Source organism: Oncorhynchus tshawytscha, linkage group LG07 (assembly GCF_018296145.1).
Source record: "Oncorhynchus tshawytscha isolate Ot180627B linkage group LG07, Otsh_v2.0, whole genome shotgun sequence".
NCBI classification, from domain to species: Eukaryota; Metazoa; Chordata; class Actinopteri; order Salmoniformes; family Salmonidae; genus Oncorhynchus; species Oncorhynchus tshawytscha.
In genome coordinates, this window is record NC_056435.1 from 63,929,930 (window position 1) to 64,002,018 (window position 72,089).

Consider the following 72,089-nt stretch of genomic DNA (forward strand, 5'->3'; position numbering starts at 1 on the left):
GCCAGTCTGCAAGGAGCCGCCAGAGCCGCCAGTCTGCAGGGAGCCGCCAGAGCCGCCAGTCTGCAGCCGCCAGAGCCGCCAGTCTGCAGGGAGCCGCCAGCCAGTCTGCAGGGAGCCGCCAGAGCCGCCAGTCTGCAGGGAGCCGCCAGAGCCGCCAGTCTGCAGGGAGCCGCCAGAGCCGCCAGTCTGCAGGGAGCCGCCAGAGCCGCCAGTCTGCAGGGAGCCGCCAGAGCCGCCAGTCTGCAGGGAGCCGCCAGAGCCGCCAGTCTGCAGGGAGTCTGCCGGGATCCGCCAGAGCCGCCAGTCTGCAGGATCCGCCAGAGTCGCCAGTCAGCCGGGATCCGCCAGAGTCGCCAGTCAGCCGGGATCCGCCAGAGCCGCCAGTCAGCCGGGATCCGCCAGAGTCGCCAGGATCCGCCAGAGTCGCCAGTCAGCCAGGATCCAGCCAGAGTCGCCAGTCAGCCAGAGGAGTCAGCCAGAGTCGCCAGTCAGCCAGAGGATCCGCCAGAGTCGCCAGTCAGAGCCAGTCAGGATCAGTCAGCCAGAGTCGCCAGTCAGCCAGAGGATCAGTCAGCCAGAGTCGCCAGTCAGCCAGCAGTCAGGAGTCAGCCAGAGTCGCCAGTCAGCCAGAGTCAGCCGCCAGTCAGCCAGGATCCGCCAGAGTCGCCAGTCAGCCAGGATCCGCCAGAGTCGCCAGTCAGCCAGGATCCGCCAGAGTCGCCAGTCAGCCAGGATCCGCCAGAGTCGCCAGTCAGCCAGGATCCGCCAGAGTCGCCAGTCAGCCAGGATCCGCCAGAGTCGCCAGTCAGCCAGGATCCGCCGCGCCAGTCAGCCAGGATCCGCCAGAGTCGCCAGTCAGCCAGGATCCGCCAGAGTCGCCAGTCAGCCAGGATCCGCCAGAGTCGCCAGTCAGCCAGGATCCGCCAGAGTCGCCAGTCAGCCAGTCAGCCAGGATCCGCCAGAGTCGCCAGTCAGCCAGGATCCGCCAGAGTCGCCAGTCAGCCAGGATCCGCCAGAGTCAGCCAGTCAGCCAGGATCCGCCAGAGTCGCCAGTCAGCCAGGATCCGCCAGAGTCGCCAGTCAGCCAGGAGTCGCCAGTCTGCCAGGATCCGCCAGAGTCGCCAGTCAGCCAGGATCCGCCAGAGTCGCCAGTCAGCCAGGATCCGCCATAGCTGTCAGTCAGCCAGGATCCGCCAGAGTCGCCAGTCAGCCAGGATCCGCCATAGCTGTCAGTCAGCTAGGAGCTGCCAGAGCCGTCAGTCAGCCAGGAGCTGCCAGAGCCGTCAACCAGCCTGAGCTATTTCTCAGTCCTGTCACGTTCTGACCAGAGTTCTTTTGTGTTTTCTTTGTTTTAGTGTTGGTCAGGACGTGTTTCTATGTTGGGTTTGTTGTTTGGCCTGCTATGGTTCTCAATCAGAGGCAGGTGTTTGTCATTGTCTCTGAATGGGAACCATATTTAGGTAGCCTTTTGGGTGGTTGTCTTTGTGTCTATGCACCAGATAGGTCTGTTTCGGTTTTTCCACATTTGTTGTTTTGTATTTTGTAGTGTTCACGTTTATTGTCTTTATTAAACATGTTGAACACTACCCACGCTGTGCTTTGGTCCTCCTCTCCTTCAACGGAAGAAAACCGTTACAGGGTGAGTCAGCATATTTTTCTACTTGCACGATTGCCCACGCACACACACACGCACACACATAGAAATCAGAACCATGAACAGCCACATATTTAGCTTACGTCAATTGGACTAAATCGTTTTTGGTATCTTTTAAATCAATCAATATTTGTTTAGTGATAAGAAAATGTCTGAAACATTAACTTGCTTGACGATGCTGTAGGTCATGAAATTGTTTGTTACATGCAATAAGCTTTTGTTGACTAAACCGGACAGAGGTTGCGTTCCGTTTTTGTGATAAAATAAAGGTGTGGTTGAATGTATTCTTCCACTGTGTCTTCCTATTGTCTCAGCCTTAGGCCCAATTGGCACAGCGGTTTAAGGCACTGCATCACAGTGCTAGAGGGGTCACTACAGACACCCTGGTTTGATTCCAGGCTGTATCACAACCGGCCATGATTGGGCGTCCAGCGTCGTCCGGGTTTGGATGGTGTAGGCCTTCATTGTAAATAAGAATTTGTTTTAAAATGAATTTTCTCGTTAAATAAAGGTTCAATTAAAAAAATATATACAGGTGAAGTCGGAAGTTTACATACACCTGAGCAAAATACATTTAAACTTAGTTTTTCACAATTCCTGACATTTAATCCTAGTAAAAATTCCCTGTCTTAGGTCAGTTAGGATAACCACTTTGTTTTAAGAATGTGAAATGTCAGAATAATAGTAGAGAGAATGATTTATTTCAGCTTTTATTTCTTTCATCACATTCCCAGTGGGTCAGAAGTTGACATACACTCAATTAGTTTATAAGAGCATTGCCTTTAAATGGTTTAACTTGGGTCAAATGTGTTGGGTAGCCTTCCACAAGCTTCCCACAATAAGTTGGGTGAATTTTGGCCCATTCCTCCTGACAGAATCAGATTTGTAGGCCTCCTTGTTTTCACACACATTTTCAGTTCTGCCCTACAAATGTTCTATAGATTTGAGGTCAGGGCTTTGTGATGGCCACTCCAATACCTTGACATTGTTGTCCTTAAGCCATTTTGCCACAACTTTGGAAGTATGCTTGGGGTCATTGTCCATTTGGAAGACCCATTTGCGACCAAGCTGGAACTTCTTGATGACTGATGTCTTGAGATGTAGCTACAATATATCCAATAGTTTTCCTGCCTCATGATGCCATCTATTTTGTGAAGTGCACCAGTCCCTCCTGCAGCAAAGCACCCCCACAACATGATGCTGCCACCCCCGTGCTTCACGGTTAGGATGGTGTTCTTAGGATTGCAAGCCTCCCGTATTCCCTCCAAACATAACAATGGTCATTATGGCCAAACAGTTCTATTTTTGTTTCATCAGACCAGACGACATTTCTCCAAAAAGTATGATCTTTGTCCCCATGTGCAGTTGCAAATCGTTGCCTTGGGTTTATTTATGGCGGTTTTGGAGCAGTGGCTTCTTCCTTGCTGAGCGGCCTTTCAGGTTATGTTGATATAGGACTCTTTTACTGTGGATATAGATACTCTCTACCTGTTTTTTCCAGCATCTTCACAAGGTCCTTTGCTGTTGTTCTGGGATTGATTTGCACTTTTCGCACCAAAGTACGTTCATCTCTAGGAGACAGAACACGTCTCCTTCCTGAGCAGTATGACGGCTGCGTGGTCCCATGGTGTTTATACTTGCGTACTATTGTTTGTACAGATGAACGTGGTACCTTGAGGCGTTTGGAAATTGCTCCTAAGGATGAACCAGACTTGTGGAGGTTTACAATTTTTTTTCTGATGTCTTGGCTGATTTCTTTTGATTTTCCCATGATGCCAAGCAAAGAGGCACTGAATTTGAAGGTAGGCCTTGAAATACATCCACAGGTACACCGCCAATTGACTCAAATTCTGTCAATTAGCCTATCAGAAGCTTCTAAAGCCATGACATAATATTCTGGAATTTTCCAAGCTGTTTAAAGGAACAGTCAATTTAGTGTATGTAAACTCCTGACCCACTGGAATTGTGATACAGTGACTTATACGTGAAATAATCTGTCTGTAAACAATTGTTGGAAAAATGACTTGTGTCATGCACAAAGTAGATGTCCTAACCGACATTCCAAAACTATAGTTTGTAAACAAGAAATTTGTGGAGTGGTTGAAAAACGAGTTTTAATGAGTCCAACCTAAGTGTGTGCAAATTTCCAACTTCAACTGTATATATATCACGGTTGCAAGGCATATGAATTTACATGTTATAGAGCAAACAAATCAATTGTCACAACACATAAGTTGTAATGGCTTTTTTTCTGGCTTCTCAGTGATTTTACCCACTCACTGCTACTGGTAGAGATGAAGATTAATCACCCTCCTCTTCCTCAGCCGCTACAATACATTCCAATCCCCTGCATCATGCTTGGCTGAGAATGGAAAGTGACAGTGTTTGTGAGTGTGTAAGTGTGTATGTGAGAGAGTGCGTGTGTGTGTGTGTGGGGGGTGGTTGAGAGTGTGTGTCTCCTCCGTCTCTTTTCACATGCATGTGTGTTTTAGCTTATATACCGTATACTGGGGTATTTTGGAAATTGCCACGGGTTGTTTGTATATTTGTAGCTACTTTAAGTAAATACCTGCAGTCAACTTGTGCAATACCTTTGGAGATAAAGCAGATCACGTTCTTCGTTTCACCTGTCACATTTTTTTACACTATGAAGCTTATCGTAGTTTCCCAGAACAGTTGAGCCAGTCACGTATTTGTTTGTAAATAACAGGAGAAAGCGGGAGCAAGTGAGTCCAGCAGTGTATTGACACGGATTGCGTTTTATAGTGAAAGTCAATCGTTTATATTTTTGCTTCAGTAGTGTTCAGGGATGTGCAACTATATTTTTTCCTTCACAGAAAATACATTAGTCCAACTCATTCAGTAGAAAATACATTAGTCCAACTCATTCAGTAGAAAATACATTAGTCCAACTCATTCTGTGGAAAATGTATTAGTCCAACTCATTCCGTAGAAAATAGGTTAGTCCAACTCATTCCGTAGAAAATAGATTAATCCAACTCATTCCGTAGAAAATACATTAGTCCAACTCATTCTGTGGAAAATCGACAGTATTAGTCCAACTCATTCCGTAGAAAATAGATTAGTCCAACTCATTCCGTAGAAAATACATTAGTCCAACTCATTCCGTAGAAAATACATTAATCCAACTCATTCCGTAGAAAATACATTAGTCCAACTCATTAGACAGAAAATACATTAGTCCAACTCATTCGACAGAAAATACATTAGTCCAACTCATTCCGTAGTCCAACTCATTCAGAAAATAGATTAGTCCAACTCATTCTGTGGAAAATGTATTAGTCCAACTCATTCTGTAGAAAATACATTAGTCCAACTCATTCCATAGAAAATACATTAGTCCAACTCATTCTGTAGAAAATAGATTAGTCCAACTCATTCCGTAGAAAATACATTAGTCCAACTCATTCAGTAGAAAATACATTAGTCCAACTCATTCTGTAGAAAATACATTAGTCCAACTCATTCTGTAGAAAATATATTAGTCCAACTCATTCCGTAGAAAATAGATTAGTCCAACTCATTCCGTAGAAAATAGATTAGTCCAACTCATTCCGTAGAAAATACATTAGTCCAACTCATTAGACAGAAAATACATTAGTCCAACTCATTCGACAGAAAATACATTAGTCCAACTCATTCGACAGTAAATACATTAGTCCAACTCATTCTGTAGAAAATACATTAGTCCAACTCATTCGACAGTAGAAAATACATTAGTCCAACTCATTCGACAGTAAATACATTAGTCCAACTCATTCTGTAGAAAATACATTAGTCCAACTCATTCCGTAGAAAATAGATTAGTCCAACTCATTCTGTAGAAAATACATTAGTCCAACTCATTCGACAGTAAATACATTAGTCCAACTCATTCGACAGTAAATACATTAGTCCAACTCATTCTGTAGAAAATACATTAGTCCAACTCATTCGACAGAAAATAGATTAGTCCAACTCATTCCGTAGAAAATAGATTAGTCCAACTCATTCTGTAGAAAATAGATTAGTCCAACTCATTAGACAGAAAATAGATTAGTCCAACTCATTCTGTAGAAAATAGATTAGTCCAACTCATTCCGTAGAAAATAGATTAGTCCAACTCATTCCGTAGAAAATACATTAGTCCAACTCATTCTGTAGAAAATACATTAGTCCAACTCATTTGACAGAAAATAGATTAGTCCAACTCATTCGACAGAAAATACATTAGTCCTACTCATTCTGTAGAAAATAGATTAGTCCAACTCATTCTGTAGAAAATACATTAGTCCAACTCATTCGACAGAAAATACATTAGTCCAACTCATTTGGCAGAAAATACATTAGTCCAACTCATTGTAGAAAATACATTAGTCCAACTCATTCGTAGAAAATACATTAAATACATTAGTCCAACTCATTCGGTAGAAAATACATTAGTCCAACTCATTCGACAAAAATAGATTAGTCCAAATCATTAGTCCAACTCATTCAGAAAATACATTAGTCCAACTCATTCCGTAGAAAATACATTAGTCCAACTCATTCGACAGTAAATACATTAGTCCAACTCATTCGACAGTAAATACATTAGTCCAACTCATTCGACAGTAAATACATTAGTCCAACTCATTCGACAGTAAATACATTAGTCCAACTCATTCTGTAGAAAATACATTAGTCCAACTCATTCGACAGAAAATACATTAGTCCAACTCATTCCGTAGAAAATAGATTAGTCCAACTCATTCTGTAGAAAATACATTAGTCCAACTCATTCCGTAGAAAATACATTAGTCCAACTCATTCTGTAGAAAATACATTAGTCCAACTCATTCTGTAGAAAATACATTAGTCCAACTCATTCGGCAGAAAATACATTAGTCCAACTCATTCTGTAGAAAATACATTAGTCCAACTCATTCCGTAGAAAATACATTAGTCCAACTCATTCCGTAGAAAATACATTAGTCCAACTCATTCGACAGAAAATACATTAGTCCAACTCATTCGACAGAAAATACATTAGTCCAACTCATTCGGCAGAAAATAGATTAGTCCAACTCATTCGGCAGAAAATACATTAGTCCAACTCATTCGACAGTAAATACATTAGTCCAACTCATTCTGTAGAAAATACATTAGTCCAACTCATTCGTCAGAAAATACATTAGTCCAACTCATTCGACAGTAAATACATTAGTCCAACTCATTCTGTAGAAAATACATTAGTCCAACTCATTCATTAGTCCAACTCATTCAGAAAATACATTAGTCCAACTCATTCGACAGTCCAACTCATTCGACAGTAAATACATTAGTCCAACTCATTCGACAGAAAATGCATTAGTCCAACTCATTCTGTAGAAAATACATTAGTCCAACTCATTCGACAGAAAATACATTAGTCCAACTCATTCGACAGTAAATACATTAGTCCAACTCATTCTGTAGAAAATACATTAGTCCAACTCATTCGACAGAAAATACATTAGTCCAACTCATTCCATAGAAAATACATTAGTCCAACTCATTCTGTAGAAAATAGATTAGTCCAACTCATTCCGTAGAAAATAGATTAGTCCAACTCATTCCGTAGAAAATACATTAGTCCAACTCATTCTGTAGAAAATACATTAGTCCAACTCATTCGGCAGAAAATACATTAGTCCAACTCATTCTGTAGAAAATACATTAGTCCAACTCATTCCGTAGAAAATACATTAGTCCAACTCATGCCGTAGAAAATACATTAGTCCAACTCATTCGACAAAAAATAGATTAGTCCAACTCATTCGACAGAAAATACATTAGTCCAACTCATTCGACAGAAAATAGATTAGTCCAACTCATTCGACAGAAAATACATTAGTCCAACTCATTCGGCAGAAAATACATTAGTCCAACTCATTCGCAGAAAATACATTAGTCCAACTCATTCTGACAGAAAATACATTAGTCCAACTCATTTCGACAGAAAATACATTAGTCCAACTCATTCCAGAAAATCATTAGTCCAACTCGACAGAAAATACATTAGTCCAACTCATTAGTCCAACTCATTCTGTAGAAAATACATTAGTCCAACTCATTCGTCAGAAAATACATTAGTCCAACTCATTCGACAGTAAATACATTAGTCCAACTCATTCTGTAGAAAATACATTAGTCCAACTCATTCGACAGTAAATACATTAGTCCAACTCATTCGACAGTAAATACATTAGTCCAACTCATTCTGTAGAAAATACATTAGTCCAACTCATTCGACAGAAAATACATTCGTCCAACTCATTCCGTAGAAAATAGATTAGTCCAACTCATTCCGTAGAAAATACATTAGTCCAACTCATTCTGTAGAAAATACATTAGTCCAACTCATTCCGTAGAAAATACATTAGTCCAACTCATTCTGTAGAAAATACATTAGTCCAACTCATTCGTCAGAAAATACATTAGTCCAACTCATTCGACAGAAAATACATTCCAACTCATTCGACAGAAAATACATTAGTCCAACTCATTCGACAGAAAATACATTAGTCCAACTCATTCGACAGAAAATACATTAGTCCAACTCATTATTAGTCCAACTCAGTAGAAAATACATTAGTCCAACTCATTCTGTAGAAAATACATTAGTCCAACTCATTCGTCAGAAAATACATTAGTCCAACTCATTCGACAGAAAATACATTAGTCCAACTCATTCTGTAGAAAATACATTAGTCCAACTCATTCATTAGTCCAACTCATTCTGTAGAAAATACATTAGTCCAACTCATTCTGTAGAAAATACATTAGTCCAACTCATTCCGTAGAAATACATTAGTCCAACTCATTCTGTAGAAAATACATTAGTCCAACTCATTTGACAGAAAATAGATTAGTCCAACTCATTCGACAGAAAATACATTAGTCCAACTCATTCTGTAGAAAATAGATTAGTCCAACTCATTCTGACAGAAAATACATTAGTCCAACTCATTCGACAGTAAATACATTAGTCCAACTCATTTGGCAGAAAATACATTAGTCCAACTCATTCTGTAGAAAATACATTAGTCCAACTCATTCCGTAGAAAATACATTAGTCCAACTCATGCGGTAGAAAATACATTAGTCCAACTCATTCGACAAAAAATAGATTAGTCCAACTCATTCGACAGAAAATACATTAGTCCAACTCATTCGACAGAAAATAGATTAGTCCAACTCATTCGGCAGAAAATAGATTAGTCCAACTCATTCGGCAGAAAATACATTAGTCCAACTCATTCCGTAGAAAATATATTAGTCCAACTCATGCCGTAGAAAATACATTAGTCCAACTCATTCGACAGAAAATAGATTAGTCCAACTCATTCGGCAGAAAATACATTAGTCCAACTCATTCCGTAGAAAATATATTAGTCCAACTCATGCCGTAGAAAATACATTAGTCCAACTCATTCTGTAGAAAATACATTAGTCCAACTCATTCGTCAGAAAATACATTAGTCCAACTCATTCGACAGAAAATACATTAGTCCAACTCATTCTGTAGAAAATACATTAGTCCAACTCATTCGTCAGAAAATACATTAGTCCAACTCATTCGACAGTAAATACATTAGTCCAACTCATTCTGTAGAAAATACATTAGTCCAACTCATTCGACAGTAAATACATTAGTCCAACTCATTCGACAGTAAATACATTAGTCCAACTCATTCTGTAGAAAATACATTAGTCCAACTCATTCGACAGAAAATACATTCGTCCAACTCATTCGTCCAACTCACAGAAAATACATTAGTCCAACTCATTCTGTAGAAAATACATTAGTCCAACTCATTCTTAGAAAATACATTAGTCCAACTCATTCCGTAGAAAATACATTAGTCCAACTCATTCCGTAGAAAATACATTAGTTCAACTCATTCGACAGAAAATGCATTAGTCCAACTCATTCCGTAGAAAATATATTAGTCCAACTCATGCCGTAGAAAATACATTAGTCCAACTCATTCGACAGAAAATAGATTAGTCCAACTCATTCGGCAGAAAATACATTAGTCCAACTCATTCCGTAGAAAATATATTAGTCCAACTCATGCCGTAGAAAATACATTAGTCCAACTCATTCTGTAGAAAATAGATTAGTCCAACTCATTCGTCAGAAAATACATTAGTCCAACTCATTCGACAGAAAATACATTAGTCCAACTCATTCTGTAGAAAATACATTAGTCCAACTCATTCGGCAGAAAATGCATTAGTCCAACTCATTCTGTAGAAAATACATTAGTCCAACTCATTCTGTAGAAAATAGATTAGTCCAACTCATTCCGTAGAAAATACATTAGTCCAACTCATTCTGTAGAAAATACATTAGTCCAACTCATTTGACAGAAAATAGATTAGTCCAACTCATTCGACAGAAAATACATTAGTCCTACTCATTCTGTAGAAAATAGATTAGTCCAACTCATTCTGTGGAAAATACATTAGTCCAACTCATTCGACAGTAAATACATTAGTCCAACTCATTTGGCAGAAAATACATTAGTCCAACTCATTCTGTAGAAAATACATTAGTCCAACTCATTCCGTAGAAAATACATTAGTCCAACTCATGCGGTAGAAAATACATTAGTCCAACTCATTCGACAAAAAATAGATTAGTCCAACTCATTCGACAGAAAATACATTAGTCCAACTCATTCGACAGAAAATAGATTAGTCCAACTCATTCGGCAGAAAATAGATTAGTCCAACTCATTCGGCAGAAAATACATTAGTCCAACTCATTCCGTAGAAAATACATTAGTCCAACTCATGCCGTAGAAAATACATTAGTCCAACTCATTCGACAAAAAATAGATTAGTCCAACTCATTCGACAGAAAATACATTAGTCCAACTCATTCGATAGAAAATAGATTAGTCCAACTCATTCGGCAGAAAATAGATTAGTCCAACTCATTCGGCAGAAAATACATTAGTCCAACTCATTCTGTAGAAAATACATTAGTCCAACTCATTCGTCAGAAAATACATTAGTCCAACTCATTCGACAGTAAATACATTAGTCCAACTCATTCTGTAGAAAATACATTAGTCCAACTCATTCGTCAGAAAATACATTAGTCCAACTCATTCGACAGTAAATACATTAGTCCAACTCATTCGACAGAAAATGCATTAGTCCAACTCGTTCTGTAGAAAATACATTAGTTCAACTCATTCGACAGAAAATACATTCGTCCAACTCATTCCGTAGAAAATAGATTAGTCCAACTCATTCCGTAGAAAATACATTAGTCCAACTCATTCTGTAGAAAATACATTAGTCCAACTCATTCCGTAGAAAATACATTAGTCCAACTCATTCCGTAGAAAATACATTAGTCCAACTCATTCTGTGGAAAATGCATTAGTCCAACTCATTCAGTAGAAAATACATTAGTCCAACTCATTCGACAGAAAATAGATTAGTCCAACTCATTCCGTAGAAAATAGATTAGTCCAACTCATTCCGTAGTTAATAGATTAGTCCAACTCATTCCGTAGAAAATACATTAGTCCAACTCATTAGACAGAAAATACATTAGTCCAACTCATTCGACAGAAAATACATTAGTCCAACTCATTCCGTAGTTAATAGATTAGTCCAACTCATTCCGTAGAAAATACATTAGTCCAACTCATTCGACAGTAAATACATTAGTCAACTCATTCGACAGTAAATACATTAGTCCAACTCATTCGACAGTAAATACATTAGTCCAACTCATTCTGTAGAAAATACATTAGTCCAACTCATTCCGTAGTTAATAGATTAGTCCAACTCATTCCGTAGAAAATACATTAGTCCAACTCATTCGACAGTAAATACATTAGTCCAACTCATTCGACAGTAAATACATTAGTCCAACTCATTCGTCAGAAAATACATTAGTCCAACTCATTCGACAGTAAATACATTAGTCCAACTCATTCGACAGAAAATGCATTAGTCCAACTCGTTCTGTAGAAAATACATTAGTTCAACTCATTCGACAGTAAATACATTAGTCCAACTCATTCGACAGTAAATACATTAGTCCAACTCATTCTGTAGAAAATACATTAGTCCAACTCATTCGACAGTAAATACATTCGTCCAACTCATTCCGTAGAAAATAGATTAGTCCAACTCATTCCGTAGAAAATACATTAGTCCAACTCATTCTGTAGAAAATACATTAGTCCAACTCATTCGACAGAAAATACATTAGTCCAACTCATTCGACAGAAAATACATTAGTCCAACTCATTCGACAGTAAATACATTAGTCCAACTCATTCGACAGTAAATACATTAGTCCAACTCATTCGACAGAAAATACATTAGTCCAACTCATTCGACAGTAAATACATTAGTCCAACTCATTCGACAGAAAATACATTAGTCCAACTCATTCTGTAGAAAATACATTAGTCCAACTCATTCTGTAGAAAATACATTAGTCCAACTCATTCTGTAGAAAATACATTAGTCCAACTCATTCTGCAGAAAATACATTAGTCCAACTCATTCGACAGAAAATACATTAGTCCAACTCATTCGACAGTAAATACATTAGTCCAACTCATTCGACAGAAAATACATTAGTCCAACTCATTCGACAGTAAATACATTAGTCCAACTCATTCTGTAGAAAATACATTAGTCCAACTCATTCTGTAGAAAATACATTAGTCCAACTCATTCGGCAGAAAATGCATTAGTCCAACTCATTCTGTAGAAAATACATTAGTCCAACTCATTCTGTAGAAAATAGATTAGTCCAACTCATTCCGTAGAAAATACATTAGTCCAACTCATTCGACAGAAAATAGCTTCATTTTTATAAGATGACAACAGAAGAACAAAGCCATTTGGCTGGTAGCCAAAAGTAAATGAGCTTACAATGAAATAAACAAGATATTTTTTGAAAAGAATTATGCATGGCCATCCTATTTCTAATGTATATCATAGAAATATTGTAGTCAGCTACATTTCCTGATGTTTTGTTTAAAGTTTGTCTTGAATTTTACCAGAGAAAAGTAGGTTGGCTACACCGAGAAAAGTCCTGGAGAAAAGTAGCTACACATCAGTCAGAGGGCTGTCTGCTGATAGAATGCCAATTAGTAAATTATCGACCAAGCATAGAAGTGAAACTGAAGCACCACATTTTTCAGAAAATTAAAATAAGAAGGATTAAAGATCTGCGTTTATGAAACGCATCAAGATATTTCTTTTGCGTTTTATCTTTGTTTCCAGCGTATAAAATGAAGAATTCTGCGTTAACTCAACCCTATGTTGAATTTGCTAGTTATTTAAGCAATTTACTGAATTAATAAGGTGACGGGGCATCATATTGTGTAAGCTTTCTGACGAGGTTGAGAATTCAAAGCCCTTTGAACGAGTTATCTGTTTAGCTGCCACTGCTATCTTTTCATATCCTTGCCTTTTTTTCTCCTCTCTGTTCTCACCCTGTCTGCTCCGCCCCCATCTTCTCAGAGTAGAGCAGGCAGGCCCTTTGCCCTAGCGACTCCAGGCTCCACACAGACACAGGTTGTATACATGGTGCTCCACAGCCAGTACTTTTCTTTCATTAGACAAGCGTGCATCAAACTTTGTTCATTTGTCTCTTGTTCACATTTGCTTGTAAATGTCCAAACTCACCATTTGGTAGCTCCTACCTATATATGTATAACTTTATGAGCTGGCTTGCTGTTTTTGCGCTTGTTAGCATATTTAAATAGTAGCCTCCATGGAAATTCACTATTTCTTGTGCTAATTGTGTTAGCATTCTGGTAACAGATACCAAATGGTATTTTCTTTGCATTTTTGGCGCCCCCTTGTTTATATGAAAATCTAGAAACTGCCGAATCCTAGTGTTAGTGCTTGAACTCTGTCCCTCTTACTCTTGTTTCTACACCTCATCCCCTTTCTAGCCCGGTCCTACATTCCATCCCTCCATTTCTCCCTGTGGTGTAAACAGTTTTCTTCCAGTCAATCGCTTCCTGAGCCCTCCCTCTCTCTCTTTCTCCACCCCCCTCTCCCTCCATCCCTCCCTCATTAGGAAATGCTTGACACACACACACACACACACACACACACACACACACACACACACACACACACACACACACACACACACACACACACACACATTTGAACTTTCTAGTGTGTGCAAAACATTTGATCCTGTGTTATGAAGTTCTTTGCTAAAACTATATTTGACTAAATAGTAATAATACATGTAATATAAACTGAAATGTAAGAATAATATTTCCAGATATTCCTTTACTGAAACCTAAATCAGCTCAGCAGGACAGAATGGTTTTCAGTTAGAATATATATATACACTGCTCAAAAAAATTAAGGGAACACTTAAACAACACAATTTAACTCCAAGTCAATCACACTTCTGTCAAATCAAACTGTCAAATCAAAATCAAATCAAATGTATTTATATAGCCCTTCGTACATCAGCTGATATCTCAAAGTGCTGTACAGAAACCCAGCCTAAAACCCCAAACAGCAAGCAATGCAGGTGTAGAACCACTTAGGAAGCAACACCGATTGACAATAAATTTCACATGCTGTTGTGCAAATGGAATAGACAACAGGTGGAAATTATAGGCAATTAGCAAGACACCCCCAATAAAGGAGTGGTTCTGTAGGTGGTAACCACAGACCACTTCTCAGTTCCTATGCTTCCTGGCTGATGTTTTGGTCACTTTTGAATGCTGGCGGTGCTTTCACTCTAGTGGTAGCATGAGACGGAGTCTACAACCAACACAAGTGGCTCAGGTAGTGCAGCTCATCCTGGATGGCACATCAATGCGAGCTGTGGCAAGAAGGTTTGCTGTGTCTGTCAGCGTAGTGTCCAGAGCATGGAGGCGCTACCAGGAGACATGGAGGAGGCCGTAGGAGGGCAACAACCCAGCAGCAGGAACTCTACCTCCGCCTTTGTGCAAGGAGGAGCAGGATGAGCACTGCCAGAACCCTGCAAAATGACCTCCAGCAGGCCACAAATGTGCATGTGTCTGCTCAAACGGTCAGAAACAGACTCCATGAGGGTGGTATGAGGGCCCGACGTCCACAGGTGGGGGTTGTGCTTACAGCCCAACACCGTGCAAATTTGATTTCCATTGATAATTTTTGTGTGATTTTGTTGTCAGCACATTCAACTATGTAAAGAAAAAAGTATTTAATAAAAATATTTCATTCATTCAGATCTAGGATGTGTTTTTTAGTGTTCCCTTTATTTTTTTGAGCAGTGTATATTACAAATGTTAGAATTTGTCTTCCACTTCGACATTACAGAGTATTTTTTGTAGATCGTTGACCAAAAAAATACAATTTAATCTATTTTAAATCCATTTGAATGTCACTTAACACAACAAAATGTGGAAAACGTGAAGGGGTGTAAATAGTTTCTGAAGGCACTCTATGTTGATCGGATTTCAGATTCATGAGATATGATATATTTTTTACAGATACAAATGACCTTTATGTTTCTCTCCCTTCTACAAGGGCAAAACAAAACATTCGATTTCTTCCCATGGAATCATGTTCAAACCAAAGGAATCACATCGGTTAACTGATACACATGCGTTCTAAAAGACCACAGTTGATCCACCATGTATCGAGCCACAATGAGAATGCATTCAAATTGGGACTAAAGGATCCTTGATGTGGCAGATAAAACAAAATCTAATCTTAATTACAGAGTTGCCAACATTAGCACAATTACTGTGTTCTCACGTCCCCTGTGGAAGTCCCGTCGGACTAATTTGTTCCTCTTTAAATGGTGAATGATTTTCAGTCAAAAAAAACAAGCGACAAACCGTTTTCAAAAGGAACTGAAAAGACAGGTAGTGATCACTGATTATTTATGTTCAATATATTTTTCAGCTGACATGTCATCGTGTACCAGGGGAGGCTGCTGCGGGGAGAGCGGCTCATGATAATGGCTAGAACGGAGCGAATGGAATGGCATCAAACACATGGAAACCATGGAAACCATGTGTTTGATGTATTTGATACTATTCCACTCCAGTTATTCCAACGAGCCAGTCCTCCCCAATTAAGGTGAAACCAACCTCCTGTGTCGTGCACAGTAGAAGTAAACCGACTTGTAAATGCAGCTGCGTTCCTGTGGGACAAATTTGTGTTTCTTCAGCCTTCATGACGCTTTCACAAACACATGAAATGAAGATTCTTATTCTCTGGCTCTCATGACTGGCTGGGGCTCTGTATACAATGTTATCACAAAAAGGCAGTTGGTTTGTTAAGATATCAACGCTTAATGTGACATTATGCATGCTTGTTGTCACAGGCTACGCAAAGGCTTCGTAAATCAGCAATGTCATGCTTATGAGGGCACCTTGTGACATATTTGGCTCCTCAACGTGCACCACCTGTCGTTAACTAGAACCGAGAAACTGAAAAACAGCTTCTAGTTCAAGACCATCAGACTGTTAAATAGGCCCCACTAACTAGCCTCCTTCCAGTACTCTGCCCTGAACTTTAGTCACTGTCACTAGCCGGCTACCACCCAGTACTCAATCCTGAACTTTAGAGACTGCTGTTCTATGTACATAGACACTGGTCACCTTAATAACGTTTACATACTGTTCTACCCCATTTCATATTTACACTATACTGTATTCTAGTCAAGGCCTATCCTATTTATCTACTGCTGTACATATACTATTCTATCCTAAATATTCTGCAGATATATTCTATATTATATCCATATACTGTCCATAATGTCTATAAATCCCATCATATATATACTGTAAATATATTTACTCTGACACTGCTCATCATTGCTTATCCTAATATTTCTTAATTCCATTCTTTCACTTTTTAAATTTGTGTGCATTATTTTATATTGTTAGATATTACTGCACAGTTGGAGCTAGGAAAACAAGCATTTTGCTACACCCTCAATAACATCTGCTAAATATGTGTGTGCGACCATTGATTTAAATCAATTTTAACTGACTAGACGTGAAATTGGGGAGCACCCTCAACCGTCCACTCGCTAGCTACACACACCCTTGTCTATCCACCCTATTCCTGAGGGAGGAATATTTGAGAAATGATCACAGAGTTAGTCGGATTAGGCATCAATGCGTGGGTGAGAAAGGGTGGATGTTGTGTAAAATGTCAACAGTGTGCGCATTCTCCAATCCACTGAAAATCATATAATCAAATATTTGCTGTAGCAGTGGATTTTTCCTCCTGTGTCAGTTCTAGCCATTAGCTTCTAGTCAATGTCACTGTTAACAGCCTCGGTGAAACTGCACGAATCGCAGAGCCTGTCAGGTGCAGCATACTGACACCTCATGCGGCAAAAAGCCAATCCAAGGCGACAAACGCTCTCACTATACGAGTTTGCCTCTGCATGACCAAGAATCTATCACCGTGTTTGACAACGAGGGCAAAGCAACAAGTACCTGAGCTCGTAAACTTGAAAGTCCCTTGGAAATGAATATATAATGTGTACTGTAGGGCTGTGTTCACTTTAAGATACATAATAGAGGATAAAATATTTATGAGTGAGGAGGTTAGCATTATTGTTTCATGTAGGTGCATTAGAAAGACCCAAAGGCCAATAGCTCGGTGCATAGGGACGATAAACCGTAAAATGCCTCATATTTAGCTAGCTGGTTTCTCTAGATAATAGGTACATATTAGGCCAGCCTCAGTCTCAGCATGGACATATTATGCTAACCCATACTGATAGAGATTTCATTTGATGTATTTTCAGCTGGGGTTGGAACCAAAATTATGATCCTTAAATAGCATTGAAAAAGTTAATCCATTCTTCTGTAATAAAAAATCTCTACCTAATTACTGAATCACGATTGTAACGTCAGTAGGCTACCTGTACTTCAGAGGGGGAGGGGCTACATTAGCCTATGCTTCACAGGGGGAGGGCAGGTAGCCTACACATGCACACACACAGGCAAAGATTTTCAGCTGGCAGGCAGACACTGGAAAAGTTTCTGAGAAGTGACAGAGTGAGAGAACACGAAAGGCGCTTTGTTGCATTTTTTCATGGGTCCCCAAACAATTTGCCGGAACGTATAAGAACGTTATTAACAAGTTCACATGTTTTTTAAATAACGGTTCTGGTTCCAGGACAGTATAGATCACTTTCGTTCCCAATTCTGATTGTGTATCTCATCTTTTTCAAATTATTTTCCCGGGTTTTCGGTTGTGTTCAATGAACTGGTTTCAATCCATGATTTTGAGAGTCAAGTGATCTTTGTTCATCGTTTCTGGTTTGAATGCAACGATGTTAGAAGACCAAATCGTTTACATGTTTTCCCAGCTAGCCTGGATTCAGGACTATATCTCCGTTTAAGTAGTTGGTCTTTGTTTAGTATTGGCAGGAGGGGGTGAGGAGAATGGCTAATCAGGCAGCCATTCCCAAGGAAGCTTTTTCTCTCTCTCTCCCCTGTTCCTCTCTTGCCAAGCTAATTTGAGTCTGGCAGACAATGGTTTGTGAACATTAACAGGTTCCAACCCCCTAGTTAAAGAGAAGGTAGTCAGGGTCTTTGATCGCCGTCGCTGCGTTCTGCACGCCCCCGACATTCCTTTGAAGGGAGTGGCGACCGCAAAGCTCCTTTCAACTACCCAGGATCCCCCTGGCTCTCTCGGCACGCGTTCGGGCTTAGCAGCACACCAGGCTTCTGAGAGAAAAGTGGAAAGTCCTACCCCTGCCATAGCGCACAGGGGGAAAGAGATGTGACGGTTATCGAGCTCCTCAGTTGGTGTTCGAAATTGTGTCGATTGGTGTCAGAAGTTGGTTCATGGTGTTGTGTGAACATTATGACCCTCGTGTTGTGACACTGTTGGACTGCAGTTCCTCCTCGGACCTCATGGTGTTCTACTTTACCTCCTGATGTCCCATGTCACCACAGCAACTATCGTACCTATGATTAATACCTTATTGTCGGCCATGGGGGACTTCATTTTGATAAGGCTAAATCAATTCGTGAGTTGGTAAATAATAAATGAGCTCACAACCCCACAAAAAGCAGGTCCACCTACGAAAGATATACTTCTGAAGAATATATTTCTTAGCATTATACAATAGATAGATGTGGCAATGAGACTTATGCAACTTACAACAAAACACGTCTTTGAATATCTTGGATACGTCTGCAGGTCTCCGAACCCCGGGAAAATATTGAATTCTCTTTCAACATTCCTCTTATCATGCGAGTACTGTGGCTTTCCCTAGGTATAGCCAGTGCCATGTGGCTGGATAAAAGAGAATGGAACTTTTACCCTCTATTTTGCAAAGGCATATTGTGAGCATGAGTGGTGAACTGTGCCATTAACAATGCAGTTACAACCTGAGGGAAATAAACTGGTGAATGACATTGAACTTAAAAGTGTACAGTGAGTTGGCCATCTGCCTATAAATCAGATATCAGAACTCAACTCCCTCCTCTTACATAGATTTGAATAAAAAGCTTTTGTTGGCGCGGCGGCGTCGCTGGCTGTTGTCTGATAGACTATAACATCATTATGATACAGGAGTCAGACACAGGGAAATGTAAACAAAAGCTGCGCCGGTTGGAATTGGTGGTTGTGGTGGTGCATCGATAGTCTGTAAAACTGTGCTTTCTCTCTCACTTGAATAGTAAATCTGCCCGGTAAACTCTTTCGAGATGATGGCATCCACAAAAGGCCTTTCGTGTTCTCTCTGCTATAAAATCTAAGGAGATTAAGCTCAGTGCCGATGCTGACACAAGTGAAATAATATGTGTGTGTGCGTGCATGTGTGTGTGTCTGTGTGTGTGTAGAGTAGCAGTCAGTGTCAAAACCACTCATTGTCCCCCAATAATTCCTTGGGTGTGTAGCTACTTTTGATTCAATAAGTAGCTGTTGGTATTGTCTTGTAGGGCAATTACATTTAAGTGCTGTCTTTTACCAAGTAGCCTACTGAATCATTGTGTTTGAACTGTCTGATTAGTGGGGACTTGTGACAGTCGTTGTGGACTTCAGGCCAATTTGTGTAATAACCCCTGGTAACTGTTGGGTGTTTTAAGAGAGCCTTACCTGGCTCCTTCACTATTTAACAGTAGGCCTACAAGTGTATCACATAAAATCATCAAATAAATTGCATCAATTTTAATCAAAGAACCAGACGAAACAGGACAGATAACCAGAGGATGGAGGGGTTGGGTAGAGGATACAATCCCGGTTTAGGGTTAAAGTGTGGGTGTGGGTTGAGGGGACACATAGGGATGCACAGAGGGAGGGGTAAGACTGAGTCAATCATAGAACACAGGCTATAGATAACAGGCATCCTTGAAGAGGTGTGATGATTTTTAGGAAGACTGTGTCTGCATCTTGTATGTGTGGAGGGAATGCATTCCAGAGCCTGGGTGCAGAGCAGCTGAAAGCCCGGGCACCTCTGGTGGAGAGGTAGAATGGGGGGAGACAAGGAGACCAGCACAGGGGTGGATAGACTGGGAGAAAGTCCGAGAGGTAAGTGGGTTCCAGATTGTGGAGGGCTTTGTAGGTGAGGAGGAGTGTCTTAAAGTTAATAAGGGATTGCATAAGGGAGCCAGTGTAGATTGATGAGGATTGGTGTGATCTGTTCAGTTGATCTGGTACAGGTGAGTATTCTGGCAGCAGAATTCTGGACCAGTTGATTGATGTCTGTTGGTGAGTTTGGTGGGGATACCAGGGATCAGAGTGTTGCAATAGTCCAAACTGAAAATGACCAGGGCATGAATGAGGGTTTATGTGCTGGTGTGTGACAGTGAGGGGCGGAGCCTGGAGATATTACAGAGGTGAAAGAATGCTGTCCTGGTGATGGTTTTTATGTGGGGTTCGAATGAGACGGAACTGTCCAGGGTGACACCCAGGCTTTTGACTGTGTTGACAGAGGGACTGGGGAACCATCTATGGTGATGCTGAGGTTGTGCTGTTTGGAGAGTGCTTTTGGAGCCGAAGAGCATGACCTCTGTCTTGTTGCTGTTAAGCTTTAAGAGGTTCATGGAAGGCTTTGGCTTTATTACATTTTGTCAGCCGGTTATTGTCATGCAAAAGGCTGCTGGTCTCACGGTAATTGACCATGAAATAACATAAACATGTTCAGCATCTCCAGGCCTGCAGGCATACAAGCTGCATAAAAGCCGCTGATGAGCACCTTTAGAACATCTACATTTAAAAAAGTATAATAAATCAATTTAATATACACCATCACAATAAATCCATTATTTATTTTAGTCAAGTCTAAATAAACATTATGATATGAAGAAACTGTATTTCAGAAAAACTGTCACCACTTCTGCCGAGGTCGGTTCCTCTCCTTGTTCGGGCGGTGTTCGGCGGTCGACGTCACCGGTCTTCTAGCCATAGCCGATACATTTTTCATTTTCCATTTGTTTTGTCTTGATTTTCCACACACCTGGTTTTTATTCCCTCATTACGTGTTGTGTATTTAACCCTCTGTTCCCCCCATGTCTTTGTGCGGTATTGTTTGTTTGTAAGTGCTTGTGCACATGTCACGCCCTGACAAGCACGAGCCCTCGGTTCTCTATGGTGTTTAGGTCAGAGCGTGACTAGGGGGGAGTTCTAGTCATTTATTTTCTATGTTGCTGGTTTGTATGGTTCCCAATTAGAGGAAGCTGGTAATCGTTGCCTCTAATTGGGGATCATATTTAGGAAGCCCTTTCTCCCACCTGCTTTGTGGAATATTGTTTGTGTTTGTTGCACCACGTAAGTCGTTGCTTGTTTATTGTTTTGTTGATTGCTGATGTGGGCTCTCTTACTTCACGGTCGTTGTTTGTTTATTGTTTTGTTTAAATTTCACTGATAAAAGATGTGGAACTCGAATCACGCTGCGCCTTGGTCCGTCTATCATAACAACCATGACAGCACATGTAGACTGGTACACGTCGGGTTTTGTACCCATGTTGTATAGTTTCTTGATGCAGTTGATTTTGGTATTAAACTGCTCCTGCTATTATCTAGTTCTGATCTCCTGCATCTGACTTCCCTGCCACCAGTTACGCACCCTTTACAAAAACAGAATATGAGTTGGCCTACTGTATGTTATCTGGCTAGGCTCCATGCCATAGGCTGCAGGCTTGTTCATTTAGCAGACAAGATATGCTTATAAGTCCCATGCCATTATTTTATATTGTATGATTTTATATTAATGAGAATGTAATTGAACTTAGCTTAATAAAATATAAAGGATATTCTTCACATTCAGGAGCGAGAGTGAGCGCATATGAAGTGGCTATGTTGAGCATAAAAGTGATCAATTGAAGCAGGTCCCATATGCCAAATTTAGAGTTATTTGGCAATGTTAGTTTTGTATGATACAAACCTTAGAATGTCTTAGAAAACAAAATATATATGGGCTGCATGATGCGACTACAGGCTATTGATGATTTGAGAAAGTGGCCCAAAAAAGACTGTGCTCTGTTCCTTGCCTCAGGCTGCACACACTGTTCTCTCATCAAGTGATCATATTTTCACCCATCAGACTATTCTCAATTTAATCTTGTCTATACTAATATGTCAAATTTGTTTCGATTTAGAATGAACCTTTATCAAATGGGCAGGAACAGGGAAAATGCATGTAATCTGCACTGGAATAGGGAATGGAGACCACTTTTCATCAGTACATTTTTCACTCATGTCAGGTAGGTTACTTCAGTAATTTCGTTGACCGACAGATGATATTCTGCACAAACTCTGTATGCTATGGGTTCTCCAACCCTGTCTCTGCAGCTACCCAGTGCTTCATTTGGGAAACCAAGTGAAATCTGTTCGGTAACATCGATAGTAACATGTTTTCAAAACAAAACATATTTAATTAAACTGTTGACAGCCCGTCATTCTGCACATTGGAGAAAAAAATGAAGGAGAAAGGGGAGGAGATGTAAACTCGTAGTGGTGAGATATTCTGTAGCTAAAGGTAATGTGTCAGAGATATTCTGTAGCTAAAGGTAATGTGTCAGAGATATTCTGTAGCTAAAGGTAATGTGTCAGAGACATTCTGTAGCTAAAGGTAATGTGTCAGAGATAATCTGTAGATGAAGGTAATGTGTCAGAGATATGCTGTAGCTAAAGGTAATGTGTCAGAGATATTCTGTAGCTAAAGGTAATGTGTCAGAGATATTCTGTAGATGAAGGTAATGTGTCAGAGATATTCTGTAGATGAAGGTAATGTGTCAGAGATATTCTGTAGCTAAAGGTAATGTGTCAGAGATAATCTGTAGATGAAGGTAATGTGTCAGAGATATGCTGTAGCTAAAGGTAATGTGTCAGAGATATTCTGTAGCTAAAGGTAATGTGTCAGAGATATTCTGTAGATGAAGGTAATGTGTCAGAGATATTCTGTAGATGAAGGTAATGTGTCAGAGATATTCTGTAGCTAAAGGTAATGTGTCAGAGATATTCTGTAGATGAAGGTAATGTGTCAGCCTATTAATTATGAAAATATGAAAAATGCCCTATAACTAGCCATAAATGTATTATAAGATTAGGCAAAATCTGATTTAGTTTAATATAGACTAGACCATTTATGTTCCAAAGATATCTTAAATCAGTATTTTTTAAATGTTTTTCTGCCATGTGTAATATCCAGTAGGCTATGTATTGTATAACGGCATACTCATTATTTTAATTCAGGTTTTATTTTCGGACTTGTCCCCATATAGTGCATTCTATCATTTGTAAAAAAAAAAATGTATATAATAAAAAATAAAACACTAGAATACACTATATACAGTGCATTCGAAAAGTATTCAGACCCCTTGACCTTTTACACATTTTGTTACGTTTCAGCCTAATTCTAAAATATTTTTTCCCCTCATCAATCTACACACATTGTCCCAAAATTATAACATGAAAACAGGTTGTTATAAATTTTTGCAAATTTATTAAAAATTAAGAACAGAAATACCTTATTTACAAAAGTATTCAGACCCTTTGCTATGAGACTCGAAATTGAGCTCAGGTGCATCTTGTTTCCATTGATCAGCATTCAGAAGGTTTTACAACTTGATTGGAGTCCACCTTGGGTACATTCAATTGATTGGATATGATTTGGAAAGGCACACACCTGTCTATATAAGGTCCCACATTGACATTGCATGTCAGAGCAAAAACCAAGCCATGATGCCGAAGGAATTGTCCGTAGAGCTCAGAGAAAGGATTGTGTCGAGGCATATATCTGGGGAAGGTTACCAAAAAAATCTGCAGCATTGAAGGTCCCCAAGAAGACAGTGACCTCCATCATTCTTAAATGGAAGAAGTTTGGAAACACCAAGACTCTTCCTAGAGCAGACCGCCCGGTCAAACTGAGCAATCGGGGGAGAAGGGCCTTGGTCAGGGAGGTGACCAAGAACCCGATGGTCACTCTGTAAGAGCTCCAGAATTCCTCTGTGGAGACGGGAGAACCTTCCAGAAGGACAACCATCTCTACAGCTCTCCACCAATCAGGCCTTTATGCTAGTGGCCAGACGGAAGCCACTCCTCAGTAAAAGGCACATAACAGCCCACTTGGAGTTTGCCAAAAGGCACCTAAAGGACTCTCAGACCATGAGAAAGAAGATTCTCTGGTCTAATTAAACCAAAGTTGAACTCCTTGGTCTGAATGCCAAGCGTCACGTCTTGATGAAACCTGTCACCATCCATACGGTGAAGCATGGTGGAGGCAGCATCATGCGTTGAGGATGTTTTTCAGCTGCAGGGACTGGGAGACTTAGAGACCTTAGACTGGAGCAAAGGTTCACCTTCCAACAGGACAATAACCCTAAGCGAACATCTCTGGAGAGACCTGAAAATAGCTGTGCAGCGATGCTCCCCATCCAACCTGACAGAACTTGAGAGGATCTGCAGAGAAGATTGGGAGAAACTCCCCAAATACAAATGTGCCAAGCTTGTAGCATCGTACCAAAGAAGACTCAAGGCTGTAACCGCTGCCAAAGGTGCTTCTACAAAGTACTGAGTAAAGGGTCTGAATAATTGTGATAGTTCCGTTTTTTTACATGTTATACATTTGCTAACATTTATAAAAAACATTTTTTTCTTCATCATTATGGGGTATTGTGTGTAGATTAATGAGTGGAAAAAACAATTGAATCCATTTGACAAAAAGGCTGTAACGTCACAAAATGTGGAAAAAGTCAAGGGGTCTGAATACTTTCCAAGTGCACTGTATATAGGCCTATGCTTATGCATATAAGCTCTAATATGCCTATAAGTGTTTTGAATTAATCATCACCTTAGAAAGCGCTGTCCATTTCATTGTGTTAGTCTTTGAAACAACATCCACAACAACCATGTTTTCCACTCAGTTTGAACCTGTTGTTGAATATCTTTCTTCAAATTGATCAATCAACATGAGGTGGGTTAAAAGCACAATGTTTTGATGATAAGTGTTTGATGTGATTTTCGATGGCATTTGCATTGATGTCATTGTCGTTAGAGGGACAATAGAGCCCTGAGTACCAGGCCATTGGCGACCTGATGGAGGGACAATAGAGCTCTGAGTACCAGGCCATTGGCGACCTGATGGAGGGACAATAGAGCCCACTGTACCAGACCATTAGTGACCTGATGGAGGGACAATAAAGCCCTGAGTACCAGGCCATTGGCGACCTGATGGAGGGACAATAGAGCCCACAGTACCAGACCATTAGTGACCTGATGGAGGGACAATAAAGCCCTGAGTACCAGGCCATTGGCGACCTGATGGAGGGACAATAGAGCCCACAGTACCAGACCATTAGTGACCTGATGGAGGGACAATAAAGCCCTGAGTACCAGGCCATTGGCGACCTGATGGAGGGACAATAGAGCCCACAGTACCAGACCATTAGTGACCTGATGGAGGGACAATAAAGCCCTGAGTACCAGGCCATTGGCGACCTGATGGAGGGACAATAGAGCCCACAGTACCAGACCATTAGTGACCTGATGGAGGGACAATAAAGCCCTGAGTACCAGGCCATTAGCGACCTGATGGAGAGACAATAGAGCTCTGAGTACCAGGCCATTAGCGACCTGATGGAGAGACAATAGAGCCCTCAGTTCCAGACCATTAGTGACCTGGTGGAGGGGCAATAGAGCCCTGAGTACCAGACCATTAGGACCTAATGGAGGGACAATAGAGCCCTGAGTACCTGACCATTAGGACCTAATGGAGAGACAATAGAGCCCTGAGTACCAGACCATTAGGACCTGATGGAGAGACAATAGAGCCCTCAGTTCCAGACCATTAGTGACCTGATGGAGGGGCAATAGAGCCCTGAGTACCAGACCATTAGGACCTGATGGAGGGACAATAGAGCCCTGAGTACCAGACCATTAGGACCTGATAGTACCTGATGATCGTTAGTGAGTTGGGTACTACCAATGCATGTCCAGAGTGCATAAAAGGAGATTACCGTGACTCAACGGTGACCGCAACAGTTCCTGTTCATCCAGCTCCAGATGTCTTGAGGTCAGCTGATGAGGGAGGTGGGAGGGGAGTGGTGGGTTTGGTGAAGAGGTAGATCTTTGTGTCATCTGCATAGCAGTGGAAGTGAACTTTGTGATGTCACATGAGCTTTCCCAGGGGTAAGAGGTATATAATGAAGAGGAATGGACTCACCATTGACCCCTGGGTGACACCCTTTGAGACAGTTGCACACCCTGATCTGGGATTTTTCAGTTGCACAAACTGTTGGCGGTCATTGAACTAGAAGGAAAACCAGGAGAGTGCAACATCCGTGACACCATCACCAGCCAGACGTTCCATGAGGAGTGGATGGGAGATGGTATCGAAGGCTGCACTCAGGTCGAAGAGCATGAGGATGGATAGCAACCCTGAGTCAGCTGCATGAAGTTTGTCGTTAGTTTCAGTTCTGTGTTTGGAGTGGAAACCGGACTGGATTGGTTTGTGAATGTTATTGGAGTTGAGATGGTGTTGTAGTTGAGTGGCCACAACCCACTCCAGTATGTTGGAAAGGTTTGAGATTTGACGGAAGTTGTTCAGGTCATCGGGGTCAGCATTCTGCTCTTTGAGGATGGGGGAAATAGCAGCAATCTTGAGAGTGGAGGGTACGATGCCAGTGGTGAAGGAGGAGTTGATTATGCCAGTGAGGATGGGAGAGATGGAAAGCATGCAGGATTTTCACAGGTGATCTGTGTATGCTTGAAAATGAACTACTAGACCAGTTCTCTTGTACAAACGCTCGAGGGGTGTACCAGGGAGCAGTGGGAGTGAAGGAGACTGGGCGGGTTTTGAGGTAGCGAGGGTATCCAGGGAATGGGAAATGCAGCCATTGTAGTCAGTGAATAGGTCTGGAGGGGACTGCGAGTCAGGCTGAGGTCAGGACTGGGGTATGTAATAATCAGGCTGAGGTCAGGACTGGGGTATGTATTAATCAGGCTGAGGTCAGGACTGGGGTATGTATTAATCAGGCTGAGGTCAGGACTGGGGTCTGTAATAATCAGGCTGAGGTCAGGACTGGGGTATGTAATAATCAGGCTGAGGTCAGGACTGGGGTCTGTATTAATCAGGCTGAGGTCAGGACTGGGGTATGTAATAATCAGGCTGAGGTCAGGACTGGGGTCTGTAATAATCAGGCTGAGGTCAGGACTGGGGTATGTATTAATCAGGCTGAGGTCAGGACTGGGGTATGTAATAATCAGGCTGAGGTCAGGACTGGGGTCTGTAATAATCAGGCTGAGGTCAGGACTGGGGTGTGTAATAATCAGGCTGAGGTCAGGACTGGGGTCTGTATTAATCAGGCTGAGGTCAGGACTGGGGTATGTATTAATCAGGCTGAGGTCAGGACTGGGGTCTGTATTAATCAGGCTGAGGTCAGGACTGGGGTATGTATTAATCAGGCTCAAATCAAATCAAATCAAATTTTATTTGTCACATACACATGGTTAGCAGATGTTAATGCGATTGTAGCGAAATGCTTGTGCTTCTAGTTCCGACAATGCAGTAATAATCCAACAAGTAATCTAACTAACAATTCCAAAAAAAAACTACTGTCTTACACTGTGTATAAGTGGATAAAGAATTTGTACATAAAGATATATGGATGAGTGATGGTACAGAGCAGCTTAGGCAAGATACAGTAGATGGTATCGAGTACAGTATATACATATGAGATGAGTATGTAAACAAAGTGGCATAGTTAAAGTGGCTAGTGATACATGTATTACATAAGGATGCAGTAGATGATATAGAGTACAGTATATACGTATACATATGAGATGAATAATGTAGGGTATGTAAACATTATATTAGGTAGCATTGTTTAAAGTGGCTATATATTTTACATCATTTCCCATCAATTCCCATTATTAAAGTGGCTGGAGTTGAGTCAGTGTGTTGGCAGCAGCCACTCAATGTTAGTGGTGGCTGTTTAACAGTCTGATGGCCTTGAGATAGAAGCTGTTTTTCAGTCCCTCGGTCCCAGCTTTGATGCACCTGGACTGACCTCGCCTTCTGGATGATAGCGGGGTGAACAGGCAGTGGCTCGGGTGGTTGTTGTCCTTGATGATCTTTATGGCCTTCCTGTAACATCGGGTGGTGTAGGTGTCCTGGAGGGCAGGTAGTTTGCCCCCGGTGATGCGTTGTGCAGACCTCACTACCCTCTGGAGAGCCTTACGGTTGTGGGCGGAGCAGTTGCCGTACCAGGCGGTGATACAGCCCGCCAGGATGCTCTCGATTGTGCATCTGTAGAAGTTTGTGAGTGCATTTGGTGACAAGCTGAATTTCTTCAGCCTTCTTCACGATGCTGTCTGTGTGAGTGGACCAATTCAGTTTGTCTGTGATGTGTATGCCGAGGAACTTAAAACTTACTACCCTCTCCACCACTGTTCCATCGATGTGGATAGGGGGTGTTCCCTCTGCTGTTTCCTGAAGTCCACAATCATCTCCTTAGTTTTGTTGACGTTGAGTGTGAGGTTATTTTCCTGACACCACACCCCGAGGGCCCTCACCTCCTCCCTGTAGGCCGTCTCGTCGTTGTTGGTAATCAAGCCTACCACTGTTGTGTCGTCCGCAAACTTGATGATTGAGTTGGAGGCGTGCGTGGCCACGCAGTCGTGGGTGAACAGGGAGTACAGGAGAGGGCTCAGAACACAACCTTGTGGGGCCCCAGTGTTGAGGATCAGCGGGGTGGAGATGTTGTTGCCTACCCTCACCACCTGGGGGCGGCCCGTCAGGAAGTCCAGTACCCAGTTGCACAGGGCGGGGTCGAGACCCAGGGTCTCGAGCTTGATGACGAGCTTGGAGGGTACTATGGTGTTGAATGCCGAGCTGTAGTCGATGAACAGCATTCTCACATAGGTATTCCTCTTGTCCAGATGGGTTAGGGCAGTGTGCAGTGTGGTTGAGATTGCATCGTCTGTGGACCTATTTGGGCGGTAAGCAAATTGGAGTGGGTCTAGGGTGTCAGGTAGGGTGGAGGTGATATGGTCCTTGACTAGTCTCTCAAAGCACTTCATGTTGACGGAAGTGAGTGCTACGGGCGGTAGTCGTTTAGCTCAGTTACCTTAGCTTTCTTGGGAACAGGAACAATGGTGGCCCTCTTGAAGCATGTGGGAACAGCAGACTGGTATAGGGATTGATTGAATATGTCCGTGAACACACCGGCCAGCTGGTCTGCGCATGCTCTGAGGGCGCGGCTGGGGATGCCGTCTGGGCCTGCAGCCTTGCGAGGGTTAACACGTTTAAATGTTTTACTCACCTCGGCTGCAGTGAAAGAGAGTCCGCATGTTTTCGTTGCAGGCCGTGTCAGTGGCACTGTATTGTCCTCAAAGCGGGCAAAAAAGTTATTTAGTCTGCCTGGGAGCAAGACATCCTGGTCCGTGACTGGGCTGGTTTTTTTCTTGTAGTCCGTGTCTGCCACAAGACATCTGGTCGTGACTGGGCTGGTTTTTTGTTGTATTGACTGTAGACCCTGCCACATACCTCTTGCGTCTGAGCCGTTGAATTGAGATTCTACTTTGTCTCTATACTGACGCTTAGCTTGTTTGATAGCCTTGCGGAGGGAATAGCTGCACTGTTTGTATTCGGTCATGTTACCAGTCACCTTGCCCTGATTAAAAGCAGTGGTTCGCGCTTTCAGTTTCATGCGAATGCTGCCATCAATCCACGGTTTCTGGTTAGGGAATGTTTTAATCGTTGCTATGGGAACGACATCTTCAACGCACGTTCTAATGAACTCGCACACCGAATCAGCGTATTCGTCAATGTTGTTATCTGACGCAATACGAAACATATCCCAGTCCACGTGATGAAAGCAGTCTTGGAGTGTGGAATCAGCTTGGTCGGACCAGTGTTGGACAGACCTCAGCGTGGGAGCTTCTTGTTTTAGTTTCTGTCTGTAGGCAGGGATCAGCAAAATGGAGTCGTGGTCAGCTTTTCCGAAAGGAGGGCGGGGCAGGGCCTTATATGCGTCGCGGAAGTTAGAGTAACAATGATCCAAGGTTTTTTCAGCCCTAGTTGCACAGTCGATATGCTGATACAATTTAGGGAGTCTTGTTTTCAGATTAGCCTTGTTAAAATCCACAGCTACAATGAATGCAGCCTCAGGATGTATAGATTCCAGTTTGCAAAGAGATTAGGCTGAGGTCAGGACTGGGGTCTGCATTAATACGGCTGAGGTCAGGACTGGGGTCTGTATTAATCAGGCTGAGGTCAGGACTGGGGTGTGTAATAATCAGGCTGAGGTCAGGACTGGGGTCTGTATTAATCAGGCTGAGGTCAGGACTGGGGTCTGTATTAATCAGGCTGAGGTCAGTACTGGGGTCTGTATTAATCAGACTGTGGTCAGGACTGGGGTATGTAATAATCAGGCTGAGGTCAGGACTGGGGTCTGTATTAATCAGACTCAGGTCAGGACTGGGGTATGTAATAATCAGGCTGAGGTCAGGACTGGGGTCTGTATTAATCAGGCTGAGGTCAGGACTGGGGTCTATATTAATCAGGCTGAGGTCAGGACTGGGGTATGTATTAATCAGGCTGAGGTCAGGACTGGGGTCTGTATTAATCAGGCTGAGGTCAGGACTGGGGTATGTAATAATCAGTCTGAGGTCAGGACTGGGGTCTGTATTAATCAGGCTGAGGTCAGGACTGGGGTATGTAATAATCAGGCTGAGGTCAGGACTGGGGTCTGTATTAATCAGGCTGAGGTCAGGACTGGGGTCTGTATTAATCAGACTGAGGTCAGGACTGGGGTCTGTATTAATCAGGCTGAGGTCAGGACTGGGGTCTGTATTAATCAGGCTGAGGTCAGGACTGGGGTATGTATTAATCAGGCTGAGGTCAGGACTGGGGTCTGTAATAATCAGTCTGGGGTCTGTATTAATCAGGCTGAGGTCAGGACTCAGGTATGTATTAATCAGGCTGAGGTCAGGATTAGGGATTTTTCACCTTGTGGGCTTGTGTATTGGAACCAGCGTCCCTTTCAGTTGCTGGCCCAACACTCTAAACACTAGGCTACTATGGAGTAGCATCAAAGTGCAGTAGCATCAAAGTGGACATTAACATTGCCTCCAAGCAGTACATTGGGGGACATGGCGCAGACAGAATGAATTAATGAGGACAGTTCGGATAAAAACAGATCAGGTAGGTGAGTTAGGTGATCAGATAGGTGGTCTATAAATGGTTGATCAGTCATTGAGAGCCAGGGAATTTAACAGCCAGACATTCAAAGGAAGAGTGCTGGGATACACTAACAGGTTTGACTTTAAGATTTTCACAGTACGGTACAACAACACCACACCCTCGCCCCGTAAAGCGAGGTTGACTGATGTACAAGTAACCGGGTGGGATCGCCTGATTAATTTGGCTGTTGCCAGCTCTCGGTAAGGCACATGATGTGCAGCTTTCTGTCCGTGTAAAACTCATTCACTAGTAGGGCTTTGTTAGTGATAGATCAAATATTATAAACTGGGTGGTTAGAGCCCTGAATGCTGATGGGCTGACAGCCGGGGTATGTCAGACCGTATAGCACGGGTATGACAAAACATCTAATTTTACTGTTCTAATTACATTGATAACCAGTTTATCATAGTGATAAGGCACCTCAAGTGTTTGTGGTATACGGCCAATATACCATGGCTAAGGACTGTGTCCGGGCACTCCGTGATGCGTCATGCCTAAGAACAGCTCTTAGCCGTGGTATATTGGCCATATACCACACACCCTCGTGCCTTATTTCTTAATTAAACAACGCAAGTTTAAAACAGTCACTCGGGCCTGCATACATCGTTGCCTTGGTAACCGGGCAAAGCTGTGGTCAGAACCACGGTGAGAGTCTTACTGTGTGTAAAGTTGCAACGAGACCCACAGTGAATATATCTCGGTCGGCGGAGGATGTCACTGTGAGTAAACAGAGCTGGGGGAGCCCTATAGCTGATGGAGTGAAGACGTAGTAGCTCCGCTACTGAATATTTAAGTGCAGAGCTAGGACTGATGGCGGTGTAGAGGATAATCACCCAGAGAAGCATATTAATCCAGATAGCGGCGATGTAGAGAACAACCAGGCAGACAGAAATCTGGAGTTTCAGATTGAGAAGGTAGCTGTGAGGCAGTCTGTCATGACTCTCCTGACAGTCGATCAAAGGACCCATCAGGTAGGTAAATGTTGGAAGATAGTCAGACCTCCTCTCTCCCAAAGAAGTGGGGAAGGGGTCTGTGCTGGTCTTGACACCTTTACACTGGATCGTACATTTAAGCAGGAGGGAACTTTCCCTCTCGGCCTTTCAGTATCCACCAAAGGAATTTTTCTATTTTTTTTTAACCTTTATTTAACTAGGCAAGTCAGTTAAGAACAAATTCTTATTTTCAATGATGCCTAGGAACAGTGGGTTAACTGCCTTGTTCAGGGGCAGAACGACAGATTTTCACCTTGACAGATTTTCACCTTGTCAGCTCGGGGATTCAATCGTGCAACATTTCGGTTATTAGTCCAACGCTCTAACCACTAGGCTACCTGATGCTTTGTCTAGAGAGAGTGTGGCCAGCCTAGAAACTCTAATGTCAAATGAATGGACATTGGAACATTAATTTCTGACGTTCAAATGGGAAATGGTCGGTTGGGACTTAAAGAATAATCCTGTCACATTGTTTATTTATATTGTGATGTCATTGAGGATGGTATATCAAGGTAATGGTAATGCTGGAAGTGTATGCGTCCTATGTATCAGGTTTAAAAAAAATTATATGAATAAATATGAGACTACATTTGTGAAGATAACAATGAGATTTTAGCCTTCTAAATGACAATAGTTTTTCATCTAAACTTGTGCCCAGTCAGTAGCCACGCCCCAGTGAGCTCAGAGTTCATGCCAGCATGACAGAACACCCCCTATGGCCAGAGTGCTTAAAAGGACTCTGTAAGAATTAACATACAGACCAGCATGACAGACAGTGTGATCTGAACGTTACGGAATGGTTAGAAGCCCTGAAATTCTCAATCTCTAAAGAAGACGATCACCTAGGACACCAGAAACGTTTACAGTCTGCAGCTGTGCATGTAAAAGTGGTCCTAGAACTTTGACTAAAGACACGAAGTTGGAAGGAAGAAACCCCATCTCAGACTATCACTGGTACGGCTGAAGTATCTATCTAATGAACACTCCAAGACCAGAGAAGCTCTACAACAAAGAAGGACATTATGACCTCTGGTGGACAACCAGAGCCTTACATCGAACTACTACCCATAGACGGATTGTTTGGTTTGGTTTCAACAGAGATACAAGAGAGAAACACATCCACTAGTAAATATATGTTGCATTTCCAATCCGAATGAACAGTGGTTAGGGTGCTAAGGATTCGTATTTCCGTGAGCGTAGCTTCCAAATGTATGTACCATAAGTTGACTTTGTTTGTCTCTCTTTATCTTTCCCCACCCCCTTTCCATTGTGTAACAAGCCGTCATATCGTGTCAGTCCACTAGGGACTTTTATCTCATGTGCTGTGTGTATGTGTATTCTGTCATTTTTTAGTTAGCAAACCAATAATTAAGAAAATATGTGTATTGTTGAATAATCAATGAGTTTAGGGTTCTTGTAGATATCAAGGAGTATGCGACGTTCAAAATGAGACTGGTATGAGGTAATAATAATTAATAATTGACTGTTATTGATGTAAGAGATATCTATATATCTTTAGAGTTTAAGTCGGGAGATAGTAACTCGTTTAACAATTTTCCCCGTGGTGCCCCAAATTCCTAATGAGTTAATTAATTGTTACCTGATTAATTTAATAAAGTAACAATTAAACATAGCTAATTGATAATATAAATAACGTCACGACAAGTCTGTGTATCCATGCATCACTGCAGGCAGTGAGGTAGGCGCACCAGCAGGCCGCACGGTGTGTGGGAGTCCGTCTTACAGTTGAGCCAGCAGTAAGCAAACCCTCCAGGGAGAGAACAGCAGCATAGAGTCGCTCCCCAGCACCAGGCCGTGTAGGATGAAGACCAGGGTCGACCGCTTGATTCAGGAAGAAATAGAATGGTGAAAATAGCCACCTTTCCGAGACAGATCGCAGACAGTCAGGTAAATCCAGGTGATCGTAAATCAAAGAGGAATGGAAAAACAGTCTATTTTCAGAGACAACAGATAGCTAAGCACACAGTTTAATCCAGGTGAAAACATAAAGTAAATCCAGGAGAAAGAATCGAGAAAATGTTCTATTTTCCAAGTCAGCAGGTAGAAGACAGATAGCAGACATGTAAGAGACAGGTAGCAGGCAGGGAATAGACATGTAGGTAGAAGACAGGTAGAAGCAAGTAGCAGGCAGGTAGCAGACGGCCAAAACTGATGTTTTTTGATCCATATAAAAGGCTGTGGTTGTAACAAAAGCATTAGGCTAATGCGGATACTTTGTAAAACACTGTGTATTTAACTTGTAAAATAAAATGCAAGGTCAAATCAACACACAAACATTAGCAAAACATTTTAAATATTCCCAGTAGGAGAAGTGGCAGCCAACTGTGCCAGAATGCTCTCACAAATGTGAATGCCATCTATTGATATACATAGCGGTTGGTATTGTCTTGCTAGGGCAATTTAATTTTATCTAGTAGCCTACTTAATCATTGCTGTTTGAAATATCTGATTTGCTAGTACTTGGGACTGTCGTTGTGGATTTAGATTAGTTTCAGGCCTATTTGTGTAACTGTCTTGCTAATTTGTAGGGGTTGTTTTCTTCACCTCAGCCAGGCAATCAGCAATGAGTGCTTGGCAATTAGTACTAGTAACCCCCATGTTTTTTACACATGACTTCATCTTCACTAGAGGTTGTTCGCCAGCTAATCTCACTGCAATCCCCATCCATGTATCTGATCACTACTTTCTTTCCTTTTCTCTCCATCTCTTCTCAATCCCTATCCACTCCTATCCAGATGGTTATGCGCCGCCTTAATCTTCGCAGTCTCTCTCTCTCCCGTTACCCTCTTCTGCTTCTGTACTATACACTCTTCCTTCTGCTAAATGTCTCCTGAATTTGCCTCTTTGATTCTACTCTTCACCCTTTCTGCATGCCTTGACTCTCGCTGTCCCCATTTGTCCCTGCCTGCCCAACCTTCCCCTCCTGCTTCGGGGCTGAGTGACTCACTGCGTGCTAACAGAACAGGGCTGCAGGCAGCTGTGTGGAAATGGAGGAAAACTAAACTCCCGGAGGACCTATCATCCTTCCATTCCCTCCTCTCTATCTTCTATTCCTCTTTATCCGTGGCTAAAGCCACTTTCTATCACTCTAAATTTCTATCTTTTTCCTCCAACCCTGGGAAAATCTTCTCCACATTCTCCTTCCTACTTAACCCTCCACCTCTTCCCCTTCCTCCCTCTCTCTGCAGATGACTTTATCATCCACCTTGGGAAAAAAGGTTACTCAGCCTACTGAGTCCACTGGTCCCACTCACACAGAACTACTCTACGCCTTATCCTCTTTCTCCCTTCTCCAGATTAAAACCTGCGATTAGTGATGTCCGGCCGTTTGACAACCTGCCCTTTTGACCCCATCCCTCCCTCCTTTTCCAGACCATCTCTGGAGACCTTCTCCCATTCCTCACTTCCCTTAATAACTCATCCTTGACCACTGGCTGCATCCCCTCTGACTTTCAGTTGGTCAGTCGCTCCCCTCCTCAAGAAACCAACACTCGACACCTCTGACGTCAAACTACAGACGGGTATCCTTTTTAAAATTTTCTTTCCAAAACACTTGAGCGTGCTGTCTCTTACCAATTATGTCATTATCTCTCTCAGAACAATCTTCTTGACCCTAACCAGTCAGGCTAAGGTGGCTCACTCAACTGAGACCGCTCTCTTTTGTCACAGAGGCTCTCCTCTCTGCCAAAGCTGACGCTCTCTTCTCTGTTCTCATTCTCCTAGATCTACTAGCTGCCTTCAACACCATGAACCACCAGATCCTCCTCTTGTCAGGTTGCTCCTATCAGGTGGCGTGGAGAGGATCTGTGTTTGCACCACATGCTCTCACACTACTAGTGTCACCCAGGACTAGGTTCTACGCGCACTCATCTTTACACCAAGTCACTCGGCTCTGTCATATCCTCACAAAGTCTCTCCTATCATTACTATGCGGATGACACTCGACTACTCATATCCTACCTCCCTTTCTGACACCCAGGTGGTGATATGCATCTCTGCGTGTGTGGCAAACATCTCAGCTGGATGTCGGCCCACCACCTCAAATTGAAACTCGACAAAACGGAGCTGCTCTTCCTCCGGGGGGAAGGCCTGCCCGCTCCAAGACCTCTCCATCACGGTTGACAATTCCACGGTGTCCCTCTCCCAGCGTGCAAAGAACCTTGACTCGACCCTGGACAACACCCTGTCATTCTCTGCAAAATTCAAAGCAGTAACTTGTTCCTGCAGGTTCATGCTCTACAACATCCGTAGAGTACGACCTTTCCTCAAGTGGCGCAGGTACTAATCTAGGCACTTGTCATCTCCTGTATAGACTTCTACAACTCTCTGTTGGCTGGCCTCCACACTTGTGCCATTAAACCCCTGAAACGTATCCAGAATTCCGCAGCCCGCATGGTGTTGAACCTTTCTAAGTTCTCCAATGTCACTCCTCTGCACACTCCACTGGCTTCCAGTCACAGCTCACATTATCTTCAAGACCCCGGGTGCTTGCCTATCGAGCAGCAAGGGGAACTGCCCACCTTCAGGCTATACTCAAACCCTACATCCCAAATCGAGCAATCAGTTCTGATCTCTTAGTCCTCCCACCCAAGATCCCGGGATCTCTGTCCTGACACCCCAATGGTGGAACAAGCTTCCCCCTAACGTCAGGAGAGCGGATCTTTCAAAACTTCTGAAACCCTATCTCTTTGAAGTGTATCTTAAATTACTCTCACGGTTCCTCCGTCAACCCCCCCCCAAAAAGATGAAAAGGCCCTTGTCTTTTCCCACCAACACTGACTTTGCTGATAAATACTTTGTTGAGGGAAAACATGCTTGACAAACTCAACTGTCAACTGCATTTATTTTCAGCAAACTTAACCTGTAAATATTTGTATGAACACAACAAGATTCAACAACTGAAACATAAACTGATCAAGTTCCACAGACATTTGACTAACAGAAATGGAATAATGTGTCCCTGAACAAAGGGGGGGGGGTCAAAATAAAAAGTAACAGTCAGTATCTGGTGTGGCCACCAGCTGCACTAAGTACTGCAGTGTATCTCCTCCTCATGGACTGCACCAGATTTGCCAGTTCTTGCTGTGAGATGTTACCCCACTCTTCCACCAAGGCACCTGCAAGTTCCAGGACATTTCTGGGAGGAATGGCCCTAGCCCTCACCCTCTGATCAAACAGGTCCCAGATGTTCTCAATAGGCGACGTTGTTGCCGGTGATGTCTGGTGAGGACCTGCCTTACAACAGGCCTACAAGCCCAATGTCCAGCCTCTCTCAGACAATTGTGGACAGTCTGAGCACTGATGGAGGGATTGTGCTTTCCTGGTGTAACTCGGGCAGTTATTGTTGCCATCCTGTACCTGTTCCACAGGTGTGATATCCGGATGTACCGATCCTGTGCAGGTGTTGTTACACGTGGTCTGCCACTGCGAGGACGATCAGCTGTCCTTCCTGTCTCCCTGTAGCGCTGTCTTAGGCGTCTCACAGTACGGACATTGCAATCTATTGCCCTAGCCACATCTGCAGTCCTCATGCCTCCTTCCAGCATGCCTAAGGCACGTTCAGGCAGATGAGCAGGGACCCTGGGCATCTTTCTTTTGGTGTTTTTCAGAGTCAGTAGAAAGGCCTCTTTAGTGTTCTACGTTTTTATAACTGTGACCTTAATTGCCTACCGTCTGTAAGCTGTTAGTGTCATAACGACCGTTGCACAGGATCATGTTCATTAATTGTTTATGGTTAATTGAACAGGCATGGGAAACAGTGTTTAAACCCTTTACAATGAAGATCTGTGAAGTTATTTGGATTTTTCCGAATTATCTTTGAAAGACAGGGTCCTGAAAAATGGACGTTTCTTTTTTTCCTGAGTTCATGATTGTGATGTGTTGTGATCTCACCTAGCTATCTGAAGATGTATGCACTAATTGTAAGTCGCTCTGGATAAGAGCATCTGCTAAATGACTAAAATGTCAAATGTAGCTACATACACTGCACTGAGGCTGCGTTTACATAGGCAGCCCATTTCTGAAAAAGATCTGATGTGAAAAGATCTAATGTGATGGGTCGAAAGACCAATTAGTTGAGCCGCAGCCTAAGTTTTCTGATTTCAAATTATTATTTGTTTTACTTCCAATTAGCTACTTAAACTGAAAGTATGGTCAAATAATATTTTCGTGGTTAAATGGCACTCATGGTTATGTGGTAGTTACTGCTGTCCTTTTCTTTTAATAAATTAACAGTATTACCATATCAAAAATGAGTCACTGTTCTTATTGCACATAACTATATGCTGTAGGTCAGGAGGGCCATGAACCCATTATTTTTAGAGGTGACACAAAGTACGTTAGGACGGGGGGAGGGGTGATCCGAAGATGTAAAACGTTGCATTTTTCAAACAGATGCAGTATAACAGCTCTTTCTAAAGCCATAATCTACGTAAAAAATATGTCTATTTGTCTGCTAGGTTATCTAAGAATACCTATTCACCTGTTCAATTGTCCTTTTAATGAGAGTGTCATTCTGACTGTTGTAAATCACACATCTCAATATACTGCACTAACATGCCTAAGATATTACATCCAAATGAAAACAAGTACATGGGATCATACAACACATCATCAATATTGGCACATATCATGGCATCATAACTAATACACAAATATCATGATATTATCATAAGGTGCCATATTACATTTTAACCAAGTGTTTTTCTGCATATCGATGCATACTACTTGAGCTGTTTGTCTTCCTGATCTGTCTGTGTCTTCCTGATATGTCTGTCTCTTCCTGATATGTCTGTGTCTTCCTGATCTGACTGTGTCTTCCTGATCTGTCTGTGTCTTCCTGATCTGTCTGTGTCTTCCTGATTTGTCTGTGTCTTCCTGATCATCTTTTGAAAAATAAACTAAATATGCTTCTCTGCATCTCTGCTAAAATCTGGGTAAAAGATTGAATGGAATATGAGTCCTATTCAATATATTTAGTAATTGCTTGCTTTTCTAAAGTCTAGCAACCTTGCCACCACGCATGCTAAGTTATTTAGACAGGCTACTCTAACTTGATTGATAGCCTGAAATGGCTTGTTGTGAGGCTGGGAGATTGGGAACCTATCTAGCTGGGTAGCTAAATCAAACTTCATGAAATGTCTAGGTTGTTAGTATTACAGACACACAAAAAAACATTTTAATTTGATTTATTCATCAAGAAGGAATCAATACGCTACATAGCTTGAGCAAATACATTTCCAACATACCTCCTGAGTCCTATCCATCACTGGCAGCTAAAATCAAATCAAACACCGTGTGTGTCACTCTACACTCTCTCCCTTGCTTTGTGGTGCACCTTGGAAGGAGTCACATACTAGGGAGAATGGGTGGTGGTGGTGGGAGGGGGGAGTGTACTCTTTGCCTGGTCCAGTTAGTGTTCCCCCTCAGCAAAATACCGCTGACAGATATTTTCCTAAATAATGATGATAAAACGAGGGCTTAAAAATGAAGTTTGGTAATTCATTTAACATCTAAAAAATGTATGTTTGAGGGGGCACGTGCCATGATGCCTCTGCTGTAGGCCCAGTGACTCTACTGTACTGCAGTTGTTCTGGTTACTGTAACAGTAGCTATCTTAATAATGATAATACATTATAAAGGCTTTAGTTCGGTGTAATTGCAGTCACACCACAAAGTGTAATTTGCATTTTTTTTCTCAACAGGAGAGAAACTCATTAATTGTAGTCAATGAGGATTAGGGTTATGTAATGCTAGCTGTAATCTGGCAGCAGAAATGTAATTGGATTTCTACTGTTAGACTACTAACATCCTCATCACAACCACCTCATGGATATTACTGGGAAGACTCGTGCTGTTTGATATAAATAGTTCTTACTCCGCCATATTTGTTCCATATTATTATTTTTAAACCATTGTTTTACATAAACAGTTTATTAATTAAGATGAGCCAGAAGAATTGTTCATACTATTTTCTTGATTTGAACCTTGAACCTTGAACCTTGCATTTCACACATATTTAGCAGGGAAGCCAGCACATACATTTTTTCTTATTTTCTTAATAGGTGTGACCTACGTTCTATCTCCATCTCACTCGACAGAGGACATACAGTACAGTCTTCTCTATTATACACATGTATGCACCTAAACGTGTAACCAGATTTGTGTGGCACAAAGGGGTTGCTCAAAAAACTAATGTCGCCTGTACCCAACATGTTCCAAAGGGAAACCCATTAATTATCCAGAGTTTTACTTTCAGATCTTTCCTCAAATTAAATAAGTGGGTGCCGTGTTACTGGATGTATAGTGAAATGGGTGAAAGATTAATCATGGAAAACTCTATTACTGTGATGGAAATTAATGTAACAGGAAAGGCCAGACATGATGAATGGTGAAATGAAATATATAGACAAAAAAAATGGGGTGAAACAAGTCAGCAATCCCGACGAGTATCCCCAGCTTCCCTTTGGGAGTTACTTCTTCTTCATTTACTTTCAGCTGTCGAAGGGAGCGGGAGAACATAAACAACTGCTGCTCTCCTGCGAGCACTAGGAGTAGGCCTAGTGCTAATGATTATGAAATACATGATCAAGCGCCGCATAGAGATGTAGGATCTTTATTCGACCAGTACTGTCTCAGATAAATAATCCTGCAGCAACTGGATTTTAACATTTAAAGCACATAATGTTGCTTGATCAGTGGTTAAGCTGGCCAAAATAAGGCCACATGAAAGGTTGTATATTGTTAATATAACCGTGTGTCATTGCGTTTTCAGTGAATTTGTGTAAATCATGAAGCTCCTCTGGTGCTGGAAATTTTTCAGCAACAAACGATCAAATTAAGATACTACATCTGTATTAGTAGCGCTTTGCTAGTCTAACGTGTCGCTGGTCTTTAATTTCCCACACAGACACATCTGCACACTCAGCCTTACCCTGCACAGATGGAAGTCGCTCTCGCTTCTTTCCATAATACTACCAGCAACATCTGTCATAAATAAACCTGTTCATGTTTTTACTATCCTTTTTTCTAATCAAATAAAATTGTATTTGTCACATGCTTCGTAAAGAACAGATGTAGACTAACAATGAAATGCTTACTTACAGTCCCTTTTTCAACAATGCAGAGTAAAAGATAAAATGAACAAAATACGAATAAAACATAAATAGTGATACAAGGACTAAATACACAGTGAATAACGAATAACAATAATGAGTAAAAATAACATGGATATATACAGGGAGTACAGAGTCTATGTGCAGCGGTACGAGGTAATTAAGGTAGATATGTACATATTGGTAGGGGTAAAGTGACTAGGCAACCAGATAGATAATAGACAGAAGCAGCAGCTTATGTGGTGACTGTGAAAGTGTTTGTTTGTGCGTGTGTGTTGGGGTGTCAGGAGGAGAAGCTCGCCATAATCTAATCATGGACTGGTTACTTTGAAAAATAAATTAGGTTCAAACAAAGCCCTAAGAGCGATCTGTTTATCAGATTATCGCTTGTAGTTTAAAGAAAAAAGTTAGAAAAAGTTAGTATGACTTTTTGAAAACTTTGAGATGACTTATGGTCTTCGATACAAGGACACGGCAGCATGACTGTGTTAAATATAATATTCAAACGTTCCTTTGAAAGTGACTTGTAAGACACATCCTGTAACCTTGGTACATCTGTCGGGCTGCGTCCTTGCACCCATACATTACTGATTCATCCAGAGAGAAAGGAAAAAGGCTTCAAACAGACATTTGTTTCACGCCTGGGGGCTGAGGACACTGCTCCCAAACAATGGCATTGTTTCCCTACGGACCACTTCCAGAGTGGTTGCACATTCCAAATATATCATTGATATTCCGAATATCAAGTGAACAGCCATGGAACTATGTACTATTCCATCCCATGTTATTAATATAGAACCCAATTTAGGCATGCATGAAATATATAAGTTGAAAAGGTGGCTGTGGATTGTTCAAACATATGGGAATTGGTAGTGTCAACATTATGTCATTTCATTCTTCAATTACTATGATAAAGATCTGACAATAGCAAAGCATGTTAAATGTAGTCAACTGATATAAGAGCTTGAAATTAAGGCTTGTACCACTCATACATTTTCAGAGCTATCCAGTCAATGTCAAAAAATGTTATTTTCCTTCAAGCTATTAAGTGGTTCCCAGTCATCTTTGAAGTATCTTCCCAGAGGGCTAACAGCAAGTAATGTATACAGGCAACTTTGATGGGGTGGGGGCCACAAAGAATCTGAGCTATCATGAGGGGCCGCAGTTGCTCCACCCTCTGGCTTCTAGACTAACCTACCAATCTAAAAAATATTAGCTGACATGGGCTAATTGAGTGACCGTCAGTGTGGTTACTGATTTCTGGTAAATTTTGATTACAATACTAGGTGGGGTGAATATATTTTATATGACATACATGATTTTTTGTTAACTAGTAAATAGTAGCCTACAGCAAATGGTGTTTAAATCATTTCTAACTTGTTAACAATTTTTGCTAGTTTGTTTTTGCTAATATGTGGGTTTTAGCTTGGGCATGCTAACTGAGGAGTGTTAATTCACCTGTTTCCATACATGTTTCATTAAAAAATATATATATTTTAAAGGAGTTGTTTAATCTAACTGCTAAACAATTTATTTATATAAAAAAGAAAAATCTAATCTTTACAGGAAAATGCCACAGGCACTCTGATGTGTGGAGACATTTCACTGCAGCTAATGTAGAAGGAAAAGTTGTGTTCACTTTCAAATACTGTGCCAAATCATTTGTGAAGAATGAGACAAAGATGCAAAATCACCTGGCCAAGTGCATAAAGTTCCCTCTGTGCTAACAACAAGCAACCTCTGACAAAAGTCCCTCTACTTCTATTTGAGGTGAAAATGATGAATCAGACACCTTATTGATAGCAACAGCTCATGATCCTCCTGGAATCAGAAGTTTTTTTTGACTCAATTGAGGAATGTAGTCAGAGAAATGCTGATGAATGTCTTGCTCAAGTTGTGTATGCAACTGGTTCACCTCTGATGCTCACAGGCAATGTGTATTGGAAGACATTTCTGAATGTTCTTCACGCAGCATACACTCTACAAGAGAGTCAAGGAAAAGGTTAGGTATGTGAAGGGTCATCAAGTTATAGCAGCAGTCTACCTAACGAAGCAAAGTGAGCAGAATAAAAGCACCACATTGAAGCTGCCCAGCAACACCCGTTGGGGTGGTGTTGTCATGATGTTTGACAGTCTCCTGGAGGGGAAGGAGTCTCTTCAAGAAATGGCCATATCACAGTCTGCCGATATGGACAGCCACATCAAGAGATCCTCCTGGATGATTTATTTTGGGAGAGAGTGGTAAGCAGCCTGAAACTCCTGAAACCTATAGCAGTAGCCATTGCTCAAATTGAGGGGGACAATGCCATCCTGTCTGACGTTCAGACTCTGCTTACAGATGTAAGAGAAGAAATCCGTACTGCCCTGCCCACTTCACTGTTACTCCAAGCAGAGGAAACTGCAGTTCTGAAATACATCAAAAGTGCGAAGACTTCTGCCTGAAGCCCATACAAGCCACAGCATACATTTTGGACACCAAGTATGCTGGCACCTTGGCAGTCTGGCGAAGTACACTTCCAAGCAAGAGCTTTGGGATGGAGATGCAATATGGCAGTCGTGTCAACGTATCTCACCAGCCATCTGGTGGAAGGGACTTTATGGATCTGAGGCTCTTTCCCCTATTGCCTCCATTATCCTCCAAATCCCACCAACATCAGCCGCCTCAGAGCGCAACAGGTCCTTGTTTGGGAACACAAACAACAAAGCACTCAACAGGCTGTCTAATACAAGGGTTGAAATATTTGTGGCCTTCCGGGCAAATTTGAGACTTTTTGAGCTTGACAACGAGCCATCCTCAACAAGGTTGGAAAGTGACAATGAAGATGCGGCCTCAGAGCCTGATGTTCAAGAGGTCCAGGGAGAACACATGGAAGCCTGAGAGGAAGACAACCAAAGCTTTAGTTTCTAGACTATCATTTCACAGATGTATGTTGAAAACATTTTTGGGAGATGCGATGGATCATTGGATCATTCAATATTCCCTTTCTTTTGTTGTTCAGTGAAATCTTCCCATGTGAAGAGTCAACTCATGCAATTAAAGTTCAATTTGTAACAGTTTATTATTTTTTTCTTTTGGAAGGATTAAATAATTTGCAATTATGTCTACTTATCATAAGGTAAAATGTTTATGTCTCTGTCTCCATATGATATGGTAAATATATCCAATGCAAAAAACATCTACATTTAAATGGTATTAATATTAATTTGCATACTTTTCCGTTAATTCCCATATATTCCCGTTAATTCCCACAGAAAGTTTCCACCTCTGAATATTGCCCAAAATGTGCAACCCTATGTTTTAATTGCAACTTTAGGGGCCCATCCCTGCATTAGATGTAAGCATACATGAATGTAACGATGGCTTAGCTGTGATACAGATGTACACTGCATGTATAGTACACTTTGTGTCCTCTTGTCAATTAAGACAATTGAGCACTGAAGTTGGTAGTGCTTTATATTATGCTAACTTCCAGTTCGAATGCCTAGTTAAATAAAGGTTAATTATATATATATATATATATATATATATATATATATATATATATATATATATATATAGAGAGAGAGAGAGAGAGAGAGAGAGAGAGAGAGAGATATCAGGTAAACAACAGTGGAAATATAACCGTGTGTCATCTTTGATTTGTAGTCATGGTTACAGAAAGTATCATCTCAGAGTAGCACTTAATTTTCTGTTCATTTCCCAAATCAGGTAAATACAACTAGAAATTGTACTGTAAAATAAAGTTATGCTCTGAAGTGTTTACAGAAAACTCTGAGATGATACTCTCAGTAACCCTGAACAAGGTGGGACAAATCAAGATGACATTCTCTCACGCTCATAGAGGAATTTGCCAAAATAACAGGGTGATGAAGGGATATTAGGGCTGGAGCACCAGTTTATCAAAAGGAAGAAAAATCGTTGACACGGAAAGAGGAGAAACCTATTCTGCTGCTGCGAGACAAAAACATGTGGGACACGAATGAACACAACAATGAAGGTAGAAGAGAGAAATAAGGGGTGGTGGAGAGAAAGTCAGATATGACGGCATTTCACTTCTGTCAGACCGAAAACATTTCACCTTTCAACTTTCTTTACCTTTCCCCCATTGCAAGCCATCCCATCTCTGAGCTGCAGGAAGAGACAGTTGTGAGGTGAAGCAGTTAAAGAGGGGCATATCGATCATCCTTGCCCATGGTCGAGGCCTAGTGAGCTGAAAACATCCAATGTGTAGTGGATGAGTGCCTCTTGACTGAATAGCACAGGTCACAAGGCAACAGCTGTCCAATTCCAAACGCCAGATACCATACATGCCTTTGGCTTCCAGTTTGCACAAACTATTTCCCTTTTCGTGTCTGTATTTCTGTTCTGGAATGGGTTCACTGGTCTAGCATAAGGCCTGATCAAGAAGGAAAGTTATACAGGCTCCTGGTTTGATGTAAGCGCTTTTGCTGTGTCATTTTTATAATGATTCTGAGTGGAATCTAAGATCTTGGAGGATCTGGTAAAAGACAACAATCATACCAGTAATTCTTGAATGTGGACATTGGTCCCCTCCACTATGCTTGAAGCAGTGTTATCATTGGTCCTCTCCACTATGCTTGAATCAGTATTATCATTGGTCCTCTCCACTATGCTTGAAGCAGTATTATCATTGGTCCTCTCCACTATGCTTGAAGCAGTGTTATCATTGGTCCTCTCCACTATGCTTGAAGAAGTGTTATCATTGGTCCTCTCCACTATGCTTGAAGCAGTGTTATCATTGGTCCTCTCCACTATGCTTGAATCAGTATTATCATTGGTCCTCTCCACTATGCTTGAAGCAGTGTTATCATTGGTCCTCTCCACTATGCTTGAAGCAGTCTTATCATTGGTCCTCTCCACTATGCTTGAAGCAGTCTTATCATTGGTCCTCTCCACTATGCTTGAAGCAGTCTTATCATTGGTCCTCTCCACTATGCTTGAAGCAGTATTATCATTGGTCCTCTCCACTATGCTTGAAGCAGTCTTATCATTGGTCCACAGGAACAACTCTCCACGGCCTTACCTTGGGTATCTTGACATCAAAACAGAAAGGGGTTAAGGACCCATCAGCACCAACATGTGAAGTTCATAGCATTATTTCAACTTGGGGGTTGAATGAAAGCTAAGAGTCTATATTTTGGGGAAATGAAGGCATAGACACATTTTTCAACCATTTTCCATCTTAAAAAAACAGGATAGGTAAAGGATTTGATTTCTGGATAAAAAATATTAAAAGGATAAAAAGTATTGAAATCAGAAATACATGGCCAGTCCACCCTGGCCTTGATGTTAATGTCCACAGACAGACTGGACCGGAACAAATCTGGACTTATCATAAACGTACAGTATGCTTCACAAGTTTGGATATCACAGTATAGTACAGCACAGTACAGCACAGCACAGTACAGTGAGTGCAGTACAGTACAGTACAGTACAGTACAGTACAGTACAGTACAGTACAGTACAGTACAGTACAGTACAGTACAGTACAGTGAGTACAGTACAGTAGAGTAGAGTGCATTGGATTGTACAGAACTCTACTCTGCTGTATTGTACTGCAGTGTACTCTACTGTGCTCTGCTGAACTCTACTCTACTGTACTCTGCTGTGCTGCGATGTGATGTCCAACCTTGTGAAACATGAGGAGAATGACATTCATATCCATAATTACAATCCATTTCCCTTACTGTAGGTCAATAACCAAACTATTTAACCATAACAGTGACAGACAGAAGCCTATGAATACTGCACAAACCTTCACAAAACCTTTGCACACACTCTCCGCCTAGAAAAAGTGAGTTTGTAAAATGGAACATGCTTAAAGGATTCATACCCAAAGAAGTATGACGTTACTGCTATAAACGTCAATCCAAAAGGAAAAGTAGCTACACATACAGTACATGCCAGTTAATGCTCAGTATTACACATTTACCCCTATTGTAAAGTCTTACTGAAAGTCGTCCGCCAGATCGAATACTTGCCCAGGCTGTGAAGCGCCTCTAAATTGTTCATTCACAGCACATCTGCCAAGTGCGTTTTGACAGCTGACAGTAACAGATTGTCTGATATCCAGCCTGATTTTCACTGTAGCAATTGGCAGTGCAGTAGTGTTGTGGAACCATTACTCTGTGTATCGAAGTGAAACTAGTTACTACAGGGAGAGCGCACAAATTGATCAATCTCTTACTCTGTGTTTGACAAGGTCAAGTCCAATAATTGGAATACTCAGAAAAAACCTCCATCCAGATCCAGAAGCTAACAATATAAATTATTTGACCCTATAGCCCGGCCGTTTCTGAGCAGTGAGCTTCATGAACATGTAAGGAAGCACCAAGGTCATCACCGACCAAAATAATGCTCCACATTTTTTATTTATTTTAACTTTATTTAACTAGGCAAATCAGTTAAGAGCAAATTCTTATTTAAATTCTTATTTGGCCTACCCCGGCCAAACCCGGACGACGCTGGGTCAATTGTACGCCACCCTATGGGACTCCCAATCACGGCCAGATGTGATACAGCCTGGATTCAAACCAGAGACTGTAGTGATGCCTCTTGCACTGAGATGCAGTGCCTTAGACAGCTGCAACACTCGTGAGCCCTCTAAATTTGAATGATTCAACATGTTCAGAGACTGGACATTACAATAGATTTGAATATGTCAATTTCCAGTCTAAATTTACTGACTCCCAGTAATAAATTGTGCGATGATAACTTGCTGCATTGGTTTTGCATTGGTTTTGCTGATAAGTATTACATATTGCTACTACTGTAGACTCTACAAGCTCTATGTTTACCTAGCCTTTCTGCTAGGATACAGTCCAGAAAGGGGTCCAGACAGTATGAACACAGCATACGCTAGGAGTGACAGGAGTAGAAACAAACACATTGCTTAATTGTCTGTTACTTTGTTTTCTCTCAGGCTCTGTTGGTTGTCTGTATGACCAGAGTATACTTTCATGGCTGACTTCCTACATGGCATCACCTCGTGACATTTCTCCTGCCTGGAAAGGTTTTCCTCTATTGTAGAGGGTGGCAGGATTGGCTGTCTGCTTTAGCTGTCTATATGTCTCTTCAGTGAGTAGCCAGCTAGCACCTTTGGTTCCTTAGAAGTTGTGGGAATGTACGTTTTTGGTTTCCCATTGGTTCTGGGAACGAAGCCATACTTTTCCTGACCGGTGAAACAGAAAGTTTTTTTTTAACATTCTGAGAACGGAAGTGAACATTTTGGGAGATTCTGAGTCCATTTACTAATGTTTCCCTGAAAGTTTTCCTGGGTTTTTTTATTAATGCTCTGAGAACAGAAATGTAGGTTTTTGAATAACTTCCTTAAAACTTTCACTGAGTGTTTCAATAGGACATTTAATAACAACAATAGCTTATTTTGGATTAACATATGACACATGGAAATGAACTAATTTAGCCATTAATCATGCAAACACATGGATTTTTTATTGTGACACAGCATCAGTGAAATTTGAACCTATAATCCTCTGTTGTCCATCCAAGAAATGAGTTCACTGCTCAACCAGGATGAAGCTAGCATACCACAAAGCTGTTCATTTTTGTCTATTCAAACAAACCCCATTTGAAAGTAAACAAGCACTCATTAAGATTGGGTTTGGCCAATTACTGGGCGCAACCAACACAACTAAACACACTTAACAAGATAGAAGATAGAGAGAGCGTATATGTTTTTAAATAACATTCTTAGAACATTCTCTGAACATTACTGAAGTTTTCTTGTGGTTTTTATGGAAAGTTTTCTTAATGTTCTGAGAACGGAATTTATGTTTTTAAATAACATCTTTAGAACGTTCTCTGAGTGTTACTAAAGTTGTCTTGTGGTTTTTATGGAAAGTTTTATAACGTTCTTTGAACCATTTTAGAACATGCCTTTACATAGAACAATGAAGAAACTGTTAAAACAATGTTATGCTGAAGTACTGAAATTCCCACAGAAGAACATTCTTTCCTAATGTTCTTGGAACAATTTGAGAACATTCATTTAAATACAACAATGAGGAAACCATGAGCAAATGTTTTGCTGAAGTACTGAAAATTCCAAAGAAGAACGGTTTCTTAACATACTCTGAACTATTTGAGAACCCTCTCAATATCAAACCAGTTGTAGAACGTTCCTAGAACATTGCCAAAATGTAAATGAAATGTAACCATGTTTGAACTTTTAGGAAACATTCTGTTAAAGTAATGAAATACCAAGAAAATTAAGTTATTTGTCAAGTTCCATAAATGTGCTGAGCATGTTCCCCGGCCAAACAACTATCTTGTACCATTCCCAGAAATGTGCGGGAAGGTTGTATGTAAAATAACCATTAGACAACCACACTATCACCAAGCTCTAAGAAACATGTGGTTCTCAGAACATTATATGCTAGCTGGGTAAAGTCTTCTAAACTACTGCAGAGGCAAACAGTTACTTCCTTAATCAGATTATACATGCTTTAATCCTTTTATTTATTCTCTAAGGCAGATGCAATTTTGTGCTGGTGAGGATCGATCCTCAAGGCATTGCGACTTAGTACTGATATCTGGCTCGCAAGTTCCAAATGTACTTTTCTTATTGATTTATTTTTTACTAGGTCAAAACTTTTTGAGATAATTAATAATTTATTCTTTCCCTGCTCTCTCTCCTCCTTCATCTTTCACAATGATTTCTATTTCACTTTTGAATAGACATGAAACACATTGTGTTCAAAAATTAAATAGAAATGTTTGCGAGAGACAAATTATTTTTTACATTTTATGTTGAGCTGCTTTTCAAACTTGGCCATAATAGACAATTGACTTGATCTGAATTTACTATATATATGACCAACCTTTCTTGGCCCCACTTCAGAAAGATGTTAAAGCATTAAGTCAATCATATGCAACTGTTACAGTATATATTATGAAAGAGGCATTGAGTCGGACAACGCTAGTGCCACTACTGTTGTCGGGCCATTGTTTCTTGTAGAGTGGAAACAATGGAAGAGTCACTAATGTGGAAACTCTGCAATGGGACACTAACACTACTAATTGTTCTTGACTGATTGATTGGCACTTATACAAATCAAATTTTAAACATCCATAACATTGGGAAACTAACACTTTCAAGTTTTTTTGAATGACACTTATAAATGGTCCCATGTGTACTATGAAATTGTTAACAATGTGAACGTTCAAAGCGTGATTGTAAATGTGCTGTGTTGTCACGCCCTGATCTGTTTTACCTGTCCTTGTCTCCACCCCCCTCCAGGTGTCACCCATCTTCCCCATTATCCCCTGTGTATTTATAGCTGTGTTTTCTGTCTGTTGGTTGCCAGTTTGTCTTGTTTGTTCAAGCCTACCAGTGGTTTGGCTCAGCGCCTGGGTTTCCCTTGGCGCTCTTTTTCATCGTCCTCCTGGTGTTTGGCCTTTGCCTGTCCTGACCCTGTACCCGCCTGCCTGACTTCTGCTTGTATCTGAGCCTGCCTGCCATCCTGTAACTTTGCACCATCTCTGGATTTCCAACCTCTGCCTGACCTGACCCTGAGCCTGCCTGCCATCCTGTACCTTGGCCTCTGCTCTGGCTTATCAACCTCTGCCTGACCTGACCCTGAGCCTGCCTGCCGTCCTCTACCGTGTCCTCTGCTCTGGGTTATCAACCTATGCCTGACCTGAGCCTGCCTGCCATCCTGTACCTTGGCCTCTGCTCTGGCTTATCAACCTCTGCCTGACCTGACCCTGAGCCTGCCTGCCGTCCTGTACCTTGGCCTCTGCTCGGGCTTATCAACCTCTGCCTGACCTGACCCTGAGCCTGCCTGCCGTCCTGTACCGTGTCCTCTGCTCTGGGTTATCAACCTATGCCTGACCTGAGCCTGCCTGCCGTCCTGTACCGTGTCCTCTGCTCTGGGTTATCAACCTATGCCTGACCTGAGCCTGCCTGCCGTCCTGTACCGTGTCCTCTGCTCTGGCTTATCAACCTCTGCCTGACCTGACCCTGAGCCTGCCTGCCATCCTGTACCTTGACCTCTGCTCTGGATTATCAACCTCTGCCTGACCTGACCCTGAGCCTGCCTGCCGTCCTGTACCGTGTCCTCTGCTCTGGGTTATCAACCTATGCCTGACCTGAGCCTGCCTGCCGTCCTGTACCTTGGCCTCTGCTCTGGATTATCAACCCCTGCCTGCCTTAACCTGTCGTTTGCCTGCTCCTGTGGTTACAATGAATATTGTTCTTCACACAGTCTGCACTTGGGTCTTAACTTGACTCCTGATATGTGTAGCCAGCAAATGGAAGAAAACAGACTGAAACAGGGAGGGACTACATGGACTGGCCCAAAAGGAAAAATATTTTTTTATAATAAAAATGTTTGCAGTGATGTGTCCTTTTGAACAGGACCCAGACAAAAGAGAATGATGTGCTGTGTAGGGACCAATGATTTAATATGAACTACTCTATTTTCACACACAAATGATTGACATTATATTGATCCTGATAAAGTCCACTTTAAAAGTTTTACAGTTGCACCACCGAGAGCATCTTAACTGACTGCATTACAGCTCGGTTTGGCAAATGCACCACCCTCGACCACAAAGTGCTACAGAGGGCGGTGTGGATAGCCCAGTACATCACTGGGGCCGAGCTCCCTGTCATCCAGGACCTTTTATAAGCCATTGACTGTTCACTCTGCTACTGTCTGTCAAATGATACCGAAGCATCGGCTCTCGATCCAACAGGCTCTGAGATCGCTTCTACCCCCAAGCTATAATACTGCTAAATAGTTAATTAATGGTAACCTGGACTATCTGCACTGACTATATCTTGCACTTATGGGCGCCTGACTTAGTCTGAAAGTGGCACTGCAAAAGGTTTGGAATTTTTTGGCCGCCGTTGTTTGAAAATGTACTTGTCTCAGCAGCACATTTTATGCAATATTTGATGCAACGAGGGTAGAAAGGATTATTTGGTTGATATAACTTACCAAGCCAAGCAGACAGACTTGACCCCAGGAGACAGTGACTAAGGGGGCAGATGAAATCAGTGAGGGGCACAATTTTTGGGGGGTTCTTGAATTGGAATTATATTGCATTCTCCTTATATCACACTATACCACAATTAATATTAAGTTAAAATGCTGAGACTCCAAGACCATTGAGTGCTTTTGAAGTGACAGGTTGGCACAAAATCTGTACACCTTCTCTGCTGTGCTGTATCAGCACAATGGACAACAAGCAAGGTTTATTTGGCAATGAACATAGGCTACAAGATATTAAGGGCAATTCACCTATTGCAAACAGCCTATGTGAATGCAGCCATACACACAGCTGTCTTACCAAGTAATGCAAACTGAATGCTGTTGTGAATCTGATGCAGCCGAAGAGCTACTGCTCCCTTACCTGGGAAAGCACCGAACAACAACAAGGATGTTGGACCATCGAAGAGGCGCAAATATGATGAGAACTACATTGATTTGGGGTTCACTTATATTGGGAGTAGTGCCTTTCCTCAGCCACAGTGTGTTATATGTGCAAAAGTACTATCTAACAACTCGATGAAACGTTCACTCTTGTGCAGACATTTAGAAACAAAACATTCCAATTTGTAAAATAAGCCATGGGAGTTGTTTTTTTCTCTTGCCTGAATGATCTGAATCTAGGATTACAGGGACGCTCCGCAACTATTTTCAATGTGAGGGACAAAATTGAGGCTATGAATAAGAAGTTGGAGGTTTTCTCTGTCTGCATTAACAAGGACAACACACAAATTAACTCAAGCTTACGGACAATGTCAGATGTGTTACAGTGAAGCATCTGAGTGAGTTGGGTACGCAGTTACGCAGGTACTTTCCCGAAACGGATCACACAAACAACTGGATTCGGTTATCCCTTTCATGCTCTGCCTCCAGTCCACTTACTGATATCTGAACAAGAGAGCCTCATCGAAATTGCAACAAGCGGTTCTGGATTTGGCTGCGCTCAGAGTATCCTGCCTTGGCAAATCTCTCTGTTAAGACACTGATGCCCTTTGCAACCATGTACCTATGTGAGAGTGGATTCTCAGCCCTCACTAGCATGACAACTAAATAAAGGCACAGACTGTGTGTGGTAAATGATTTAAGACTGAGACTCTCTCCAATGCAACCCAACATTGCAGATCTATGTGCATCCTTTCATGCATACCCTTCTCACTAACCTGTGGTGAGTTATTCACAATTTTCGATGAACAAATAAGGTTTTATAGATGGTTAAATAAAGAGTAAAATTATTGATTATTGTTAAATTATTATTTGTACCCTGGTCCTATAAGAGCGCTTTGTCACTTCCCACGAGCCGGGTTGTGACAAAAACTCACACTTATTCTTATGTTTATCGTATAGTGTGTGTGTGGCAGGCTTACAATGATGGCAAAAAAACAACGTTTGAGAGAGCGCTGACCCTGGTGCGAGAGGGGGTACGCAGCTGGAGGTTGAACGTTGGAAGGGGTAAGGGACTATAAAAACTTTGGGAACCTCTGAATTTAGCAATGCCGGCCTACCATAAACACGTTTCCAATACGTACAGGTTCATTTACAACCAGGAAAAGCAAAAGTCTACCAGGAAAAGCATAGAATTTAATCTATTTTTAGATGAAACATACCGACATGTAGCGATACCCAGGGCCGTCATTTGGTTCTTGCTTTGTAAATATACGGTATTCTCCTTATATCAATCTATACCACAATAAACATAAAAGTTCAAATGGCAAAACCATTGAGTGTGTTTGACATGGAAGTTACAGATTGGTGCAAAATGTCCATTGCACTCTATCAGCACCATAGACACCTGACACACTAATCAAAACATTTTTGGCAATGAAAATATAGACTGGCTAACAAAGTAATTTGATCTGTAAATGCGGTATGGATCACTTGTCATACAGATAGCCAGGCCAAATATCCACTTTCTCTATTCTGCTATAACAGCTTCCACTCTTCTGGGAAGGCTTTCCACTAGATGTTGGAACATTGCTGCGGAGACTTGCTTCCATTCAGCCACAAGTGCATTAGTGAGGTAGGGAACTGATATTGGGCAATTAGGCCTGGCTCGCAGTCGGCATTCCAATTCATCCCAAGGGTGTTCGATGGGCTTGAGATCAGAGCTCTGTGCAGGCCAGTCAAGTTCTTCCCCACCAATCTCGACAAATCATTTCTATATGGACCTCACTTTGTACACGGGGGCATTGTCATGGTGAAACAGGAAAAGGCCTTCCCCAAACTGTTGCCACAAAGTTGGAAGTACAGAATCGTCTAAAATGTCATTGTATGCTGTAGCTTTAAGATTTCCCTTCATTGGAACTAAGGTGCCTAGACCGAACCATGAAAGCCCCAGACCATTATTCTTCCTCCACCAAACTTGGCAATATGCATTCGGGCAGGTAGCGTTCTCCTGGCATCCGCCAAACCCAAATTCATCCGTCGGACTGCCAGATGGTGAAGAGTGATTCATCACTCTAGAGAACGCATTTCCACTGTTCCAGAGTCCAATGGCGATGAGCTTTACACCACTCCAGCTGACGCTTGGCATTGCGCATAGTGATCTTAGGCTTTCGTGCAGCTCTAGCAGGGCAGAAATTTGACACACTGACTCCTATGACGGTGTCACGTTGGAAGTCACTGAGCTCTTCAGTAAGGCCATACTATAGAGATCGCATGGCTGAGTGCTCGATTTTATACACCTGTCAGCAACGAGTGTGGCTGAAATAATTTGAAGGGGTGTCCACATATTTTTGTGTATATATAGTATTTGACCGGCCCCGCTCTGAAGAAGGAGGGATTAAGTATAATAATACAACCCACTTGACACTCGGCTAATTGTCTCCAGCATAATGTGGAAATCATCACTCTCTCTCATTCTCAACGAACCTAAAGTTCAATTAAAAGTATAAAACTTTGATTAATTACCGTTCCTTAATATCGGGCCGGGGTGGAGTGGCGTGCTCAGAGCTTAGCAAGGCCATCAACTCGGCCTTGGGTGTACCTTTTTAATTTGGATTCTTTTATTTCATGATGTCGCCAAGGAGTGTTTGATCGTTACTCTTTCAGTCTGAGCTCTCTGTGTCATTTCCTCCTGAAGGGTCCACACCGGTAGCACATAATGGCCCTTGTCTCCGCTCCTCAGCCTCCGATCCAGATGATTATGCCCTGCATCGCACCAGACAAATGCCAGTCTGCTTTCTCTGCCTCACAATTAACTAAATGCCCTTATTTAAGAATGGGCATCTCATTCCGAGCACTGAGCTGGCATGAATGCAAAAAGACAAGTGTTGGGGCAATTGATCACCCATCCTTATAAAGTGGAATGTCATTCCCACAATAGAGAGTGGAGACTGGCTTCTTTCCAGGGAAAGGGCAGGCTGGCTTATTCTGATAGGAGCGCCCTTTTTAGTCCCACCACCATCCTAACTGCAGGCAAGTTTAAATAGTCCATTAAATGTACTCACCAATTGATGCAGTGAAAAGGGCATACCTGTGTGTGTGACGGACAGTCAGGCTCACAGAGAAAAGGGCATACCTGGGTGTGTGACGGCCAGTCAGACTCACAGAGAAAAGGGCATACCTGGGTGTGTGACGGCCAGTCAGACTCACAGAGAAAAGGGCATACCTGTGTGTGTGACGGACAGTCAGGCTCACAGAGAAAAGGGCATACCTGGGTGTGTGACAGCCAGTCAGACTCACAGAGAAAAGGGCATACCTGGGTGTGTGACGGCCAGTCAGACTCACAGAGAAAAGGGCATACCTGGGTGTGTGATGGTCAGTCAGGCTCACAGAGAAAAGGGCATACCTGTGTGTGTGACGGCCAGTCAGACTCACAGAGAAAAGGGCATACCTGGGTGTGTGACGGCCAGTCAGACTCACAGAGAAAAGGGCATACCTGGGTGTGTGATGGCCAGTCAAGCTCACAGAGAAAAGGGCATACCTGGGTGTGTGACGGCCAGTCAGACTCACAGAGAAAAGGGCATATCTGGGTGTGTGATGGCCAGTCAGGCTCACAGAGAAAAGGGCATACCTGGGTGTGTGACGGCCAGTCAGACTCACAGAGAAAAGGGCATACCTGGGTGTGTGATGGCCAGTCAGGCTCATAGAGAAAAGGGTATACCTGGGTGTGTGACGGACAGTCAAGCTCACAGAGAAAAGGGCATACCTGGGTGTGTGACGCCCGTCAGGCTCACAGAGTATATGAGATGGCACTGGCTCCTTTGGCCTTGCTTTAGTTTTAATATTTCACCATGAACATTATATCATTATGTGCAACAAAATACTCCTAAAATCACGTCATACACACCAAACTCAGAAATAGCTAAAGATAAAGTTTGACCCCCCACCCCCGTAAGGCAAATTGGAAAGCGTATACCATAACCCCTTAGCCTCAGAAGATATCAACCATCTGTCCTCTAGTGTTGTCAATTAGAGAGAGAAATGCTATGATTAATTCAACAACCCTAACAAGGGTAATATATAGTTTGTTGGCAGGTTTAGTTGCATAGCTTTCCTTATAATTACTGCACATGTTTCTTGAATCATTTAATAACACTTCTTAACAGTCCGCTGCTTTGAACACAATATGGATTTCCCATTAGAGTTCAGGCATTCTGGATTACCCTCATAGTTAGGGGATACTTGAAAGAAAGATAAACTGTGTTCAAACTGTGTTCTATTCTGATTTAACTGCAATAATGATACCAATAATTGAGCTCTTGATGGTCAACTCGAATTCTAATACAGATGTAGGATCCTGATGCAATATAACTTTCTTGTATCAACCCCTACAAAAATGTCCTTGAATTATAATCCACATCATTTTGCATTTCCTGATGCTACAGTATTCCTGCTGTAGCAAACTGGCTCAAATTAAGATCCTACATCTGTAGCACCTTGGTACAATCCATTTCACTTCAGGCACCAATAATAAACAACGGTCTGTTGTAAAAGACTAAACCCTGCAGTAAACTCAAGATGTTGTGGCTGAGAGACCAAGGGATGGTGAAAATATGCCTGAGAAAAAAAAAAAGTGCAGCACTCACTAGAATATGATTTGCAATTGAAGCTTTGTGCATGTAGCAGCATGTTGCTAAACCACACATTTACGTTTCAGCTTGTGCCTTTCTCAGAGCCTGTGTGGATGGCGATCTGAGGAAGGCAGGCACGTGTGCTTTAGTAAGATGTTGCGATTTATGAGTTAATCCTTGGTTCATAATAAATAGAAATCATTGTTTAGTGTTTCTGTATCAATATAGATGTTTTAAAAAAGTTAAAAAGTTTTGACCCCCAACCAAAAACACCTACATCTGCCAATAATAATTTGATATTTAGGACCTTTATTTGTATCTAGGTTTCTGTGGAGACATAATATCAAGTCATCCATACCACCAGAGGGTGGAGGTGGACCTGAATCTGTGATTTTTACTTGATAGACAGATAATCTGCCAAGATAAAGATCCTAAGAGTGTACTTTTCTATACCACATATTGTGTGAGTGTAAAAAAACTAAATGACCTTATTTTTGTCCATATACAAATCAGTCAATGGTATGAAAAGTCTATCAATGGTATAAATACCTGATATAACTGCAATACAGGATTCAGATACACTCTGAATCTACAGAGAGATCTGTATTGGTGTGTATTCTCAGCAAAGTGGTCATTCTAGGGCAAATGTACAACAAGTATTTATTTGATTGCAGGTCTCCCTGGAGATATAATATTAAGTTATACATATCATCAGAGGGGGAGGGGGACCTGTATCGTTGATTTTGACCAGATACACAGATCACCTGCAGAAATGAAGCATCTTATGTACTCACCTATAACTAGGTATGACCATGTACAAAAACTAAATGACCTTACATATATCTCAAAGCCATACAAAAATTGTAGGTGTGTCCAAACTTTTGACTGGTACTGTACATTTAACACTTTTGATTTTGCTGTGTATATAAGGATTTATTATTTGGGAAACTAATTATTCTATAGTATACACAGCACTACACATAATTAAACGTAAATCAAACATGCAAATACATTAATTGTTTTAGTGCTGAACATTTTCTGTCTCAAATTAGTTCCTTTGCAAGAGTAGTTAGTATGTAGTTAGTGTTAACACCGAAGTAAAAATGTAACGGGATTCTTCTTTGAAGGAGAGGCAGACCAAAACGCAGCGTGGTTATTGTGATACATCTTTAATAAAGACGAAAATAGAACAATATACAAAACAAGAAAATGTGAAAAACCGAAAACAGCCCTATCTGGTGTAACAAACACAAAGACAGGAACAATCACCCACAAACCCCAACACCAAACAGGCTACCTAAATATGGTTCCCAATCAGAGACAATGACTAACACCTGCCTCTGATTGAGAACCATATCAGGCCAAACACAGAAACAGACAAACTAGACACACAACATAGAATGCCCACTCAGATCACACCCTGACCAAACAAAACATAGAAACATACAAAGCAAACTATGGTCAGGGTGTGACAGTACCCCCCCCAAGGTGCGGACTCCGGTGGGCATCTGTCCGCAGTGGCGGCTCTGGTGCTGGACATGGCCCCCACTTCACCATAGTCTTAGTCCGCCACATTGTCCGCTTCCGTGGCCTCCTAACCACGGCGACCCTTCTAAATGACCCCACTGGACTGAGGGGCAGCTCGGGACAGAGGGGCAGCTCGGGACAGAGGGGTAGCTCCGTACTGGCTGACGACTCTGGCGGATCCTGGCTGACTGGCGGCTCTGGCGGATCCTGGCTGACTGGCGGCTCTGGCTGCTCTATGCTGACTGGCGGCTCTGGCTGCTCCATGCAGACTGGCGGCTCTGGCTGCTCCATGCAGACTGGCGGATCTGGCTGCTCCATGCAGACTGGCGGCTCTGGCTGCTCCATGCAGACTGGCGGCTCTGGCTGCTCCATGCAGACTGGCGGCTCTGGCTGCTCCATGCAGACTGGCGGCTCTGGCTGCTCCATGCAGACTGGCGGCTCTGGCTGCTCCATGCAGACTGGCGGCTCTGGCTGCTCCATGCAGACTGGCGGCTCTGGCTGCTCCATGCAGACTGGCGGCTCTGGCTGCTCCTTGCAGACTGGCGGCTCTGGCTGCTCCTTGCAGACTGGCGGCTCTGGCTGCTCCTTGCAGACTGGCGGCTCTGGCTGCTCCTTGCAGACTGGCGGCTCTGGCTGCTCCTTGCAGACTGGCGGCTCTGGCAGCTCCTTGCAGACTGGCGGCTCTGGCAGCTCCTTGCAGACTGGCAGCTCTGGTAGCTCCTGGCAGACTGGCAGCTCTGGCAGCTCCTTGCAGACTGGCATCTCTGGCAGCTCCTTGCAGACTGGCAGCTCTGGCAGCTCCTTGCAGACTGGCAGCTCTGGCAGCTCCTTGCAGACTGGCAGCTCTGGCAGCTCCTTGCAGACTGGCAGCTCTGGCAGCTCCTTGCAGACTGGCAGCTCCTTGCAGACTGGCAGCTCCTTGCAGACTGGCAGCTCCTTACAGACTGGCAGCTCAGGCAGCGCTGGACAGGTAGGAGACTCTGGCAGCGCTGAACAGGCGGGAGACTCCGGCAGCGCAGTAGAGGAGGAAGGCTCAGGCAGAGCTGGACAGGCGGGAGACTCCGGCAGCGCTGTGAGCATGAACAGACCAACTGGAAAGTGTCTTCACTGATATTTATTTTCAACCTCTCCCTGTCCGAGTCTGTAATACCAACATGTTTTAAGCAGACCCCAATAGTGCCTATGCCCAAGAACACTAAGGTAACCTGTATAAACGACTACCGACCCGTAGCACTCATGTCTGTAGTCATGAAGTGCTTCAAAAGGCTGGTCATGGCGTACATCAACGTCATTATCACAGAAACACTAGACACACTCCAATTTGCATACCACCCCAACAGATTCACAGATAATGCAGTTTCTATTGCACTCCACACTGCCCTTTCCCACCTGGACAAAAGGAACACCTATATGAGAATGCTATTCATTGACTACAGCTCAGCGTTCAACACCATAGAGCCCTCAAACCGTATTAATAAGCTAAGGACCCTGGGACTAAACACCTCCCTCTGCAACTGGATGCTCGACTTCCTGATGGGCCACCCCCAGGTGGTAAGGGTAGGTAACAACACATCCGCCATGCTGATCCTCAACACAGGGGCCCCTCAGGGGTGCATGCTCAGTCCCCTCCTGTACTCCCTGTTCACTTATGACTGCAAAGCCAGGCACAACTCCAACACCATCATTAAGTTTTCCGATGACACAACTGTGTCCGACACCGACAATGACGAGACAGCCTATAGGGAGGAGGTCAGAGACCTGGCTGTGTGGTGTCAGGACAACAACCTCTCCCTCAATGTGATCAAAACAAAGGAGATGATTGTGGACTACAGGAAAAAGAGGACTGAGCACGCCCCCATTCTCATCAACAGGGCTAGGCTACCAGGGCTAGGGTACCTGGGTCGACAGGTATTGGGCCAGTGACCGCAAGGTTGCTGGATTAAATCCTGAGCTGACAAGGTAAAAATATGTTGTTCTGCCCCTGAACAAGACAGTTAACCCACTGTTCTTAGGCTGTCATTGTAAATAAGTATTTGTTCTTAACTGACTTGCCTTGTTAAATAAAGGTTATGTAAAATATTTCAAAAATAAAGAGCTGCAGTGGAGCCGGTTGAGAGCTTGAAGTTCATAGTTGTCCACATCACCAACAAACTGACAAGCGGTACCAATACCATTTGCAAACCCCTGTGGTTAACATAGAGATTCTGGGAACATCAGAAGGTGGGGGAAAATGAACTATATTCTGGTAATCCGACCAATTGAACATATGCGGTGGTGCTTAATGAATATGATGTCAGTTCGGTTGTCATCTGAGACATTCTCATCAATGATAAAATGGCATAAACTCTACATTGGAAAGTCTACACATCAGAGTTATCAGATTCACATGGAATTGTTGTTCAATTTAAATGTTTGAATATGAAATTATTTGTGATGGGATGAAATGTGATTTTAGCTTCTAAAATGTGAGATTAGCATTTTCATAAGGTAGGGCTCTGCTCAATCAGTGTCCCGCCCCTGTGAAGGGACATGGGCTTTAGAACTTTTCAAACACGCCCTCCTCTCCCTTCCTATATAAAGCCTTAACAACAATATAACCTCCTGTTCCGAGCATGTGAGGACGACGGTCTGATGTCAGAATGGTTCAGATAATAACTACAGAACGAAGCCAACATCAGCGTGAGCTTTGGTTGCGAATGGTATGAACTTTGAACTCTTATTCACTACAGGAGTGATACCTCCTAGCCATAGCAACAGCAGCTCCAAATGGTTGGGAAGGAACAGACAGAGTATCCCGTCTACCACACAACGACGTTACTACAACGTATCCAATTTACCAGCAAAGACATTCTTCAAAGGACAAAGGACTCGGTTGGGCAACACGGCCTTCCATTTACCACCAACCTACCGAAGCGCAGCTCAGAGTAAATATTTATTGCATTTTCCTTTTCCAAATGGGCGGTAATTTAGAATGCATAAGATACTGTATTTATGATAGCACAGCTTCTCCCTGTGTCCCTCAGTCTTCCCGCTCTTTCACTCAAACCCAGCCCCTTTTCTTTTGTGTAACCAGCTGTCATATCTGTTCCGTCCGCTAAGGACGTTTTCTTTTATGACGTAATTTGTAATCAAGTTATGATTAATTATGTGTATGTGTAATTAGTTAGGTATTTAGAAAATAAATAATTAAGCCCAATTTTGTATTGCTGATTCAACTTGTTAGCCAGGTGTGCATTGCTACGGTTTTCTAGGTGTGAAGGAGAGTCGGACCAAAATGCAGCGTGTAGATTGCGATCCATGTTTAATGAACAACGTAAACACGAATAAACAAACACTACAAAACAAAGAACGTAATGAACGAAACGAAAACCGAAACAGCCTATACTTGTGAAAACTAACAACAATAGGAACAAGGACACTAAGACAATCACCCACGACAAACTCAAAGAATATGGCTGCCTAAATATGGTTCCCAATCAGAGACAACGATAAACACCTGCCTCTGATTGAGAACCACTTCAGACAGCCATAGACTTATCTAGAACACCCCACTAGCTACAATCCCCCATATATACACACCACATACAAAAACCCATGCCACACCCTGGCCTGACCAAATAAATAAAGATAAACACAAAATACTTCGACCAGGGCGTGACAACGACAAGTAAAATACATTTATTTACTCATATCTGCTGTCCTGCGCCTGACTCCTCTACACCAGCTACACACAGACTACATTACACCCTGTTTGGGTCAATAAACATCTGTGACTCTAGCTGTCTGCATCTGGGTCTTATCCTGAGTTCTAATACTCATGAAGTGTGAAGGAGGAAAGATGTGAAAGTCACAGGAGTATATGTAAAATAATGTTAAAAGAAAAGCTTGCTTATTTTATCCGGGGAAAATTCTTCAAGATCTGGCATAGTGGCAATCAAAGGGAATCAATCAAATGAACAGGTCTCAACAAAATTATATTTAGGTAAGATACAGTCGTTTTCAATCCATGAAGAAAAAGCTTTTTATTTATCTATTGGTGAAGACCTCTCCATAAGGGTAGCATCACTGTTACATTTCCATAAACCTCAAGACAGGCTTTGTGTGAAGACACAAAGGTTGATTGATTGCCTTTATATCTTCTTCGTCATTATGCTACAAGTATTCCACATAATATATCAGGTAACCTTCAGTCGACTACGGGCAACAATAAACACTTGTCAAACGAGACAGAAATAATGTAGTGCCCTTTGCAGGAAGAAACACAAATTAGCAATTTCTCGCAAAATACATGGTATGTCAATTCAAATTCGGATGGGCCCCACATTTTCAATTATTGTCTGAATTATTTCATACATCTTGTTTTGTTCATCTTACCTTAACTTGATTGTCTTACCTTAACTCAATCGTCTTATCTTAACTGAATTATCTTAACTGAATTATCTTAACTTAATTATCTTACCTTAAATCCATTAATCTGGGAGAATTTTCATGACCCTCCTTCTTATCGGATAATTAATGGTTTCCCTGTGTGTGTGTGTATGCGAGAGAGAGCGATAACAAGAACATTATGAGACTAGTATCACTGTCTAGAAGCAACCAACAACCAATGATATTTTCTAAGGGGTAAGCGAGAGCCATTAGCAACACATTGGTAGTGTGTGTTAAAGTCATGAACTAGATAATATTTCTGGAAAAAAGTCTGACAAATGTGAAAATCCAAGAGACGTGTTATGTCAGTAGATTAAGTTGATATGGTCCTGGGCTTCAGTTTGAGAACTTCGAGATCATCATTAACATCAGTAAATATTTCACAGAAATGTTGCGTTTCGAAGGAACAAAACTTGTCTATCACACTACGTTACAAGCAAGTCAGGTGAATGAGTAATGAAACGTTGGCTCTTTAAAAAGCTCCAATCAGATCCACCAGTCTCTACAGACTTAATTACCTTCTCCCCTCTCTCACTTTAGCAAAGGGTGGCATGTTTGTGCCTCCAAATCCATATTATATAATCTCTGAGGTCATTCACAAAACCCCAGCCAGAAAGTGAATTGTCTGTGAACCTCCCACCTAGACAGGGTTTCCTCCTCCTTCCTTTCCGCCTTCCTCACACTCACTGAGTTCTAACAGTCAAGGTCTTATGGGTAAGAAAAGGTGAAGCGGGGGAAGCTGTTTGAAGCGCTGTTCATTTTAGTTGGAGGTGTCCAATTAGTTTGGTTTTCCCAGTCCCATAACGTTGAGTGATGGTGGGCCCGAATGTACAAAATGAAAGCCCAGGTATATGATGTAATGATGCATTTCCAAAATTGCATGTGACCCCAGCAAAAGACCCTGGACCTCGTTAAATGCAAATGGAAAAGCATGTCTAATTATTTCATTTAGACTTATAATTCTACACTGGAGAAAAAAATATTTGAACTGGAAATGATTAGAACTCGTTTCTGTTACGGGTAAGATAAGAAGTGTCACACGGGGTAGTGACAGTCACCATAGTATAGCACTGTTTTCCCCCCCAAAAGCCGCAGTGGCAATCGTGGCAAAAGTTCAGAAAGAATTCTAAATCAACAGAAGCAGAAGCTTTCTAATTTCAGTGAAAAACAATACAGTGAAAAGAGGGGCCCTTTGTGGAGAGATTTCAATCATTTTCAGCCCAGCCACTACCCGTGACACTGGCTTTCCTCTTGAGCCCAGAGGCATGTTACCAATCCCTGGAGGACATTGCTGGGTGCAAATGATATTCTCTCCTATCCTCAAGGCTACAGACATGATACTATGGAGTCGCTGGTTGATGGATATCACCATATTTTTTATCTTCATCTGACTGTTTGATCTGAAACATCAAATAGTTATCTCTGCTTGCTGACCTCAAGACTACCTCAAACTGGTGATAACGCCCCTAACATGTATGCCAGGATAACATTAATTAAAGACACCTAAATCTATGAAATTTGTCATCATATTGAGTAAATTCAACAATACGTTTTAGAATTGCTGTTCTTTTTCCATCTTCATCTGTTCTATGGGTGTACAGCAGAAGGAGAATGGGCAGAAGAGAATATAAACTTTCTCCATTACAAACAAACAGAATAGGCCGTGGTCCACAGGCTAACGTTTACTCAAGAGAAGTGCCCAGCGCTCAGAGGCCTCATAGAGAAAAGCAAACACCAGCCTTTATCCCCTTATCATCCTTGCCTAGAGGAGGGAATACAATTGTTGCTTCGAGTTCTGAAGAGGCCTGGTGGATGCTTAGAGATCACAGGTCATGTTAGCACTATCCCGAGGTTTGAGCTGACATTTAAAATGGGGATTTGGCCAGCATTTCTCTACGGTGTCTGTGGCTACCGGAAATCGGCTTAGATGAAAAGCTACTTTCCGATTCACACTCGCCAGAGCTTGGAAATGAGGTGAGCTATGAGCCTTGAAGACTATGCCAATGTTGGGGCCCTTAGGAGCCTTGCCTCGGAATGTGGCCGAGCAAATGTGAAGGTTGGATGCCAGGCGCTATGGTGCTGTATCTACACGGTAGAGTGTATACTCTGTGGAGTATCTTTTGTATCGCTACACGGTAGAGTGTATACTCTGTGGAGTATCTGCTGTATTTCTACACGGTAGAGTGTGTACTCTGTGGAGTATCTGCTGTATCTCTACACGGTAGAGTGTATACTCTGTGGAGTATTACACAGTAGAGTGTATACTCTGTGGAGTATCTGCTGTATCTCTACACGGTAGAGTGTATACTCTGTGAAGTATCTGAGCACTCCACACTGCAGATACAGTCCTCCCATGATATACTGGCACAATCAAAATCCATGGGTAGAAGTCAAAAAATGGCAAAAGCATATGAGATTTTTATATTATTTATTTAACTAGGCAAGTCAGTTAAGAACAAATTCTTATTTTACAATGACGGCCTACCCCGGCCAAACCCTCCCCGAACCTGGACGATGCTGGGCCAATGGTGATACAGACCAGACCAGAACCAGGGTCTGTAAAATAAGCCATGGATTCAGAAATGTACCTAATTACACAACGAAAGGAATGTCTTAACTCCTAGGTTTGGTTATTACAGCATGCTTGAGCAGAGGGTTTAAGATGGGAGTCAAATGCAATCTATGGGAGGATGTTTGTACAAACTGAATTGTCAGTTAGTGAATTTGGGTTATCACAGGGGCAGTGCAGTGCAGGAGTACCACTACAACTTTTACATTAATCAGGATACCAAAATAGCTTCTGAGAGATCTGATTAACGATTGACAAAATAATGAAATCTGAGATAATATCACAGAAGAACATAGAGAGAGTAAAGGATCTCTCGAACAGTAGATGTCTATGTGTCCTCTCTGGCTCATTATTCCCAAACTGTACCAGGGGCGTAATGGCCAAGACAAAGAGGCATTGGCAGCACACCCAGAGAGAGGCAGGCTTCTAGACCATTCTCAGACTGCAGAGAAAATAGATCTGAGATGCCTTTTTCAAACTTCAACATCCCGGGATGCCATAGTCCCTGGGCGAAAGAAGTCCATCCTCGTAGAAGAAGTCATATGGCCACGTAGCAGCAAATTGCAAGCTTTCCCTTTTTGGGTGACGAAGGGAGACGAGACGAGACGAGCAAAGACGAGACGAGAGGAGAGCAAAGGCCATCTAGCTATAGTTACACACCACGCTATGCTTATTGTGAAACAGAGAGAAGGTAGTGGACCACACTATGCTTATTGTGAAACAGAGAGTAGGTAGTGGACCACTCTATGCTTATTGTGAAACAGAGAGAAGGTAGTGGACCAATCTATGCTTATTGTGAAACAGAGAGTAGGTAGTGGACCACTCTATGCTTATTGTGAAACATAGAGAAGGTAGTGGACCACTCTATGCTTATTGTGAAAATGAGAGTAGGTAGTGGACCACTCTATGCTTATTGTGAAACAGAGAGAAGGTAGTGGACCACTCTATGCTTATTGTGAAACTGAGAGTAGGTAGTGGACCACTCTATGCTTATTGTGAAACAGAGAGAAAGTAGTGGACCACTCTATGCTTATTGTGAAACAGAGAGTAGGTAGTGGACCACTCTATGCTTATTGTGAAACAGAGAGAAGGTAGTGGACCACTCTATGCTTACTGTGAAACAGAGAGTAGGTAGTGTACCACTCTATGCTTATTGTGAAACAGAGAGTAGGTAGTGGACCACTCTATGCTTATTGTGAAACAGAGAGAAGGTAGTGGACCACTCTATGCTTATTGTGAAACTGAGAGTAGGTAGTGGACCACTCTATGCTTATTGTGAAACAGAGAGTAGGTAGTGGACCACTCTATGCTTATTGTGAAACAGAGAGTAGGTAGTGGACCACTCTATGCTTATTGTGAAACAGAGAGAAGGTAGTGGACCACTCTATGCTTATTGTGAAACAGAGAGTAGTTAGTGGACCACTCTATGCTTATTGTGAAACAGAGAGTAGGTAGTGGACCACTCTATGCTTATTGTGAAACAGAGAGTAGGTAGTGGACCACTATATGCTTATTGTGAAACAGAGAGAAGGTAGTGGACCACTCTATGCTTATTGTGAAACAGAGAGTAGTTTGTGGACCACTCTATGCTTATTGTGAAACAGAGAGTAGGTAGTGGACCACTCTATGCTTATTGTGAAACAGAGAGTAGGTAGTGGACCCCTATATGCTTATTGTGAAACAGAGAGTAGGTAGTGGACTACTCTATGCTTATTGTGAAACAGAGATTAGCTAGTGGACCACACTATGCTTATTGTGAAACAGAGAGTAGTTAGTGGACCACACTATGCTTATTGTGAAACAGAGAGTAGGTAGTGGACCACTCTATGCTTATTGTGAAACAGAGAGTAGGTAGTGGACCACTCTATGCTTATTGTGAAACAGAGAGTAGGTAGTGGACCACTCTATGCTTATTGTGAAACAGAGAGAAGGTAGTGGACCACTCTATGCTTATTGTGAAACAGAGAGAAGGTAGTGGACCACTCTATGCTTATTGTGAAACTGAGAGTAGGTAGTGGACCACTCTATGCTTACTGTGAAACAGAGAGAAATTAGTAGACCACTCTATGCTTATTGTGAAACAGAGAGTAGGTAGTGGACCACTCTATGCTTATTGTGAAACAGAGAGTAGGTAGTGGACCACTCTATGCTTGTTTTGAAACAGAGAGTAGGTAGTGGACCACACTATGCTTATTGTGAAACAGAGAGAAGGTAGTGGACCACTCTATGCTTATTGTGAAACAGAGAGTAGGTAGTGGACCACTCTATGCTTGTTTTGAAACAGAGAGTAGGTAGTGGACCACACTATGCTTATTGTGAAACAGAGAGAAGGTAGTGGACCACTCTATGCTTGTTTTGAAACAGAGAGAAGGTAGTGGACCACTCTATGCTTATTGTGAAACAGAGAGTAGGTAGTGGACCACTCTATGCTTGTTTTGAAACAGAGAGTAGGTAGTGGACCACACTATGCTTATTGTGAAACAGAGAGAAGGTAGTGGACCACTCTATGCTTATTGTGAAACAGAGAGTAGGTAGTGGACCACTCTATGCTTGTTTTGAAACAGAGAGTAGGTAGTGGACCACACTATGCTTATTGTGAAACAGAGAGAAGGTAGTGGACCACTCTATGCTTATTGTGAAACAGAGAGAAGGTAGTGGACCACTCTATGCTTATTGTGAAACAGAGAGTAGGTAGTGGACCACTCTATGCTTATTGTGAAACATAGAGAAGGTAGTGGACCACACTATGCTTATTGTGAAACAGAGAGAAGGTAGTGGACCACTCTATGCTTATTGTGAAACATAGAGAAGGTAGTGGACCACTCTATGCTTATTGTGAAAATGAGAGTAGGTAGTGGACCACTCTATGCTTATTGTGAAACAGAGAGTAGGTAGTGGACCACTCTATGCTTATTGTGAAACAGAGAGAAGGTAGTGGACCACTCTATGCTTATTGTGAAACTGAGAGTAGGTAGTGGACCACTCTATGCTTATTGTGAAACAGAGAGAAAATAGTAGACCACTCTATGCTTATTGTGAAACAGAGAGTAGTTTGTGGACCACTCTATGCTTATTGTGAAACAGAGAGAAGGTACTGGACCACTCTATGCTTATTGTGAAACAGAGAGTAGTTTGTGGACCACTCTATGCTTATTGTGAAACAGAGAGAAAGTAGTGGACCACTCTATGCTTATTGTGAAACAGAGAGTAGGTAGTGGACCACTCTATGCTTATTGTGAAACAGAGAGTAGGTAGTGGACCACTCTATGCTTATTGTGAAACAGAGAGTAGGTTGTGGACCACTCTATGCTTATTGTGAAACAGAGAGTAGGTAGTGGACAACTCTATGCTTATTGTGAAACAGAGAGAAGGTCGTGGACCACTCTATGCTTATTGTGAAACAGAGAGAAGGTAGTGGACCACTCTATGCTTATTGTGAAACAGAGAGAAATTAGTAGACCACTCTATGCTTATTGTGAAACTGAGAGTAGGTAGTGGACCACTCTATGCTTATTGTGAAACTGAGAGTAGGTAGTGGACCACTCTATGCTTATTGTGAAACAGAGAGAAGGTAGTGGACCACTCTATGCTTATTGTGAAACTGAGAGTAGGTAGTGGACCACTCTATGCTTATTGTGAAACAGAGAGAAATTAGTAGACCACTCTATGCTTATTGTGAAACAGAGAGTAGGTAGTGGACCACTCTATGCTTATTGTGAAACAGAGAGTAGGTAGTGGACCACTATATGCTTATTGTGAAACAGAGAGTAGGTAGTGGACTACTCTATGCTTATTGTGAAACAGAGATTAGCTAGTGGACCACACTATGCTTATTGTGAAACAGAGAGTAGTTAGTGGACCACACTATGCTTATTGTGAAACAGAGAGTAGGTAGTTGACCACTCTATGCTTATTGTGAAACAGAGAGAAGGTAGTGGACCACTCTATGCTTATTGTGAAACTGAGAGTAGGTAGTGGACCACTCTATGCTTATTGTGAAACAGAGAGAAATTAGTAGACCACTCTATGCTTATTGTGAAACAGAGAGTAGGTAGTGGACCACTCTATGCTTATTGTGAAACAGAGAGTAGGTAGTGGACCACTATATGCTTATTGTGAAACAGAGAGTAGGTAGTGGACTACTCTATGCTTATTGTGAAACAGAGATTAGCTAGTGGACCACACTATGCTTATTGTGAAACAGAGAGTAGGTAGTGGACCACTCTATGCTTATTGTGAAACAGAGAGTAGGTAGTGGACCACACTATGCTTATTGTGAAACAGAGAGTAGGTAGTGGACCACTCTATGCTTATTGTGAAACAGAGAGTAGGTAGTGGACCACTCTATGCTTATTGTGAAACAGTGAGAAGGTAGTGGACCACTGTTTGATTATTGTGAAACAGAGAGAAAGTAGTGGACCACTATGAGCTTTTTGTGAAACAGAGAGAAGGTAGTGGACCACTCTATGCTTATTGTGAAACAGAGAGAAGGTAGTGGACCACTCTATGCTTATTGTGAAACAGAGAGAAGTTAGTGGACCACTCTATGCTTATTGTGAAACAGAGAGAAAGTAGTGGACCACTCTATGCTTATTGTGAAACAGAGAGTAGGTTGTGGACCACTCTATGCTTATTGTGAAACAGAGAGTAGGTAGTGGACCACTCTATGCTTATTGTGAAACAGAGAGAAGGTCGTGGACCACTCTATGCTTATTGTGAAACAGAGAGAAGGTAGTGGACCACTCTATGCTTATTGTGAAACAGAGAGTAGGTTGTGGACCACTCTATGCTTATTGTGAAACAGAGAGTAGGTAGTTGACCACTCTATGCTTATTGTGAAACAGAGAGTAGGTAGTGGACCACTCTATGCTTGTTTTGAAACAGAGAGTAGGTAGTGGACCACACTATGCTTATTGTGAAACAGAGAGAAGGTAGTGGACCACTCTATGCTTATTGTGAAACAGAGAGTAGGTAGTTGACCACTCTATGCTTATTGTGAAACAGAGAGAAGGTAGTGGACCACTCTATGCTTATTGTGAAACAGAGAGAAGGTAGTGGACCACTCTATGCTTATTGTGAAACAGAGAGAAGGTAGTGGACCACTCTATGCTTATTGTGAAACAGAGAGTAGGTAGTGGACCACTCTATGCTTATTGTGAAACAGAGAGAAGGTAGTGGACCACTCTATGGTTATTGTGAAACAGAGAGTAGGTTGTGGACCACTCTATGCTTATTGTGAAACAGAGAGTAGGTAGTTGACCACTCTATGCTTATTGTGAAACAGAGAGTAGGTAGTGGACCACTCTATGCTTGTTTTGAAACAGAGAGTAGGTAGTGGACCACACAATGCTTATTGTGAAACAGAGAGAAGGTAGTGGACCACTCTATGCTTATTGTGAAACAGAGAGAAGTTAGTGGACCACTCTATGCTTATTGTGAAAAAGAGACTAGGTAGTGGACCACTCTATGCTTATTGTGAAACAGAGAGAAGGTAGTGGACCACTCTATGCTTATTGTGAAACAGAGAGTAGGTAGTGGACCACTCTATGCTTATTGTGAAACAGAGAGAAGGTAGTGTACCACTCTATGCTTATTGTGTAACAGAGAGAAGGTATTGGACCACTGTGAGCTTATTGTGAAACAGAGAGAAGGTAGTGGCACACTCTTGCCTACTGTGAAACAGAGAGTTGGTTGTGGACCACTGTGAGATTATTGTGAAACAGAGAGAAAGTAGTGGACCAATCTATCCTTATTGTGAAACAGAGAGAAGGTAGTGAACCACTCTATGCTTATTGTGAAACAGAGAGTAGGTAGTGGACCACTCTATGCTTATTGTGAAACAGAGAGTAGGAAGTGGACCACTCTATGCTTACTGTGAAACAGAGAGTAGGTAGTGGACCACTCTATGCTTATTGTGAAACAGAGAGAAGGTAGTGGACCACTCTATGCTTACTGTGTAACAGAGAGAAGGTAGTGGACCACTCTATGCTTATTGTGAAACAGAGAGTAGTTTGTGGACCACTCTATGCTTATTGTGAAAC

The 72,089-nt window shown here is 42.1% G+C and overlaps 1 pseudogene; it reads right to left on the reverse strand.

Annotated features, from left to right (window-relative positions):
• Positions 1-26,153: 26,153 nt before the first annotated feature.
• Positions 26,154-26,840, reverse strand: LOC121846740 (annotated as a pseudogene).
• Positions 26,841-72,089: the final 45,249 nt, after the last annotated feature.